The sequence below is a fragment of the Meriones unguiculatus genome, chromosome 18, assembly GCF_030254825.1.
Source record: "Meriones unguiculatus strain TT.TT164.6M chromosome 18, Bangor_MerUng_6.1, whole genome shotgun sequence".
Classification (NCBI taxonomy): Eukaryota; Metazoa; Chordata; class Mammalia; order Rodentia; family Muridae; genus Meriones; species Meriones unguiculatus.
In genome coordinates this window covers 65,470,893-65,542,723 of record NC_083365.1, presented here as the reverse complement: position 1 = coordinate 65,542,723, position 71,831 = coordinate 65,470,893, and the positions used below count along the sequence as shown (strand labels likewise).

The 71,831-nt window shown below is 48.2% G+C and overlaps 1 protein-coding gene across 1 annotated transcript; it reads right to left on the bottom strand.

Annotated features, from left to right (window-relative positions):
* Positions 1 to 12,530: 12,530 nt before the first annotated feature.
* Tfcp2l1 (transcription factor CP2 like 1) lies at positions 12,531 to 71,476 on the bottom strand. Its single transcript, XM_021633252.2, has 15 exons — positions 71,331 to 71,476; positions 66,482 to 66,633; positions 43,283 to 43,359; positions 42,722 to 42,827; positions 41,707 to 41,813; positions 39,497 to 39,649; positions 36,426 to 36,536; positions 33,589 to 33,680; positions 31,119 to 31,167; positions 30,943 to 31,036; positions 29,837 to 29,927; positions 27,736 to 27,839; positions 26,975 to 27,117; positions 21,547 to 21,598; positions 12,531 to 19,757 (listed from the first exon to the last, which is right to left on the bottom strand). The coding sequence occupies exons 1-15, from the start codon at positions 71,390 to 71,392 to the stop codon at positions 19,711 to 19,713; spliced, it is 1,440 nt and encodes a 479-aa protein (XP_021488927.1). The 5' UTR covers positions 71,393 to 71,476; the 3' UTR covers positions 12,531 to 19,710.
* Between the last annotated feature and the right edge of the window lie 355 nt (positions 71,477 to 71,831).

Sequence of the window (71,831 nt, the reverse complement as noted above, 5' to 3'; positions counted from 1 at the left end):
GATAATGTATTATATATAGTACGTAATATACAATAATATATGGGATATATTATATATTACATAATAACATAACAGAGTATGAGACTAATAACCAATGCCCACCCAGAGGTTGTGCCACACTATCTCACCATGAGTTTGTGGTGCACTGTATTTCTGTCCATCAGGATACTTGCTTCTTCCCTGGCAAATGGCCACCTATTCATCTTGCAAGTCTCAGGCTTCATCTTCATTGTGTTACTTTTCTCCACTCTGTGACCAAATACCTGACAAGAACTTAAGGGAAGAAGGGTCTCTCATGGCAGTGGGTGAGGGTGACTGGCTCCCAGCTGTGGAAGCAGGGCTGGACTGAGACTAGGGCCTGATTATAGCCCAGAAGGCCTTTCTCCCTCCCATGAGGACCCACTTTTTAAAAGCTTCACACAGCCTCCTGAAACAGCACTACCAGCCGAGGACCAAACGTCCGAACATAGGAGTCTTTGGGAGGCCTTTGTATCTAAATCATGCCAGGAAACTTCCTAGAGAAAAATCCTAGCCAGGGGTGGTGGTGCATACCTGTGTTCCCAGCACTTGGGGAGGAAGAGGCAGAAGAATCTCTGCAAGTTCAAGGCCAGTTGGGTCTACGAAGTGAGTCCAGGACAGCCAAGGCTACACAGAGAGACCCTGTCTCAGGAAAAAAGAAAAAATGAATGAATGAATGAATGAATGAATGAATGAATGAAAAGGAAAGAGGGGGGAAGGGAAGGGAAGGGAAGGGAAGGGAAGGGAAGGGAAGGGAAGGGAAGGGAAGGGAAATCCCTCAGGCTGTGTGGGGTGTCTCCTGCAGGTCCCTTAGAATTAGAGCCTTTTTTGTCCTATTGTAACCATCATCTACTTGTGTTCTGATCTACCTTCAGCCGAGAGGCCCCATAGACTGGTAAGTGATGGATACCTGTAAGTACAGAGAGCTCCTGAATTTTCTTTTATTTTTTATAGTCAATAAAAACTTTAAATAATAAGATGAAATTGAATTGCCATGCCCCTAAGAGGAAGGGATTCCCCCCACCCCAGAGACACTGGCCTTATTCATATAGTCAGCATTTACTACCACAGCCCACATGAGGCCCAAAGGAGGAAGAAAGCCCAGCAAATGGAACATCACAGTTTTGTCTGCAGGAAGCCAGCACCACTACCCAGGCACATTAGCCTAGCATATAATAAATTCTGAGACCTGGCAGATTCCCCACTGACCACACGGTTGCTACAGTGAAGGCGCCCCTGAACTGCTCTGTGCTGGGCACTCAGACCCTTTAGGACTTGAAACCCTCCCCAACTCAATATTCATCCCATGTGTGAACATGACCCGACCTATGAGCCTCTGAAGCCCTGGCCTCTGACCTTGACCACTCTAACCTGCATGTGTGTGTGAGAGTGTGTGTGTGCATGTGCGCACGTGTCACTTATAGTCAAATCTGTACCCAGACTCCACACTTTGCCCATACAAGGGGGCCCAAGAAATGACAGGAGGAAGCCCACATAACTCTGAAATTGTGGAGAGAAGACATTGGCAAAGGCAGAGGGGTTTAAAGAGCAACTCCCAGGGGCAGGAAACAGCTCAAGTCCACTAAGAGGTAGCTGCAGCCCTTACAGAGGACCTGGGCTGTGTCCCCTTCACAAAAAAAGGCCACGTGTGGACACAGCAGATCCCTGGGGTTCACTGCCAACTACTCTAACAATGGAATTTGTTCTCTGGCCTCCTCATGCATACACACACATACACTCTTTTAAGGTGTCTGTTGCCAAACGCTACCTCAGCGCACACTGGCTGTACAGTGACTGGGGTCCTAGTGCTGCTAAATGCCTAGAGCATTGCAAAGACTTTGCTAACCCAAGCCCCCAGATATTCTTCCCTCTATTCCTGGCTCAGCCTAGCCCTCTCACTCCTTAATTCCATCAGTGAGAGCCAAGTACTACATGCTGCTCTCTGCCACCTGGGGACAGCATGACAGAATCCAGGAATGGACTCTGCTTGAGCCAGAATGCTGGGAAGCATGGGCCTGCAGCTGGAAAGACTCAGTGAGAACTTGCTCTGGGGCCTGGCGTTGGCAGGGCAGAGGAGAGGAGAGGGAGCAGAGGGGGAGTGGGGTTGAGACAGCACCTACGCCACCACACAGGCAGCTGTGGAACTGGAGATGACCCTGCATAGCTGTTCCAGGCGGGTGCCAGAGGCCACATCTTTATACGCCCACAGAGTCATCACTCACCGTCTGACCACGCAGAAGACACAGCGTTCGCCCTCTGGCAGAAAGAAGGTCAAGCCTTGGCTAAGGGGATCTTACCCATGACAGTGCTTAGTCCCAGCAGTGGGGGACTAAAATGGACCAGCATCCCTTCAAAACCTTTACAGGAAGCAGCCTGTCTAGGGCAAATAGCACCAGTCTTGGAACCCAGTCTCAGCCCTCCGTATCTACAGCCAAGCTCTGGCCAGCCAAAGACCCAGGGTCTTCAATCCTCATGACACCATCAGCTTCCTGGGAGAGGAGATGCATAAACCAAGGAATGGGTGCCAGCCCTGCCCAGAGGGGAGCCCTGCTCCAGGTTGAGCCGCCCTAGGGGTGGCTGCAGGCTTGGGCTGGGTGCTGAAGGAAGGTTTGAATGGTGGCAGGCAGGGCTCAAATCACACAGGGCTACAGGATCAGGCAAAGGGATGCTGGCCGTATTCCCCCTTAGGAAGGGCCCAGTATCCTTGTCATAGGGCTGTTAGGTGTTATGTAGCCTGCTAGTGTGACGTTCACATCAGGCCAGGGTTACTCTGAGCAGTTTTCCAGATGAGCTCATTTAACATGGCCCCACTGCTAGGCAGTAGCAGCCAGCCCTGCTTCATACGTGAGTTAGCTGAGGCCCCTGGAGGTTCAGTCAGTTGTCACTGTCACCCATCTAGTGAGAGGCCCCAAGCTGGTTGGCTTCAGAGCCCAGCCCAGGAGCACATGACCCTCCCTGAACCCCAGCCCTGTTCCTCCCTGTGCCAACCCCGTGAAGATGCTGACAGCCTCAAGACTCCAAAGGCCTTAAAGGCAGTTTGTCTTCCAGAGACAATGCAGCTGGCACCAAGCCCTGTGGCGGCGGCAGTAGGCCAGGGACATAGTTTGGCCCCAGAACATCACCGAGCAGTTGGCAGCACCTTCGAACTGCGACTGGAGCAGCTGGGGGAGGCAGGTGAGGTACAAGAGGAAGGTTGTGTTGTCCCCACCCCAGCCTCGCCGGCATGCCCCCGGTTCCCACGTAGTGCCTGGCCTGGCTGGCATCCGCAGCTTCAGCCATGACCTCCTCCCTCACCCTACATGCACACTCTGGCTGCCGCTGCTCTGCCTCTCTCCTCTTAAGCCTCAGGGGTTCAGGTATCTCCCAGCACAGTTGAGCTCACTTTTCCCTGCGCATCAGCTCTAACCTGAGGGCTCCCTGTGAGGTGTCTCACCTCTGAGCAGGTTCTCTGGGGCACAATTCTTGCCTAAAGGCCTTACAGGAGACAGGATGTGTCCCAAGGGTCTGTCATGTGCTAGGCATATAGTTTTAGCTCACTGAAACTTTGGAGAACATTGGTATAGCAAAGGCAGGGGTCCCTTCCATGCGCTGTGAAGCCTGGCAAGGATGTCCTGGCTGGGGATGGGCTGGGGGCAGGGTGCTGAGTCAGTAAAGTGCTTGCCCCGAAAGCCTGTGGACCTCAGCTCAGTTCTCCATCCTGAGAACCCACATTAAAAAAAAAAAAAGAAAATCTTGCGTGGTAGTGCACATGTAACCCTCGTACTGGGGACGCAGAGACAATTTGCTGGTCAGCTAAATGAGTTTCAAACCAGTAGAAGAAAATAAAAAAAATTAAAAAGGTGGAGTGGATGGCGCCAGCAGAACAGCAGCAGGGCTATCCTGCACCCTCCTCACACAAATGCAAAGACGTTCATTGTACTGGCACACACACACCTCACATACAGATGCATACACACAAGCACACACACCTGTACACACGAACACACCCATGCATGCATGCATGCTTTCTCACACACAGAATATCTAGGTGGACCAAGCCCAGGCCAGGGCTCAAGTGACTCATTTGCATGTGAGGGATCTGTGCTCTATTGGGAAGCAGACATTTTACTCACGGGGACACTTAGGGGCCAACAAGTGACAGATACAGGCCTGCCCAAGCCTGCTGTGAGCAAGCCACCTGTCAGCCACCCAGAGCTCCCAGCATGTGGTGAGGCCCATGCTGGGACTTCCTTCTCCAAGCTCATCCAGCAGCCCAGGAGGACTTAAGTCCAGTTCCAAGTCACCCAGGTCCACTGAGCCACTATCACCGGGACTAGGAAGGGACTGAATCATGTGGCTTGTGAAACAGGAGATGCAGGCCCAGAGAAAAGGTGACTCACCAGGTGGTTGGTTACAAAATAGACCTGGCTCCTGCCAGACGCTGTCCCTGACTTGATTTTTCTGTTCTTTTCTGCCCTCCACTCCCTGTTCCCCGCTTGAGGACATTCTGTTCCCACTGAACAGGGCCACTCAATTTTCCTCTTGTAAACCCAGGGTCCTTGGCTGACTGGGATGGTCAGCTCAACTTGGAGCCAGTCTTTGTGTAGGATCCTAGACAGGGCTAAAGGACACTTCTCACCCCCGCCTGGCTCCCCACTCAATCCCAGTTAGGTGCAGCCTCGGGCTTCAGCCCAAGCTTTTGTGAGAGCTGCTCCCAGCTCTGAGGCCTCCTTCCCTCTCGTGCCGGCCACACCACAGCCTCCCTTGCTCACCCTGCACTCCACCATCCCAGTCTAGGAAAACCCAGCACCCTCAGAGCCTCAAAACAATCCGAAGTCATTCCTCATACCCCAGCAATTGTCCAGTGTGGGTCGTGGTACTCAGGTCATGTTTTAAAATGTCCTCAGTTGGGGATGTGGCTCAGTCAGTGCCTGCACAGAGTTCTGGGTCGAATCCCCAGCACTGCATACAGGGGCATGATGGTGCACACCTGTAATCACTGAGCAGTGAGGGCTCAGTGCCAGCCACTGCGCCTCAGTGTCACGGCAGATGTAAGACAGGTAAGTGGAGGGTACCCGGTGTGAGACAGGAGGAGAAGCCCTGTCTGGTCACTCTGTGTGTATGTTGGGGGCAGGGGTGTGCACGGACACAAATGCCTGTGTGCACCCAGCTGTGCACACGCATAGAGGCCAGAAGAGGACTCCAGCTGCCTGCTGTGTCACTCCCAGCTTGGTTCTCTGAGACAGTGTCTCTTCCCAAACCCAGAGCCAGTCTGGAAGCCAGAAAAGCCCAGCAAGACACTGGTCTCTGCCCTACCCCCACCCCAGCTCTAGAGTTACAGGCGAGTGAGGCGTCACACCTGGGCTTCTACACGGGTGTTCTGGGGATTTGGACATAGGTCCTCACGTTTACACGTTTACACTCTTACTGAGCCGTCTCCCCAGCTTGCTCACCCTTGTCTTTACTGAGCATCTTCTTATCTCACTCTGCTCCATGTGGCTGCAACACAGCAGGGTAAGGCCGAAGGCCCACACCCAACCAGCTGGCGGCCTAGCCCATGACAGACATGGTGAAGCACTGTGCACAGATTCAGAGGACTGATCGGGCCACAGGAGATGGCCCAGGGCTACCTCAAGAAGCGCGAGAGAGGCCTTTGGTCACTCATTGCTGTCATCCGTTCACACTGCGAACTGAAGTTCTCAGAAAGAGAAGCCTCATGGGACGTGGGGGCTGGGGAGGTGACTCAGACAGAGAAAAGTACTCATTGCACAAGCCTGAGACCTGAGTTCGGATCCCAAGCACCCAGGTCAGGAGCAGCACACGTATAACCCCAGAGCTGGGAAAGGGAAATCAGAAGGCTCTCCAGGCCTCAAAGGCTGGTACGGCCACCCTAGCTGCAAGAGTGAGCTCCAGGTTCTGTGAGAGACCCCTCTCTCAAAAAAAAAAAAAAATGTGGAGAGCAATAGGGTCAGACAGCAACTGTCAAACTCTAGATGGCCTCCACGTGTGCACGTATGGGCGTGCATACCTTTACACACATACGTATACACACGTGAGCACTCAGGCATAGAGAACTGCGTGGCTCAGGTGGGCCTGGAAACTCCTGATCCTCCAGCCTCAGTGCTGGGATTACAGGCTTGAGTCATCCAACACACATGGCTTCTTGGAATTATTTTTGCTAAAGGTGACAAATAGATCTCTGAAGTCCAGACTCTGTGCAGATGCAGGAGCCCCTGGGATCAGGTGACTAATTAAAAAAAAAAATCTGTAAACCAGGAATTCTTTATGGAGTCATGAAAGCAAAGGATGGTGTCTGGGCCTGCCTGGGTCACAATGAGGTCAGGAGCGAGCTGCCTAAGGGGTCTGCTGAACCCATAAAGCCAGAGAGAGGGCACATCAAACGTGAGTGCGGACAACAGTGCTGAGCTCGGGAAAGAGAGAAGGCATAGGCTGTCTCAGATGAGGAAGCCATGTGACCACACGCACACACATACATACACACACACACACACACACACACACACACCACAGAGTAAATGAATGAAACATGATAAGACAGTAAAAGGTCATCTCTGCAGACAACCAGGTGAGGCCCAAGCTTTCAGAGCTCTCAGTATCCATGAGAAGGGACGATGGAGAAATGACACCTGCCTTGACCTGGAAGTGACCTCACAGTGTTCGGAGGAGATGGGTGAGGCCCTGAGGGAGCATGCCTAGCATCCCGTTCACACCTGAACCAGGAAGGTGATGAAAGAGAAGTCGGAATTACCTCAGGTCTGAGTATCTGCACTAAGGCAGGAAACACCCCCAGGACAGGCGGAATGGCACATTCCATTTATTGCACGTCCCCTCCTCTTCTCCCCATTGTGCGATGGAATCCACATGCGGAAAAGTACAAAACGGGCACAGCTCAGTGACTTAGCACAAAGCCACACAGAAATCCACACCTCTCTGTTCCCACCAAGCATGAGCCTCTCATGGCTCCTCCCTCATGACTTTGGGGTAGTAGGACCTTGCCCATTGACTTGGCATCACCATGACTCCTTAGGTACCCACTTTGTGGGCCTTCTGCTGTGTGTAGAGAGTGACAGAGAACACTTGACACCCTCCTTTGGCCTTGTCACACACACAGGGCCACATATTCATACCCGTCGTACACAATAATAATGATTTAAAACGAGTACTTTCTTTTTTCCTTTCTTAGACAGAATTCACTATGGAGCTCTGGCAGCCTTGAAATTCTTTATGTAGACAGGGCCGGCCTCCAACTCAGAGATCTGCCTGCCTCTGCCTCCCGAGCGCTGAGATTTAGAGATGTGCTCACCATGCCCAGCAACAAATACATTTTTAAAAATAATAAAATGAAGCTCATGCCTTTCCTAGTGTGACAGGAGCATCTTTTGCTACACTGAGATGATTCTTGGAGGCCGCCCAGATGGCCACAAGGATGGCCAGTCACAGTTCAGAACTGGAAGCTGTCGGTCCCACCCCCATCCTCCAGGGTGACAATGTGGCCTCTGTGAAGTCCTCTAAGTAAGCGGGTGTGCCCCAATGGTAGAGCCTGCCTAACACTCAAGGCCCTGGATTCTATCCTAACACCTCTCCACAAATCCCTAAAGCGCGAGGCCCAGAGAATTCCTACGCTGGTGAACTTGTCCGGTAACCTCCCAGGTAAGAGGCTCCTGAACGTCATACTCAGCCTAATAGATGTCACCGCCCTTTTCATCTGGCAGCCTGTGTCTTTCATCACACCCCTTAAAATGGAATAAACAGGCAGGTAAGGTGGCTCAGTGGATAGACTTGAGTTCAATCCCTGGAATGATATGGTGGAAGGTGAGAACGGATTCCTGCAAATTATCCTTTGACTTCACACATGTGCGCTCTCTCTCTCTCTCTCTCACTAAATGCAATAAAGTAAAAATGTTTTAAGGAAATAGAATGAACATGGCTGGAGAGATGGCTCAGAGGTTAAGGGCACTGACTGTTCTTCCAAAGGACCTGAGTTCAAATCCCAGCAACTTCATGATGACTCATAACCATCTAAAATGAGATCTGCTGCTCTCTTCTGGCAAGCAGGTGTACATGCAGGCAGTATAATGTATAAATAATAATAGAAAGTTTTAAAAAAGAAATAGAATGAACAAATCATTGACAAAGTGATGATGCCCATTGTTGGGATCCATAAGCAGGCATCTCTACAGCTAGCTCCAAGGGACCTGACAAACCGGATATCAGGCATCTGTGAAGCCACCCACGGACCGCCTGGAACCACCTGCGCATGCTCTGGGTCACCCTATAAGAGAACTCGAAGCTTCCCCCCCCCCCCCCCCCGCCCTGTTTCTTTTGCTCTCCTGCTCTGTCCAGAGACGGTCTCTGCGACCTCTTCCCCCTAATAAACTTCCCATGTGGAACCAGTCATGCGGCAAGATTTGTGAACCCGCCGTGTTACTGTTGCACGATCCTATCGGCCATAGTTTTGTGAGGCATCAGAGAAATATTGAACTTGAAGAGGGGTATGTGAGGACCTCTCATTTGCGGCATTTTGGGTAACTTGGAGACTCATTATTTGTGTTTGGCACCTGGAGTCTAGCAGCCCATATCTGTCTCCTCTGTGTGCTGCATTAACTCGGGTCTTACAGTGAGAGGTAAGTCTCCAGGCTTTTGTGTCCCTGAACAAAGAATCTGACCAGAGACACTTGGTTAGATGTAGAAATAGAATACACAGCTTATTAAAAAAAAGCAGAGTGAGCTGGGCACTGGGGAGCCTGCCTTTAATCCCAGCAGGTGGATCTTTGTGAATTCGAGGACATCCTGGTATACAGATCAAGTTCCAGGACAGCCAAAGCTACACACAGAAACCCTGTCTTGAAAAACCTAAAAAACAACAACAACCTGGGTGGTGGTGGCACATGCCCTTACTCCCAGCACTTGTGAGGCAGAGGCAGGTGAATCCCTGTGAGTTTGAGGCCAGTCTACATAGTGAGTTCCAAAATCATTAAGGCTACACTAAGAAACCCTGTCTTAAAAGAAAACAAAACACATACAAACAACAACAACAACAAAAAAAAAAAAAAAAAAAAAAAAGGAAAGGAAAGCAGGCTAATGAGTCAAGAGAAAGGAAGACACTTAAAAGTGCTGGTCTAGGAGCCAGCAAAACGGCTGCTCAGCAGAAAAAGACACTTGCTGCCAAGCTTGAAAACCTGAGCTTGATTCTCAGACAGAACCAAAATAATGGAAGGAGAGACCTGCCACCAGGTTTTCCTCTGACTTCCACATTCGAAGTGTAGCATGTGTGTGCACATTCCAACACATCAGACAAATAAATAAACAAGTGTCATTAAAGACAAGGTGCTGGGCCAAAAGACTCAGGTCATTTACATAGCACCCACTTCACCCCACTTGAATAGTGCAGGATTTTCTCCCATCTGCTCCGTTGTACGAAGTCCAACTGGGAAAGATCTCCTTGTCTTTTTCTGACTGGTGTCCTGTTAGCCAGGATGAGCCTTGTCCAGTCTCTACTCTCCTGCGGTACAGTGATGACTGGTGGGAGAGCCCACTGTGTCCAGGCACACCGCTCGGTGCCAGACGTGCAGCGTTGTGTATGGGACAGAGAAAACGGTTTCCAGGGCTGGGGATGCAGCTCGGTTGGTAGGACATTTGCCTAGCATGAGCACAGCCCTGGGTTCGAGCCCCCAGTGCCACATAAGCTGAATGTAGGGTGCATCCCTGTAATCACAGCACTCAGGAGGTAGAGGCAGGAGAATCAGAAGTTCAAGGTCACTTTCAGCTGCAAATGGAGTTCAAGGCCAGCCTGACAAGAAGGTGGCTCAGCCTACACACCCTATGGCATGGGCACTTGGGTTCTTTCCGTTCCGTTCAGTTTCCCCAGCAGCAACAGGAACCACAGAGCTAAGAGTAGCTCCAAGTCCTCACCCAATTCTGAGTTTTTCCTGGGGGCCCCGGAGCCCACAGACTCTGACTTCCAGAGCAGCCCTGGGCTGCTCTCCTCATGAGGAGCTGGAAGGGCGAGTCTACACGCTTCCCTGCTTCCTACAGCATGCCTGTCCAGGGCTGCATCCTCTGCAGCCTGGCCTGACAGTGGGCCTCTGTGTGCCCTGCCACTCCACATGGCCCTTCTCTGTTTTGTACACAAACATCGCCCTTGGGCCTTTGGAAGCTGTAGGCTCACTTTGTCTTTCCAACAACAGTGCACTTTTTTTTCTTAAAGGTGACCGTGCACTCTTTTTGCCATTCAAGTAGGAGCCTCAGAAAAAATGTGCAAGAAATAGGAGGGTCACCCTCTCTCTACTCATGTCTCCAGCAGCTACAGCAGTGCCTGGCACTCTACACTGTGGGCTCAAGAGGACTACCTGATGAAAAAGAGAATGAATTACTAATGAATATCCCCTAAAGACCAACCTTTTCACAGCTCATCTTTTCTTCTCACTCCCTCCATTAAATGAAACAGAGTTGTACTTATTAAGGTATTTCACTTTTTTTTTTAAGTCAGGTTTTCACTATATATTCTTGGCTGACCTGAGATTTGCTATATAGATCAGGTGGGCCTTGAGCCAACAGAGACCTACCTGCCTCTTGAGTGCTGAGATTAAAGGTGTGCACCACCACACCCAGCTTTAATAGATTTTAAACATGAAGGTTAACAGAGAAAAGAGGTCACTCAGAAAGGAAGGAGGACAAGCCATGGGCTCCTTAAGGAAGAGCCACCTTGGTTTTGTTGTTGCTTCAAACAGAGTCCCAGGTAACCCAGGCTGGCCTTGAACTCTCCATGTATCTGAGAATGAGCATGAATGTCGGATCCTCTTGCCTTTACCTCCCAAGTTCTGGGATTACAGGCATGTGTTACCATGCCAAGTTTATGCCATGCTGAGGATCAGACTCAGGGCTTTGAGCATGCTAGGCAAGAGATCTGCTAACTGGACCACACCCCGGCCTCAGCCCCCTTTGCAAAGAAAAGCTGATTACGGAGCCTAAATAGAGGTGCCACAAACCTTGGTACCGGACTCAGAATGTAGCCAGGCTGAACCAGTGTGATCAACATTGAGATTTTTCTCGTTTTCAATCTTTCTTTCTTACCTGCTTCAATTCTCACATGTGTACATGTGTGGGTATATGTACCTGTTCATGTATATTATACTAGTGTGTTATGTGTGCTTTTATGTACTTATTAAAGCTAGACATCAAACTTGAGCTCACTGATTGAACCAGCCAGCATCCCCAGGGACCTGCCTGTCTCCAATTCATCAGTGCTGGGATTACAAGTGCATGACACTACCACTGACTTTTTTTTTTTTTTTTTAATGAGGTCCCAGTGGATCAAATTCAGGTTCTAATGCTCAAATGGCAAATGCTTTATTGCTGAGCCATGTCCTCATGTAGGAAGAGGGGAGAGGGGTTTTCTAGAAAGTAACCATAGTCATGTTGGAAAACCCAGGTCAAAATTGCCATTGCTAAATAATTTATCTCCACGTGTTTGTCTAAAGCAAAAATTAGCAGTCCTCATTTAAAGACTTATAAAACAGCAGTCTGAAGATTTCAGAAGACAAGAGGACAAAAGTCTTGGTGTCTCAGCCAGGCCTTCCCAGGCTAGCTCTGCAAGTGCCACACCTCTCTGGGAGGGGACAGATCACTGTGGCAGGGACACAGAGGCAGCAGGATGTCATCGGCCTTCCCAGCCATCAACAGGGGTCAACACAGGTCTAGGCCCAGGAGGTACATGGGAGTGCTGAGGCCAACCAGTGGACAGCAGACATCTGTGGGGGCCACAGAAGAGTTGGCTCTGCAGGGACTGGGGTGTTCATCACTTTTTTTTTTAACATAGTATCTCATTTAATCAAGCCTGGCCTTAATCTTGGTATATAGCCAAAGATGATCTTGAACTTCTGATCCCCCTGCCTCTACTCCTCACTGCTGAAATTACAGGTGTTCGAAGTTTAATACACAGAGTTTTAGTTTGGAACATTAAGCAGCGCTTGTGAGAATGTACAATGGTTTCTACCTCTGCTGCAAATTTAAACAGAATGCCACATGACCCAACAGTTTCAATTCTGGATTTTTTTTTTTTATTTGTACCCAAAAGAATCAAAAGTAGGGCCTTGGGTATCTGCAGAGCCCATATGCCGGGCAGAGTTACCCACTACAGTCAAGGGCGGGAGCAGTCTATGTTCACTGAAAATGAACAGACACATACATGCTCCGGGTATCCATAAGCTTTGAAAGGGAGAAGAGCCTAAAACATGCTGTAACTTAAGCTCCCACACAAGACACATACTGAATTTAACTTAAATGAAGCCCCTCACTTCCAGATTCAGACAAAGTATGTGGTAGTTCTAAAAGCTGGGAGAAAGGGCGGGAGAGCTTCAGTTCTGCGGGATGGAAAGAACACTACAGACGCAGTGTAGGGCAGCGTGAGAGCGAACCTATACCACTGATCTGTGTCTCCAAATACTCTGTCACAGTGAATTCGTTTGCTATAGTTCAGGAAACAGAGCAACTGGAGGCCCCAGCCACAGGGGTTTTGTACAAATGGTTTATTTGCATTCTGACCCAGCACAGAGCCCACATACAGATCTCACTTATAAGTGCAAAATATGCTTTATTTCAGGTACAAAAACAACATGGGGTTATGACAACATGGGTTCCCGTGGCCACCTCCTGATGGCCTGCCACATATGTTTGATGAATCTGGACCACCCCCAAAATCCCCCACCACCTTTAAAAAAAGAATCACCTACCAATCTAGAGGAAGAAGGTAGGTGAGGTACATCTTAAGAATCGCTTTGAAGCATGGACACGACAAGCACATAGTAAGTAACTTTTTACCCAGTAAGCCTTTAACCCAGCAGGAAAAGATGAGTCAAGTGCATGAAACAGCCCCCTTTTGCTTGTTTCTAGTCCTAGCCCCACAAAGCTCTCCCAGTAGTGCTGTCAGCCCAAGGACAAAGGCTCAGGGCAGCTCTGTGGAATTGGGCTTGTCCATATATGTACCAGATGTGGCCTGGAGGAGACCTGGACTGGATGCCAGATACTCATCCTGGCTCAAACAAGCCTACATCAGGGTGGGTTGAGATCTCGGAGCTACCAATACATACGTACATACTATGTATTATCTTGGAGATGGGACTTAGACCTAAACACAAAATTCTGTTTTTGCATCTGCTGTACACATGGCCCAAGGGGAATTCTGTTTAAGGTTGTTTGGTTTATAGTGTTTTGAATGAAAGTTGTCCCATGAAGCCAGGAAGTTCATCTGGGTCCAGGGAGGCAGGAAGCTAGCTGACCAGCAATCACAACCCTGCACAGAAAGGGGCCAGCACACATGGGGAGAAGGCCTGCGAGCTCCAGGGATGCTAACAGAGCTTTGGGGTTCAAGGCACTTGCTGAAATCAAGCTGTCCTTCCCAGGACAGGTTCTGGTGAGCAGCCCAGGCCACCACATCCCCCACCCAGCTTCACAGCCCATGAATACAGCACAAAAGTCCTTTCTTCTATCAGACCCTGGCCAGGGGACCAGGACAAAGGCCGAGCAGGATTCCAGGTAACAGTGAGCATTTGAGGAAGAGACCTCTGTACTCCCATGGAGAGGCTGGGCAGAGTTCGTAGGAGCCAAGTGAGTACCAGAACTTTCCAGTAGGGAGACAATCAGAAGGCAAGGAACACTCCAGACTTCTTTGAATACACCTTCTACTTCTACACTTATGCAAAATGCATTTGCTATTTAAGATAGCCCTTAACATCTGAAACTGCCTTAAATGATCCGAAGGAGACAGAAGGCAACTTAGGTTAAGGGTAGCCGAGTAGTAGGGTGTAGGGTGCTTGCCTTGCATGCATGGGTCTCTCTGGGTTCTGGGTTCAAACTCAGGAGCTAGCTCAGTGGAAGAACACATGCCTCACTTGTATGAAGCCCCGAGTTCTGGGTTTGTTCCCTATCACTGCAAAATAAAACAATAAAAACACTAAAAATATAAAAAGAGAAGGGGCTAGGGAGTAAACATTTCAGTATTTAAGGATCAAGAGGTAAAATTATGTTGGTAAATGAGAAAACAAAATTCTAATTTTTAATAGCCCAGACTAGCCTCAAATTCAGTCACCCTGCTTTCACTCCCAGTCTCACCATTACCTCTATAATATATTATTGGTTGTATGGTGCTAAGGATAAAACCCAGGGCCTTGCTTATGTTTGGCAACTGCTCTGCCACTGAGCCACACCCCAGTCCCGCATGATTTAACATAAGCACTTCAAAATATAATAATTTAGTATAATTTCTGATGGCAGGGCTATCATTTCCCAATCTAGGTTTGTAGACAATGTTTTCTATTAACCATTTGAAGGCAAAACCAGACTGACAGCACAGGCTGCAATTCCCATTTGCAAAGTTGAAGGGGAACCCTGAAAGGAGGGGAACACAGAGCTCTTTACTCTAGCCCTTAAGAAGAACAGCCTGTCCTTGACTCCCCCCACCCCCAGGGGAGGAGCAGTCCTGTTAGGTCACAGAGGTGGACTCTACAGCCAGCCCTGAAGATACCTGATAAAACAGGGTCAAATGAAAGGGGAGGAGGTCCTTCCCTATCAGTGGACTTGGAAAGGGGCAGGGAGGAGACCAGGGAGGGAGTGTGGGGTTGGGGAGGGAATGAGGGAGCGGGATACAGCGGGGACACAGAGTTAACAAAATGTAACTAAAAAGAAAAATAAAATTAAAAAAAAAAAAAAAAGAAGAAGAAGAAGAAGAACAGCTGATGGCTCAGGCCAGAGTCTGTTGGCACTTTACCATGGGTAACAGCAATACCTAGAGGGGGCTCAGCAGTCTACTGTGAGCCTGGTGGGGTTGGGTAGCATCAGGAAGGGATCCAGGATCTCACTGGTTCTCGGGTCCAGTAACCCCATCTTCAAAGGGCAGAGATGGGAAGAGGAAAGAGAAAAGGTATGAGCATTCCATACTGGCCAAGTAGACTAGCAGGCAGCAGCATGCCACTCTAAGGTCCACACCTACACACAACACACGCTATCCAACTGCAGAGGGGATGCCTGCGCTTGGTGAGCAGGCATCCATGAGGGCTGATGTACAGAGCCCTGGTGGCACTTTGCACACCCAGGACAAGCAAAGTTCACCTCTCCGTTGCATGGCTTCGAGGAAGAGAAAGCAATGCTAAAGTTGTGTCACAGCTCAGATTCACCTACGGACTACAGACTCCAGGCTCTGAGGTCTCCACGTCAGTGTTCCTTGTTTCCTTTGGGGGACAGTTCTGGGGTTCAAGCCCAGGGACACTACCAATGGGCTATATTGCTCACCTTGTACTAAAGGGAGGCAGTCGTTCATGATGCGGCCTGGGACCCTTGACTTTTGGTCATGCCCCTCCAATGTACCTAAGGGAGCTACCACATTCAATTTCCTTTGCCCCCCACAACCTCAACTTTCCACTGACAACAGCTAAAGAGCCTTTCTATTTCTTCCACCAACATGTTAATGATTTTCAGAACTCCAGCCACTTGGGCCAGCCCCTGAAGCAACACTGGACTTAGGAACTGGTGACGTGCTTGTGAGTTCCAGCCCTTTCTCGGTTAATAGCTCTCAAGGGGCTCCAGGCAGACTGGGTAAGAGGTCACTAGGGTAATGTCTGACCTTTTCTAGACCCCCACAATGACTAATCTTGATTGTCAACTTGATGGGATTTAGTATCACCATGGAAACAAACCTCTAGCTTTGTCTGTGAGGGGTTTTCTTTTCTGGTCTTTTAATTTACTCAGCAAGAGCAAATATGTATTCCTCCACTACCAAAAATTATGTGGTCAAGTTTCCTGTATTTGAGGAACTCCAAAGTCAGCACACCTAGAGTGCAAAGAATAAGCCTCGACCCACCACGACCATCTCCTTGATCAGTCTCTCCCCTGCCGGGTTAAGTATGTGAGCAGTTTTCTAGGTTAATTAACCGAGGTGGGAAGACCCACGCTGAAGTTTCACGGGCTGAGGTTGTGCACCAAATAAAAAAGAAAAGCTGAGTACCCACATTCACCTGCCTTTGCTTTTTGACTATGGATGCCTTGTAACTGGCTGCCTCACGCTCCTGCCACCAAGACTTCCCAGCCATGATGCTGTACCCTCAAACTGTGAGCCAGAAAAAAAAAAAAAAAAACACTTCCTTCTGTAAGTTGTTGTTTTGTTTTTTTTTTTTGTCAGACATTTTGTCACAACAATGAGAAAAGTAATACAGACCCCAAGACGAGACATGAACTGCCCATGCCATCTGCTCTTTCTACAGTGTGCCATCTTTTGCTCTCCATTTAGACCACTTTGGTATGGGACAGAAAAGTATCAGTTTAGTCTCTCCTCATATGGCCCATGTAGAGACATTACTTGGGTACAAGGCCACAGGTATCTTGATGGGCTGAAAGTCAGAGGCCCAAAGTCTAGTCCTATTTCCACCAGTGTCTGACCTTGAGCAAATATTCTAAGGTTGCCTCTCTATCCAAGCATGTAAATGTTTGGTTGTGACCTTCCTCTAGAATTAGGGAGTGGTAGGCCATGCACCAGGAAAGATGGCAGAACGGGGAGGCGTTACCCAGTCCTGCTGACAGGAAGAACAAAAGGGCAGAGGAGCAACAGACCCAAATGCAGATTGTGAAGGGGAAAGGAACAAGAGATCAGCAATGGTTCCACCAGGCCCCTAGAGATCTAGTAGGTATCAGAGGACTCCAATGGAAGTGACTGCCTACGGGAGATGCAGTCCTTTCAGTAATTAGGGCTAAAAAGCAGATACTCACATGCAAAAGGATGAAACTGGACTTCCAAGCTACATGCCACACATGTAAAAGTAATTCAGATTGGAGCAGAGCTCATGGTAACAACTAAAACTTTAAAAATTCTAAGAGGGGCTGAAGAGAGGGCTTAGCTGTTAAGAGCACTGGCTGCTCCTCCAAAGGACCAGGGTTCAATTTCCAGCACCCAAATGGCACCTCACACCTGCTTGTAACTTTAGTTCCAGGGGATCCAACACCCACACACAGACATATATGTAGGCAACATGCCAACACACATAAAAAAATTAACATTACATTTTTAAAAAATTCTAAGAAACATGGATTTTCCTGGGTTTGCATTAGGTCATGGTGTCTTAGCATCCACATCAAAAGCATGATCAACAGAAGGTAATTCAGGCATCACACAAACTAAATAAATAGTAACTGTTTTTTGAGACTGGGTCTCACTATGTAGGCTCAGCTGGCCTTGGACGTGGGAGCCTCAGCTTTCTGAGTACTGGGAGTGCTGATTCATACCACCACGCCCACCCAACTTAGAAACTTGTACAGCCCACAGAACATCAATCATTAAGAGGATGAAGACAACTTACAGAATGAAGAAAAACTGATAAAGGGTTTGCACCTAGAATTTACCAACAACTTGTACAAGTCAATGAAAAGACACCCCAATTTAAAAATTGGCAAAGGACTTGAACAGACATTTCCCCAAAGATATACAAATAGCCAATCAATATGTGAAGAGACATTGAACACCATTAACCATCAGAGGCATGCAGGACACCTGCAGGATATTTAGCATAAGGGAAGTGGCTCAGTTGGTAGAGCACTTGCCTAGCAAGCACAAAGCCCTGGATTCTGTCCTGCGATGCATAAATTAGGTGTGGAGGCACTTTCTGTATTCTTATCACTCGGGAGGTAGAAGCAGGAGTATCAGAAGTTCAATATCCTCTTTTACCCAGTGACTTTTGAGGCCAGAATGGACTACATAGAAGGAAGGGAGGGAGGGATGGAGGGAGGGAGGGAAGGAAAGAGAGAGGAAGGAAAGGAAGGAAGAAGGAAGGAGGAAGGAGAGAGAGCAGGCAAGAGCGATATCACAGCAAATGTTGGTGAGGAGGCAGAGAAACTAGAACCATCCTCCATTGCTGGTGGGAATGCAAACAGGTGCAGGTAAGTGAGAAACACTGGGCAGTTCCTCAAAGGGGTGCACAGTTATCTCAGGAGCTGTCCACTCTACTCCCAGACAAATTCCCCAAATGAAGCTGTCCACAGGAAAGCCTGTGCCAATATGTTCACAGCACCAACATCTCACTAAAGCTGTCAACCCCACCCACACATTCCCCAAAGATGAGGAACTGAAAGCTCCACTTCACTGTAAGAGTTTCTCTGCCTGTAAAACAGGATTTTCCAAAACCTGATGATCTTTGAGCCTAGCAGTATCTCACCATGGCTCAGGGTAAGTTGAATTAGGAAGGAGTTGAAACTTTGGGCAGGCATAGATAACTGGCAAAATGAAGGTAAATTCTTACGTCTACCACAGCTACTGATCCTCAAACTCCCCCATAATTAAGAACGCTGATTCAACCATACCAACAAAGATAAAATAACCTATATATACACCTACAGCTGGGAAAAGAGGATCTTAAATCAAATGGAGCACTGAAGAAAATACACTTCCCCTAGACAACTTGGCAAACAGCAGTACTTAGCTGAGATTGTCTCAAAAACAGAATGGCATAAGTCCCTCTGGTTGTAGTATTGGGATGGTACCCAGTGCCTCATGCTTGAGCCAGGCAAGGGGTCTACTGAGCCATAGCCCAATCCCAAAGGTCTAGAACCGATGGTCAAGGCCACTGGGATACAATGGAATCATCACTTCTTTAGTACTCTTTACTCAACAGGAAAGAAAGTACACTGTAGCAGCCCAAGAGGAATCATTTTGTTCTCATGCTTCTCCTAGTCCATAGCAGCTGTGGGAGGTCACACAGGGAAAACGTTTGGTTTAGATGAGGAATGTGTCTCAGAGGCTTATGTTTTTGCGCATGTGATCCTACCTAGTGTTGTTGTCTGGGGATATTATGGGACTTTAGGAGATGCAGTCTTGCTGGAGAAACTTTATCACTGATGTGGGCCTTGAGGGCTTGTAACCTTGTACTACTTCCTGTTCTCGCTCTTTCTCTCTCTGCTTCCTTATGTGTATAAACATGAGATCAACTAGCTTTCCACTATGTACCTTCCTCACCATGATAAGGAGTCTACCCCTACAAAACGCGCTAAGCCAAAATAAGCCGTTTCTCCATTACATTGCTTTTGTCAGAGTCTCTTATCACAGTAACAGAAAAGGTGTCCACGAGAGGTCACACAGGTGCACTGCGGCATCTGCTTGTCAAGCCTCCGGGCTTGAACGCAGCAGAGCCTTAGAAACAAGGCAACTGAGAAAGAGGAGGAAGGCACAAGATAAATAGCCCCAGTCCTACTGGTTCATCCATGGACAGGAGAGAGAGGCCACGAGGGTCACTGAGAAGGGAAGTCAGTAGGAGCGCTGTGCAAGGTGTCCCTGTCAGGCTGGTAGAGCTAGCCACGAAGCTAGTGGTTCAAGGAGGGGCAGGACGGGGTGGGCAGGAAGAACAGTCAGGAGAGACCAATAATCTAAGGGGCCTCCAACTGCAGGGCGCAGGGTTTAAGAGATGCAGGTCCCCACTATCTGCCTGGGAAGCAGAACAAGAAACTGGTAAAAAGCTAAAAGCCAAGAAGAAAAGAGTAAGGAATAAGTAAGTGGCTTTCTGCATGCCAGACTTTGTGTCCATGGCTGTCTGTAGCTTTCCTGGTCTGGGCAGAGGCCCTCCTAGTAGGAGCTTGTGAGATGAGACAGCAGCTGACAGCGGGTGCAACGTCTAGAGCCAGGGGTCCATGGGGCTGGGGGCAGGTGCAGGTCACTGTTGCTCAGAGTCCACACTTCAGGATGATGTGGTAGCCGTCATTGCTCTCTGCTGCAAGATAAACACTGGGCATGGGCATGGGCCACAGGAAGAGAGGTGGTACAGTGGGGCTCGGGGTTCCCAAAAGGCATGTATTAAGACAGAGGCAAAACCACTCAAATAGCTACATATATAAGGAAGAGTCTGTTCACAGAAGCAGGGATTTCTACACAGGCTTTGGTACCTGCCTTATTTCTCTCTCTCTCTCTCTCTCTCTCTCTCTCTCTCTCTCTCTCTCTCTCTCTGTGTGTGTGTGGGGGTGTGCTTGTGCAGAGGCCAAAGGACAATCTCAGGTGTCATTCCTTAGGAGCCAACTACTTTGTGTTTTGAGACGGGGTCTCTCATTGGTCTGGAGTTCACCAAATAAGCTAGGCTGGATCCTGTCTCTGGCTCACCAGTACTGAGATGGATTATCCAAGCATGCACCACCAACGCCCAGCTTTAAACCACAAAAACATGTTATTCTGGAGACTGAACTGGGATCTTGACGCTTGCTCAGCAAGCGAGCACTGTATTGACAGGAGATCTTCCCATGCAAGCAAGCACTGTATTGACAGGGGATCTCCCCAGGTGCTCTGGGTTTTTACAATGAGCCTTTTCACCATAGCCCTAGGCCCAAAGTGGCTTTAGGCAAACTATGGCTCCTTGCCTTACTGTGAGCTCAGGGGCCTGTAAAATTCACTGTCTGTGCTATATTTAGAATCCTAAGGCCCCTGCTGTAAAAAGTTTAGTCTTCAGCTTAAACTAGTAAATGATGGTGGGACCTTTACGGGTGGAGCCTAGTGGGGGAAAAATGACCTCAAAGAAGACATGCCCTTAGCCGATCACTAACTCTTAGCTCTTCTACTTCCTCCATTTGCCTGTTCTCTTGAAGTGAGCGGAGCAGTTCTCCACACTCACACTACCACATGCTACCTTGCCACAGGCCCAAATGCAACGATGCCAACTGGCCATAGACTGAAGCGTCTAAAACTGAGCCTCAACAAGCCCATCTTCATTTCTGATAATCTCATGCACTGTTACAGCAACAAAAAGCTAGCATAACCTACATTTACAGAGTGAGCTGGGAAGTGGTTACAGCAGTCTGGCTCCTTATCTTCTTTAAGACTTACTGTACTCTTAATTAGGTATATATGTATGTATCTATGTGCAGATAAATGAAGTACCTGCAGTTCTGAAAAGGGCTTGGGATCTCCTGAAGCTGGAGTTGTAAGTTGTGAACCACTAGGCATGGGTGCTGGGAACCAAACTGGGGGTCTTTGCAGGAGCAATATGTGCTCTCATCCAATGAGCCATCTCTCCAGCCCAGTCTTCCATCCTGATGAAACCTACCCACTTACCCTCCCAGACCCCAGAAAGTCACAGCAGGCCTTTCCGCCTTGTGTGAATAAACACAACTCCTGGCACATAGGCTTGCTCATTCGCTCCCAGAACAGTATAGGTATCCTGGCATTCTCTAGGACATATGGCTCAGATAGATGCTCCAAGTCCCTGACTCACTCTGCCTGTCACTGTAGTCCTTGCTTGGGCTTCCCAGAGACCTTCTGTGAAAGCTCAAACACCAAGTTAATGGAGAACAAATGGCCAGGCCTGAGGTGTCCCCTCAAGATGTCACTTATTCTGGCATGGCTATGACTAAGTATGAGAAAGCTTGGATTTTTCTTGCTCCCAAAGGCTGCTCCAAGTTCAGCATCTTCTGAAGGGACCCTGTACAGGCAGATTCCACTTGCCCCCCATCACCCATAACTCCAGGGGACACAGACAAACAATTCATTCAACAGGAAGACAGGGACAAACTTACCTTTTAACGTGCTGAGGATAAAACAAGACTCATCTTGGAAATTCTGAACCATCTGAAAGGCAAAAGCAAAACATGTTCTTCTCATCTTCATGACATCGTCATATCATCAAAAGGCTTGATGAGGGTTAGAGAGACAGTTAATAAAGTGATTGCTGTGTGAGCATGAGGGTGGCACCAGAGAGAACCACCAGATTCTTCTTTGACCTCCACATACCCACATGAACAAAAGAGAAATTAGTAAGAGATAATAGATGGACGTGGTAGTGCACGCCTTTAAACCCAGCACTCTGAAGGCAGAGGCAGGTGGGTCTCTGTGAGTTTGAGGCCAGCCTAGCCTACAGAGCAAGTTCCAAGATAGCAAGGACTACACACAGAAACTGTCTCAAAAAACCAACCAACCAACCAACCAACCAACCAAGCCTAAACACAAAACCAGGCACAGTGGTATATACTCTTGATCCCAGCACTCAAGAGGCAGAGGCAGGCAGATCTCTGTGAGTTTGAGACCAGCCTGGTGTACAGAGCTAGTTCCAGACCTGCTAGAATTGCATAGTGAGAGACTGTCTCAAAAACAAATAACAAAATTAAACACAGTCACATTCACTCCACTGCACCCCCCCATCCCATTTGGGTCAATAGAATACATATATAATTGATGTAGCTGAAAAATTCTCATTGCTTAGTGACACAGTAGCACAATTACCCATGTCTGTGGTGAGGTTATAAGCACCCTACCATGTTGCCAGTGTGGTACAGACGGCGACTCACAGTACACACTTGATAATAACCCTAAATGATCCCACTCACCATTTTGCACGTTGGACACACCGTCCTTTGTGTTACTGTTTTACGGTGTGCTCTCACACACCAGGCCACTTGACTTCGTTGGCACTGTGTTCAGGGACTGGCATGTACTAGCCAGGTATGAGTGCCTGTATGATAGGGTGCTTCCACCAACCACACATTTCCCTGACAGCAGCTCATTGTTCACATGACTAACATATTTTTAAACCATTTGGGAAACTTGTGGGCCCTTTACGAGGGGGAGCCTTGTTAGAGGAAGGGGAGCAATGGGTGGGTTCTGAGACTTTATAGCCTAGCACCACAGCCTGTTTACTCTGCTTCCTGATGGCCCCCTCAGCCTGCCCTGCCTCTGCTGCCATACTTTCCCCAATAAACTCTGCCTCCCTTGCGTTGTTTCTCACTACGGCAACAAGAAAGTAATTAATAGTGATGAACATGTGTGTGTTAGTGGCTTACAAGGACCAAATAGAAAGGAGTGACTACGCCCCATACGTGCAGGGAAGACAACTGGTAGCCACCGTTTCGAAGCTCTCACTAGAATTCCCCAACAGTGCTCACAGGAGAATCTCTCTGGTTCCACGCAGCATCTGTAAAATGGAGCATCCTGATGACAAAAATGTGAGCAGGATGTACAATGGGAACTTGCCCCTCTGGAGGGCCATCTTTTCAACACTTCATCTCCTGAATGTCGTCCCTTGAGTTTTCTGCAAGGAATGTCCCCGAGACAACCCGTTCACATGTGCACCAAGACGCGCAGAAGAACGTTGAGAGCAGCGCTGTGATCTCGCAGAGCTTGCGCCATGTCTGCTACCCTCAGGCCATGTCTGCTACCCTCAGCAGCAGGAGTGTGAGCCCAGGGGGAGCTAGCCATTCCTGGTGCCTGGGCAGCAGCCCTCGGCTGAGTGTGTCAGCTTTCTTGAATCACAAGCATGGCGGAGGGAAAGAGGAAGCATGGAGGCATACATGGCCACCCCGCACCTGTCCAGTTTTACAACAGGCTACCGGGCTGAGGAGGTGGCTAGCTGGTAACGCGTTTGCTTTGCAGGCATGAAGAGCCAAGTTTGATCCAAGTTTAAAAACCAAACAAACAAAACAGGCTCAGCATTGCCACTTTTAACCCCAGTGCTGGGCACATGGAGACAAGAGGATGGCTGAGGCTGTGACCAGCCATCACAGTCTACTTGGCCAGCTCTAGGACATGAAGGGACTAAACAGTCCTGGTGGGTGACTGAGGAACATAAGGACCAACAGCCAAGGCTATCCCCTAGTCTCCGCAAGCACATGCCACATGTGTATTACCCCTACCCTTGAGTAGCATGTCAGGGAGAAAGAGGAAATGATCAGTATAAAATACACATGGACAGGCAAGGTCCAAAAGGGGCTTGTAGCCATCTTATTATTCTAATAAGTAAATACCTACTTAAGTGTGCAAGTCAGGACCAGTGAGATAGCTCAGTGGGTAAAAGCACCTACTATCCCATATTCTAGCCTTGTAGATCCGAGTTTGATTTACAAAACCCACACATAATGTCCTATGATTTCCACACATATGCTGTAGCACACACACACACACACACACACACACACAAAAGTAAAACAAGATTTAAAAACAAAAATGTGCATTAGTTTTATAGAATCTTTACGTGAATATACTACATTTCACAATACATGTTCAGAAATAGTTAAAATATAAATATATACATAACTGTACTCTAAAACCAAAAGGGTAGTAAAGACCCTTTCTAGAAGAAGAAGAAGAAGAAGAAGAAAGAAGGAAAAAGGAACCCAGTTTTTACTGCCTGCTCTGGATTACTGCCTCATATCCTACCAGTGCGTCTACCTGCCGACCCTGGCCCTCCCTGCAGGGCCTAATGGTGCATGAAGTACATTTATTCTATACCTCGGCCTGCTCCAGCGTGGACTCTTGGCCGCCCAGCCACTTGGGCATGAAAAGCCCTAAGCGGGGCCCACTAGGGCTTAATCAGTAACTCCCGTGTTTAATGGAGTGCCCTTGCACCCAGGGCTGGCTCCTCGCAGGCCGGGCAGCCGCCAGCACTCTGAGTAATTCAGAGCTCAAGGTTTCCAAATTGATTCAGGTAGAGTGGGAAGGAGACTTGGGGAATGAGAATGGCCTATTTAGCCAAGGTGGCGTTTGAGGTCTGCTCTCTGCTTCACTTGCTTAACTGCCTGCCGCTGAGGGCACAGTTTGGCAAGTGGGGGAGGGACTTCCCAGGAAGTCGCAAGGCACATTCGTGGTTTCTGTCTTCTCAAAAAGAAGTTCTCGGGGGTCTGAGCATGTGGCTAGAGTACTTGCTTAGCGAACATGCACAAAGCCCTGGGGTCCATCTCCAGCACAGCACTGACCAGATGTGGTACCACAGATGTGGTACAGAACACTATTGGAATCCCAACACTATAACCCCAGCACTGGGAAGGTGGAGGTAAGAGAACCAGAAAGTCAAGGTCACCCTTGGCTATACAGGAAGTTCAAGGCCAGCCTGGGTTACAGATCTTGTCTCAAACAAGCAATTCCCTTCGAGGCGCAAAGTAACATGCCTTCTATTCCATTAGAGTGGTCTACCATTCTCAAAGGCCTTTTCACCCTCCCAGTTCATTTAGTCAGCCCTAAGGCAGCAACTGCTGGGTCCATTTTCATTTTCTGTGAAATGGGAGCATGCACATGTGTGTCCACTATCTCTCTAGCCCTGGAATTACACGGGTACACTAACATGCCCAGCTTTTGACATGGGTTCAGGACATTGAGCCCAGCTGCTCATGATTTCAAGGTAAACACTTTACTGAGTGAGCCTCTCCCCAGACTGAACCTTTCTTCTTTATTTTTATTTTATTTTTTAAGATTAGTTACAGTTTATTACTTTGTATCCCAGCTGTAACCTGCTCCCTCATTCCCTCCCAATCCCACCCTCCCTCCCTCATCTCCTCCCTGCCCCTTTCCAAGTCCACTGATTGGGGGTCCTCCTCCCCGTCCATCTGACCCTAGCTTATCAGGTTTCTTCAGGACTGGCTGCAATGTTCTCTCTGTGGCCTAGCAAGGCTGTTCCTCTTTCAGAGTAGGGGGGAGGTCAAAGAGCCAGACATTGAGTTCATGTCAGAAATAGTCCCTGTTCCCCTTACTAGGGTACACACTTGGATCCTGAGCTACCATGGGCTACTTCCAAGCAGGGGTTCTAGGTTATATCCATACATGGTCCTTGGTTGGAGATACATACTGGGAAAGGATCTTCACCCTATATCTGACAGAGGGCTGATATACAGAATATATAAAGAACTAAAGAAGTTAAAAAGCAATAAATCAAACATCCAATTAAAAAATGGGGTATGGAGCTAAACAGAAAATTCTCTGTAGAGGAATATAGAATGGCAGAGAAACACTTAAAGGTATGCTCAATGTCCTTAGCCATCAGAGAGATGCTAATCTGAACCTTTCTTCTTAAATTCATAATCCCAGGTATTAATTGCAGTGCCAGAACTCTGTACAATGCCATGCACACACTTGTTAGTTAGAAGTGTCAGTGGAAGGAAGATCCAGGACAGAACAAACCTAAGATCATCTTTTCATCGTGGGCAAAGGATGCCCAATTTGGCAGGCAAATCTGCTCAACACATCACTCCCTACAGGGCTTGGGGCAAGGTTCCAACAGGGGTCTGCCACTTCCTGAATCTTCTGCTAGCAACTATTTCTGCCTTCCACAAGACTGTGTTGAGCAGCAACACAGTGGCACGAACCTTCACCACTGAGGGAGATCTTGCTACTGTCCCCCATGGACCACAGCTGCCCCTCATTTAACTCCTGGCCTCTCAGGACTTGCCCCCCCACTTGATGGGTGGCACATTCTTTGGACTGTGTATGTGTCCCAAGGGCACCCAGGCAGAGACACTTGAAGCAATCTGTCCTGTCCTCTGAGCTTAACAACCATCAGCATCTTAGTCACAACAGCTATGACTACCCACAAGAGACCCCCAAGATAAAGCCTGCTGGACCATGGAGACAGCAGAGGTAGGTAAAGGTGCTTCACCCTAAGTCTCCGCGGTGGAAGGAGAGAAGTGACTCTTGAAAGTTGTCCTCTGTGTGTACAGTAGCACCCATGCACCATTCACCCACCTACGACCGCCCATAAAATAAACAAGTGGAATAAACACGTTTTTAAGTATAGGGCTTGCTGCCACTCCCATATAGAGGGAGGGAGGGCATGAGAAGGTTCTCGGCCCCTCACATGAAACCCCAGCTGCCTCCCTCCCAGGCTTAAGTAACTACTTTGGAAGGCTAACTGAAAGAAAGACACCATCTCTGCAGCTATGGATGTAAGACTTTTCAATGGTGTGGCTGTTTGGGGATCATCTATGCTCCTGTAAGTAAACCCAATATAATTAATCAATTTTGGAATTGCTACTTCAGCCTGTTGCTGAAGTCACACAACATGGACTCAGCAGGCCTTTAGACCCAGCTGTGGTAAGAACACCCCCTCAAACTGCAGGCACCCACTACAGTTTTAGCTTCGAGCAGGCAACGTGCATAGAAAACACTGAGATACCCTGACTCCGTGGAGGATGCTCCTGAGGGGGGACCTGGAGCTCTTCCTGGGGGCCAGCCAGGTCATCTCACCTCATTGCTCACTACCACATGGATGCCAGCGGGACCCTGTCGGTACACGCGGTGGATATGCTGCGGGGGGATGCTGTACAGGCTGGCAATCTTCTCAGTCAGCTCCAGTGTGGTTAGCTCTTCCAGAAAGATAGCGTGGTACACTGCGAGGGAGGAGCAAGGGCCGTCGTTAAAGGGGGCGTTAAATTAACAAGGACCTGTCTGTGTGCTCCTACCCCATTCTGAGAAGCCAACCGTGTACTTAAGCTGCTCATGCCCTAAGCCACAGATGCCTATCCGAAACTGAGAAGGCCGGTGGAGCGCAATGACAGGTAAACACAGGCTGGCTGTCTTTGTCTCTCTTGTATGTTGATTCCTGGGCCCAAACAGGCATCCAGCTAGGGGAAGGGGAGGACACCAGGAGCACTGGAATTCCGATGTGCCTGGCATGCACCCTGCACAGTGGGTTACTCAGTAGTGTCTGGTGGAAGAGGGTATTTAAGAAGAGGATATTTACAGACAGTTATTCGTAGCTGAGCATCAGTGCTCTCTGCTTCCTCACTGTGGACTCAATGTGAGCAGCTGCCCACGCTCCTGCTGCCACCTTCCCTGCCATGATGGCCTGTGTGCCCTCAGATTGTGAGCCATAAGAAACCCTCCCTTTCTTAAGCTGCTGTGGCCAGCGTCAGGTGTTTTGTCACAGTAATGAGAAACGTAACTGAAACATTGAGAACAGAAATCAAGCTGGCTCAGGAGTCAGGCGCGGGCTCTGCTCCACTCACCACACAGGCTATTGTCTCCGCTGTCATCCTGCTTCTGTGGAAGGGGCATTTGGTTCTGCTCCAGCTCCTGGCACACGTAGATGGTCATCTTTGGCCTCACATTCCTAGCAAAAGAAGGGGACATAGTTAGCAGGAATGATGGACTGTTGTCCAGAATGTTCCAGAACCCAGCACGGAACCTGCAGTATAAGGGGACTTAGGGAAGAAGCGTGTGTAGGGCTGCAGAATGCCTTTCATGGACAGGTGTCTGGGGACAGAACCCTGGCCTGATGGATCTTTATGGCTTCACACAGGGCATTCTGGAGGAAGTGGGAGATGATTCTTCCCTGCCCCGCTGAGGCTTTTCTGTAGAATTGAATCTCAAGAGGTAGTGTGGTCTGGTGGGAGAGCATGTGCTTAGAGTGTGGATAGTCTCGGGTTCCATTCCATCAAGGGAGACAGGAAAAGAGACAAAGAAAGGACTTGACAGAGTTCCTCATACCTGAATGAGCCTTATCCCTTCCCCTCATTCCACAGAGAGGAAAATTGAGGCTCAGAGGGGCAAATGGCTTTTTTTCCCCCCACTGAAAAGCTTCTGGGAAACAAATCTGGGATTCACCCTCAATTGTACTGTCCGCAGCTGGCTACTCAGTTTTAACTCCAGGGCTCAAGAGAAGCTCACCAACACAGCCCATGCTTGGCACACACAAGCTCCAGGTTCTGGTCTCAGCAACAGAAAAAGTGAAGAGCACAAAACTTTAATAAAACCTAAACTGGATCTGACTATAATGTCAATGTTAGTGCCACAATACAGGGTCCCGCGTGGCCAGCAGTTTCCAGACTGTCATAGGACATTTCATTTTCATGGAGGGGGAGAGTTCTATCAGACAGCATTGCCCTGAAAACTGCACTGTGGTTTTCAAGGCCATGCCCCACCCCCAGGAAGTCAGAGCTCTCAGCCTGGACTCTGCAAGTGTCCAGAGTCTGGGCTAGGGACTAAAGGCCAAGCTCTGCAGACTCTGGATCCAGGAGGAGAGGAGAGCTGTGGTGGTTAATATTAATTGAGGAGCTCGAGTCACCTAGCAGACAAACATCTGTGAGGGAGGGAGTCTCTAGACAAGGTTAACTGAATGAGAAGACCCACCATCAGTGTAAGCAGTGTTAGCTCATGACCTGGGATCTCACTCTGCATACAGAGAAGACAGCAATCTGAACCACCAGCATTCTTCCCTTTCTGCTCCCTGACTTAAAGACAAAGTGAACAGCCACCCCCCACCATGGCAGCAATGACTTACGTGTGTAAAGCCCCGAATGGAATGTGTGTTGTGGACATGACCTGGTTATGTCAGGGACCCTAGCCTCAGAACCAAGGGAAACTGCAAAGCCTTGCCTTGGAGTGAGGCTCAGAGTCTGTGTGTGAATGATAGTGGGTTTAGAAAACGCCCACCATGGCTCCAACTCCTCACCCCCTGGATATTTATAGCCTAAAGGCTGTTCCTACAAAGATTAGCTAATTTGCATCCTTGTTCAGATATCCACTGTGAACCCTCTCTCCTGTTTATCTGTATGTACTAAGCCATGTTTAGCTGCATGCAATAACCCCACCTCCCTGATCAACTCGAATAAACATACTGATCTTCCAGGATGCTGGGGCTTCTCCACCAGAGCCCAGTCTCTATGAACCCAGCTTTCTTGTATATGTCTTTCCTTTCTTCATTCCCTAGGGCCCCAGTCTGGCCAATCTTTTAAGATGTGCTGGATGTGGCCTTGTACCTTCAACCATGAGCCAAAATAAACCTTCCTATTCATAAGCTGGCTTCTTTTCATAAGTCAGACATTTTGTCATGGTGATGAGAAAATTAACTAACACTGAGGTGTTTCTGAGCAAGGGCCACTGCAGCCAGGAGCTGAGGCGTCTCCACATGGTACCTCATTCACAGTCCCACCCCTCCCAGCACCTCCTCCAGCATTTACCTCCATGTTGAAAGAAGGAGTCCCTCCATCACCCAGTCCCACCAGCAGGCACCCACAGTTCAAGAGGCTGAGGTGGGGCTTCCTGCTACACACAGCCAGCCTAGTAGCCACAGTCTTTGGTTGGCTCCTCTAAGAAACTGACACCTACCTGCCTTTGATGGCATTGAAGAGCCGAATCCCATCTGCGGGGCCACAGACCTGGACCAAATCATCTCTGGACATTTTCAGCAGGTCAGCACCTAAGCAGAGATGTGCACCATTGGTTACACAGCATATACCTGCTGACCCACAGCAGGGCTGAGGGACAAAGTAGGGCCAGCCTCACCCTCAGTGGGCACAAGCCCTTCCACAGAAAAAAATGGCCATGATGCAAAACAATCCTAGGATATCACAGACATACAGGTCAGACGATGAAAGCTAGTATGCTTACAAGTAAAGGGAGGTAAGTCCACTCCCACCCCTCTGACTGCCCACCCCTCTCTCTGTAGTTTCCATCTGCACTATTCTGTCTGCACAGATTTTATCAGCATGTTGTCACCAATGACATGTGTATATATCTGGGCAGAAGCATACTCTCACTGGAGGTTGACAATACAAACAAACCAAGAGGCTAAACATTAGCCTCCCAAGAGACAGACATGAACAGACCTACCACCCCATTTGAAGGAGCAGAAGGCGGCCACTGTCTTTTGAAAACACAGGAGAATAAAGGTTGATGGGGAGGCCAGAGCTGTGACATCTTTAACGATTGAGTGCCCTCAGATCCCAGGGCTCCTGAGGATTTTCCAGGGGACTCACCTCCTTTACCTCTATCTCAGATGATATGTCAGGAATAGGTCTGCAAATGTAATGGCTCTCTGAATCTAACACCCTCTTTTCCTTTTCTTTGAGACATGGTTTCATGTAACCCAGGGTAGCCTTAAACTGTATAACTGAGGTAATCTTGAACTTCTCCTAAGTATACTCTACCCAGTTTATGGAGTGCTAAGGAATAGAACATAGGGCCTCCTGAATGCTAGGCATGCAATCCACAGTTCTAATCCAGAATGGTTGGCTTTGTATTGGAATTGAAGGCCAATTTCCTTCTATGGACCTGCCAGAATCCAGATCACTTGCTACTAGTGACCTGACCTCATTGCTTCCCTGGTCCTCAGTTCTGTGGCATCCACCTCACTGAGGATTCCCTTGGACACAGCCGTAGGCCAACGAGACCAGGGCACTTGTGGATTCCAAACCTAACTCCACAATAGTCACCTGAGAAGCTGGCGAAGAGCCAGCAGAACTGTGAGAAGCGGTTGCGGTGCAGCCACTGCTGCGCATCCTGGATAGAAGCTGATGGGAGCAGGTGCTGCAAGCAAGAGACAGAGAAGGTTCAAAATGGTCACAGAGCCAGAGGGACTGCCAGCCCACCAATGCCCATGCACACTTACATCACTGCCCAGGGGTAAGGGCTCCACCGGGTGGGTAGGTGAGCTGTTACTGTAACAGAAAAGGGATGGTTGATGAGCATGAGGGCCAAGGTTCTAGAACCTATGTAGTGCCTACGTTCAAGCAGGAGTGTGACTGCCTGGATCAGCCACAACATATGACCCAATCTCTTACAACGTCTCCTGAACTCAACTGTTACTGCCTGGGAGGTCTAGATGGGCCACACTGCTCCGGGTAACAGCAGCTCTACCTGTATAGTCTTCAAAGGGCTTGTGTGTTGTGACTAGATCCTGAGCTGCATGCCCTGTGATGGTTCACCTTGATGGGAGTTAGAAGGATCATGGAAACGACCTCTGTGCATGCCGGGGAGGGAGTCTCCATATTGAGTTAACTAAGTTGGGGAGACCCACCCTAGCTGTGGCAGTAGCATCCCACGGTCTGGGGTCCTGGACCGAACAGAAAGAAGAGGGTGAGCTGAGTACCAGCATCCACTGCCTCCTGACTGTGGACGCCGTGTAGCCAGCTTCTTCCTCCCGCTACTGTAACTTCTGAGCAGTGACAGGCCCATATCTCCTTGAATTGTGAGCTGAAACAAAGCCTTCCTAAGTCACTTCTTGTCTAGTATTTTTGTCCCAGTGCAAGGAATTGGCTAAAATACCAAACAAGTTCCAGTAATTTAGCACCCAGGAAGCTACAGATGAACTGAAATCATCAACAATTTCCAAGCCAGATGGGCACAAAAGGACCACTGTGGTGAATCCACAGGTCAGCACCCACTTAGGAAGAAAAACATGGCCCTGGTTTTCCCAATAGCAAAGTACATGCAAGCATGTTTGATTCCCAACACCCACATACAAAACTGGTGCAGCAGGGCATGCCTCTAATCCCAGCACCGGACGTGGGACAGAAGCTTCACTAGAGAGCAAGCACTGGCTAGCGGGTCTCACCAAGTCAGTGAGCCCCAGTGAGACCCTGTCTCAAAAATGAGGTGAAGGGTGACTGAGGAAGACGCCTGACAGCAACTCCTGGCTTCCACATGCACATATATATACAAGACCCTCATCCCAGCCATCAGTCACAACAGCAGTCCTTCCTCTGTCTGTAGCCCAGGCACACCCTTCCTCATGACCCTGTGTTGAACCCCTAACACATTTCTCCTTCAAGGAAGCAGGGCTTAGGAAACTTAAGGAAGTTGCTTCCCCAAGGGTAGACATCAAAGAGCAGGTCTGCCTGATCTCAAAGACCCTTTTTTTTTTAATTTTAATTTAATTTTATTCTTTTACTCATGAGAAGACATTTCACAATGGTAAAATCAAGTTCACATAGATCTCCTTTGGCTCAGGCTGACTTTGAAATTGCTATATAACCTTGAACAGCTGATCCTCTTTCTCTATAAGTGCCACCACACCAGGTATTGGGAATCAAATTCAGCATTTCCTCTACCAAATGAGCTCCAGCTCCATCACCCAACCCTGATTTTTTTTTTTAATACACTGACTGCGAAGCTGGGGCTTCAAACAGCGGTCCTACACTTGTTGGCTAACAGCATCCAGGCTGGCACTCTTCTCTAGCCACGACCAGGACATTACTGCAGAGCCACCATGGTGATGTCAAGAGCCTTGGTCTACACAGCATGCTAGTTAGAATCTGCCTATGCTGCCTGCACTGTCCTATCACTGTGGCCTTGGCCTATCTGCAGAGTCAGCCAAGGTTCGACTAGCTTTGGTGCTTCATCACTGAAACCCAGGTTAGAGACTCCTACTTGGACAGTCCCTTCAGGAAGCATGAATAAGAGGCAGACAGAAAAGCAAGGAGGCCCTGCTAGATGCCTCAGTTATCCAGCACCCACTTCAGGTGAACTCTGGTTTTCAAGGTAAATTCTCACAAACCTGTGCCAATTGTGGAAGTATATAGAGAAGAACACACACACAGACCACATAGTCAGATGTGATGGCATATACCTACATCCAAGTACACAAGAGGCTAAAAAGGTAGAATTGCAAGTTCAAGGTTAGTCTGGGCTATATACAACCCTGCCTCAAAAACCCAAAGCTAGCTAGCTGGGCCATGGTGGTACATGCCTATTTAATCCCAGTACTCAGGAAGGGAGGGGCAGGTGGATCTCTGAGTTTGAGGCCAGCCTGGTGTATAGAGTGAGTTCCAAGACAGTCAAAGTTACACAGAGAAACCCTGTCTCAAACAAAACAAAAAGAAAAACAAACCGCAAAGAGCTAAATATGGAAGCTGAGGCTGTAGCTCAATGTTCAAGTTCCTGCCTAGCAAATACCTGGCCCTGGCTACCACTCCTAGCATGGGGAGCTAGAGAGGAGTAGATAAGTATGGCTGTGATTACTATACCGGTTAACCACACTAAAACCCAAACAGATGCCAGGCAATGGGATGGAGGAAGACCAAAAAGGGAGCCCTCTACCCCACTGCATGCCAGGACAAGGAGAAGAGGGTTGGACATACCCTTCACGGAGGCCAAAGCTGTTGGGAGAGCCATTGTAGCTTGGGGATGGAGTGCTGTTCACCTGGTAGGCTACATCAGGCCACGGAGAGCACTGTGGGAAGAGACACAGGGTAGTGTGACTCATCAGAGGTCTTGGGATAAGCTTAAGAGACAGCCCATACTCCTCAGGCCCTTCCAAGCAGGCATACACGGGCACTGATGCCTAAGATCTTGCTGTGTCAGCATGGAGCACACAATGACTACTCACAGTGAGCCATGGCCAGCCAGACTGCTAGGGATACCTAACATGACAGAAGAGACCTAGAACTCTGGAAGTCATCCTAGAGCAGATACACCATGAAAGGTACCCCTTTGTGCTTCCTGATAGTCGAATCAAAAGGGGGGAGGGGCGGAGAAGAAGCATCATGTAAATGTCAAAGCTTACAAACGGAGACAATCAAACCCCAACTGGTCAAATATGTTTAAATAAGTATTGTACAGAGGGTAGACGGCTTCTAACGAAGAGGAAAACAGTAAAATTCAGAGTGAGGAAACTGCTCAAGGCAGGGGGACTATAGCAGGCCCTGGAACTCCTCCCAGCCAACCTGTATAGTTGCTCCATTTTAGTACCCATCTGGGCTCCCAAAGACAGAAACACGCGTGATCTGAGCCTTCTCCTGTGGACATTCCAATGCACAGGCCAAAAATGAAGGGACCCGGTTGGGGGTGCCAGAGAGAGAAGACAGACCTCCAGGGAAAGGGAGTGCCCAAGCCTGCATTTCTTCCCTTCCCTCCCTCTGAGGCAGTGACTTGGAGAGGGCCAGTCTGAAGCATTCCTAAAGACTGACTATCCCCCACCAAATGCCAGGTTGGTAAATATTTAACCATTGTGAGTGTGGGCTGGAATTTGTTGATGCTAAATCCTACCAATGGAAGAAATCTGATGAGCTGATAGAAGGGGTGCACTGGCATCTCCCAAGGTCATATAGTCTGGATTCTTCACACCAGCCGTGCTGTGCTGTGATGCGGGCTTACACAGTCATAGCACGCTTTTAGGAAGTCAGTATTGGAACAGAAAAGTTGGGCCTCAGCCAGGATGAGAAACACTGCACTAGATGGGGGTATTCCTGGCTGTGTCATCAGACAGGCATGGGCATCAGAAGGAACTGCACAAAACACTGTCCTTTGTGTCCTTCCGTTGGCAGAGAGCAAGCACAAGTTTTCCTGTACCAGACTCCCTGCCCACTGTCACCCTCAGAAAAAATAGAGCACCGGTACCTACTTGAAAGCCACACCAGCCTTTCCCCTTTCCAGTGCAAATATCCCTGCACACGCGGCTTTGCACATACATACACAGGCGTATGCACAGCTGGGACCTGGCCACCCTCCTCTTGGATTTCTGTACCTCAGTCTCACCAACAACATTGCCCCGACCCTGCATGGCTACCCTGAGTCTTATATATGCCTTTAGAGTGAATCCAGTTAGTCAAAACCACCAACACAGTGAGGAATAATTATTAAGGGGTGGGGCTGGACAGTGGTGTCACAAGCCTTTAATCCCAGCACTCAAGAGGCAGGGGCACAAGATCTCTGTGAGTTTGAGAGCAGCCTGGTCAACAGAATAAGTACCAGACAGTCAGGGCTACACAAAGAAACCCTGTCTGTGGATGATGGAGGGAAGAAAGGAGGGAGGGGAGGAGGAGAGAGAATAAAGAAAACAGGCCAGAAAAAGTAAAGCCGCTGATGGCCAGTAACAGGAAGCAAGCGGAGAGAGCTGCTCATAGCTTCTGAGGAGCTCTGAGGAGTTTCCTGAACCTACAAGATGGCTGCAGAGGACTGCCTCTTTCTGCTGTGTGTGCGCTCGCGTGCACCTGGTGATCTGGAGCTCAAACTTAGGTTGCCAGGCTTATGCAGCAAGTGCCTTTACCTGCTGAACCACCTGTCAGGCCCAAGCACTGATTTATATGAAGCACATGCTAGCTGGGTGTAGGGGCACAGGCTTTTAATCCAAGCACTCAAGAAGCAGAGGCAGGTGAATCTCTGCGAGGGGAGGCCAGCCTGGTCTGCTCCACACAGAGAATTCCAGAACAATCGGGGAAACATAGAGGACCCTGTCTCAGAAAAACAAAAACAAAACCAAACACGAAAGCCAGTTCTGGGCCAAGCAGTGGTGGCGGCCGCCTTTAATACCAGCACTGGGGAGGCAGAGGCAGGCGGATCTCTGTGACTTCGAAGCCAGCCTGGTCTACAGAGCAAGTTCCAGGACAGCCTAAGGCTACACAGAGAAACCCTGCTTCAAAAAAAAAAAAAGCCAGTGCTTACACTACCAGTGACCTCATACAGAGTAAAGGCCTGAACATAGTCCTGCCGTGTTCATGCCCACAACAAGCCTCCACAGGAGCGCTACACAGCTGAGTTGTTGATGAGAGGACAGGAGTCACGTGCAAAATTAGCCATTAAATACAAAACACACAGCACAGAAGAGTGTGTACTGCTGATGTATAGACACAGGCGCGGGCTAAATGAAGTGTGTACACACTGCTTTAACAGCAGAGAAAGGCAGATACCCACAGAGCCAGAAGCGCTGGGTGCCTGGAGCAAGAAGCTGAGAGCATGGGTCGTATGTGGGTGATACTTTCAGGTGCACCATTTGACATTTTGAACCACGTGATTGAACCAATATTCAAAGGCAGCAAGGAGCTCAAAGTGATCTCAGAATAAGCTACGAGCAGCCTCACCGGATGTGTGCACTGGACTCTCAACAAAGTTCTCACTTACCAGAAGGGCCATCTTCCATTGCTGTGCACTATGGTCCTGGCCCCCTCCAGGCCTACTCCCGGCTGCAGCCCCAGCTCACCTCAGTGAGGATGGTGGTTTCATAGGACGGCTGGTACTTCTCCTTCTCCTGAGCTGTTCTCTTCTCCATCTTCTCCCGGTCGGTCTTCTGTTTCCGATCAGCTCCCTTTGGCTGCAAGTATAGAATACAGGGTCCACGTAAGCCAGAAAGCAGCCATTGGCTGGGGAAGGAAGACTGAGGTCTGCAGGCTCAACTTCAACCTGGGCCCTGAAGAGCAGACAGGGCGGCTCTCACACCTGGGACCTTTGCGCCTCCCACTTGGCAGCTCAGCGGGAAGTGCTTAAGAAGATTGCTGCTAATGGCCACTAGCTTATAGAAGGCACTATGAAGACCAAAGATGGGATATACCACAGTGCTAGGGTGACTGAAGGGAGGTGGAGAGTGGCTACTGCCCTAGCCTATGCCCTGTTCAACTCTGCTCAGGGACGGGCATACCCAGCCCTTAGTACATCTCAGTCTCTGGCATCTGTCTCTCCTGTGGCTAAATGATGGTGCAACAGACTGCAGAATCTATTGCTACTTACAAAGTATTATTGCCCAGCCTCACAGCCACCATCGTTTCTTCTTCACAAGCCAGAGGCCTAAGGGTACAGTCCCTCCCTCCTGTGACACCTTCCCTGTGCCTCTTTCATGGTTCCCATCCTGCTTGGCAAGCACAGGTACAAGACTCAGGGCCCCTTGATGAGCAGATACTAACAATTAGTTCAGGTCTAGTGGCCCCACAGAACTTTCAGCCCAGCATGCACCTTCCTCTGGGGATGCTTTCTGGTTCCCCACTCAAGGGCTTTTAGGGAAGCCTCCCTCAGGGTGACACCAACCCCAGGCGAAGGTAAGCTTGCAGTGAGCCACACAGGGATGCTAACAGCGGACATGCTATTCAATGTGAGCAGCAAGAAAGTCGTCGGAGACCAGGGTCATGGCAGCCATTCTAGACACTGCTCTAGTAAGTCCTGCACTCAAGAGGCCTTTTCTCCTTGCCTCAGAAGCTAGAGGTGAGGGAGGGACAAGCCAGACCATGGCCTAGCATGCATGTGGGATAAAGCTCTCCACTTCACATACTTCAAGGAACCAGCCAGTCAAAAGACACTGGCTTTTTCTTTCAGAAACCAGATACATCAAGAACCTGACTGATCCCCCTAAAACCACGTAAAAAGGCCAGCATATAGTGACAATCACTAATTCCCGAGGCAAGAAAGCACACCCGTATATCCTTTAGCCTAATGGGGCTAGTTCCAGGTTGAGTGAGAGAACCTCTGTCTCAAAAATAAGGTAGATGAGTCCTAAGAAATCTAGGATTGACCTCTGACTTCCTCATACTACACAAGTGTATTTGACTTCTATCTCCCCCACACACACAGAAACACAAAGAGAGAAAAAAAAGTATGGGTAACATGCCTGCCATGAACCCAAAGTGCCAGGCCACATAGAGGGCAAACACAGTCTTCACCCGTCACACAAAGGGCTTGGACACATGCTCAGCATCCAGGTCTGTGGTTAGTTCCTGTTTACTCTGCTCAGGAGGATTGTGACCCTGCTGTCTCTCTAACAGAGCCCTATCAGAAACTGACTCTCCCTGGCTCTCAAATGTCAGCAGATGTTTCCAGAAGGTTCCAAAAAACACCTGGGTGTGAAGAAGGGGAATCTGGAACATGTGTTAAGTCTGGTCATCCAAAGCGACCTCTGATGGGAGGGGGCTCCGCTCCTCCGAAGGTCAACCGAAGCAGGTTGAACCTGCTGGTCACAGGCTAGCCTCATGCTACAAGAATGACATGGGCCTGCTGCACCTTCTATTTCCCTGAGGGCATTAGGGACTGTAAGAACACTGGCTCCCACCTTCAGGAAATAATCAATCCAGACGGGGAGATAAGAACCAACAATGAGAGACGGCAGGATGAGTCTGGACAGAAGGAGGCTGGAGGGATTTCTGAAGAGGTTTCTTTTTTAAAGATGAATTTTTCTTGTGACAGAACTCAGGACATCCTTGCATGCTAGATCTAAGCATGTATCCCTGAGCCACAATATAGTGTTTTTGAAGAGAAAGCTGGCCTAGGGCTGGGGCATTTCTCAACAGTACAGTTCTTGTAGAGTGCCTGCCATGCAAGAATGAGGGCCTGAGTTTGGAAGCAACACCCATGTAAATGACCAGGTGTGGCAACACATGCCTAAGGCTGTTGCTGAGGTGGACCTGGAGCTCAGTGGTCAGCTAGCTTTACTGACTTGGTGAGCTTCAGGTTCAGTGAGAGACCCTGCCTCAAAAACGAAGGTGGACAAAGAACTGGTGAGACTGCTCAGTGAGCAGAGGCAAAGGCTGAGGACGTCGCTCTCAATCCCCCGGACCCACATGGCAGAGGGAGAGAGCTGACTTTTGCAGATTGTCCTCTGACATTTATCTATAAGCACGCGGTCAAAGCAATTGAGTATGTGAACACACACACTAAATAGTTAACATTAAAAAAACATTTAAAAATGAAGGTGGAGAGCAAATACCATCAACCTCCTACCTACAACACTCAGGGGGTAGGGGTGGGGAGCCAACCAATGCAGAGAAAAATGGCACTGAGCTAGATGGCCAAGAATGGCCCTCTTGACCTCATGTTTACTTTTTTTTGTTATTGTTCTTGTTTTGTTTTGTTTGAGACAGGATCTCACTCACTATGTTGTCCTGGATGGCCTGGAGCTCACTATTGTAAACCAGGCGAATCTGAAAATCAGAGATGCACTTGCCTCTGCCTCCAAACTGCTGGGATTAAAGGCACTGGTACACCTGCATTTGCCCTCATGTTTAAGGAGACACTAGATGTGGAATGCTTGGAGTCAGGAAAATTACAACTCTAAAGAAGATGCAAAGCCAGTCATTCTTACGAAAGCAGAGCCTTGTACTGACATGGGAAGATACCCCTTCCCAACAGTTTGAGTAACAAGAGAAGGCTGGTCAGGGACAGAAGCCAGAATCCTGAGAGAAGCCTCAGCTACTGGGAGCCCTAACACCCAGCTGGGTCTATGCTCTACGTAATAGCAAAGGGCCTTCTTGCAGGTGGGTGTGACCAGTGCTGGCTGTGAGTGCGTCCTACCTTGAACACCTTGATCTGGCAGCTGGCAGAGTGGAGATGCTCCGTGTATTCCCCATTCTCATTCTGCTTAAACGTGTCAATCTGCACCCGAAAAGGCACTCCCTTCTCACCCCCATGCTTCCTGGGGGTGAATTCCGTGCTGATACAGTGCACCTGGGAGGGGAATGTGGGACTTGAAGTCAGGTAGGTGAGAGGAGTCTGGAGGCCCTTGGGGCTCCTCTTCCCTGAGGAGGCGACCATCCCTGCTTCCACTCCCTACTTCCCAGCAACAGGCCAAGGCCTCCTTGCTCGGAGCCACAGAACACATACATAGCATCCCACCTCTGTCCCTTTACTCTGGGTTCTGTCTGCTCAGCTAAATCCTCATCATTGTTCCAGGCCACTGAACACAGCGGCCACACCACACACCATCAGCCCTCATCTACGAACCTTTCCCTTCATAAATCCTAGTCTTACCGGGCAGTTGAGCACAGCCCTGCTACTCTTTGACATCCTGGTATATTGAACAAGTCTGGAGCCACAGTCCGAAAGCCAAACTCATCTCTATATATCCAAGTTCATACTACAGAGGAGGCACTGGACACCTATGTATTGTCCTGACACTGGTTATAAAATACAGCATTACTGCAATACAATACAGTATTACTGCAATACAAAAGTAACTAACTTTTGCAACAAGGATATTATGTTTTTAAAAATTGTATCAGTGTGTGCCAATGTGCATCTGCACCTGAAAGACAGACACTGACATTCCTGTCTTCTTCAGTTGCTCCCCATTGAGCTTTTTTGTTGTTTTGTGGTTATTGTTTTGTGGGTTTTGTTTGTTTGTTTGTTTTTGAGACAGATAACCTTGGTGGTCCTGGGACTCTATCAGATCAGGCTGGTCTCAAACTCAGAGAGGCACCTACCTTTGCCTCCTGGATGCTGGGATTAAAGGTGCAGAATAAAGGCTCACCATGTCCAGGCCTCACTTAATTTTTTAAGCCAGGATTTCTCACAAAATTTAGAGCTCATAGATTTGGCTAGGCTACCCGGCGAACAAGCCCCAGGGATCCTGTTGTCTCCACCCCTTCAGGGGTTAGGCATATGCAGCTGTGCCCAGCTTTAGCAAGCTGAGGCTCAAACTCAAATTCTCATGTGTATACAGCAAGCATTTTGCTCTTTTTCTTGAACCATTCTCTTGAATCTGATGTTTTCTTTTTTTGTTTTTCAAGACGGTTTCTCTGTGTAGCCTTGCTGTCTTGGACTAATTTACAGATCTGCCTGCCTCTGCTTCCCCAAGCCCTGGAACTACAGGCGAGCCCACCGCTGCCCAGCCTGCCTTCCTTCCTTTCTTCCTCCCTTCCTCCCACCCCCTTGGGTTTTATTTCGAGACAGGATTTCTCTGTTTAGCATTGGCTGTCCTGTACTTGCTTTGTGGAGCAGGCTGGCCTCAAACTCACAGAGATCCACCTGCGTCTGCCTCCCTGAATGCAGATTACAGGTGTGTGCCAACGGTGCCCAGCTCCTGGCATATTTCTTTTCTGCTAAATGGGAGACCGTATCTCAAAAAACACAAAAGCAAATAAACAAACAAGGTGTGGAGGGTCTGAGGAGCTTTTTGGGGAGTCAGTTCAATCATTCACCATTTAGGTCTAGGTAATCAAATTCAGGCCATCACACTTAGTGCCAAGTGCCTTTACCCCAAGTGATCTCATGGCTCCAAAATACTGAATTTAAAAAAAAAAAATAGGTTGTGTGTATGTGTGTGTGTGTGTTTGTGTACATCCAGATAGAGGTTAGATCAACCCTGGGAGTGCTCCCTCAGGTGAGGTCTGCATTGTTTCTGAGCCAGTCTCTCATTGGCCTGGGACTCACCCACTGAGCCAGGCTGACAGGTCAGTATGTCCCAGGGACCTACCCACCTTCACCTTTCCAGCACAGGCCTCGCCTTCTAGTCTTCCTCATGTGGAGGACTGAACTCAGGTCTTCAGGCTTGTGAACAAGTACTTTCCTGCCTAGGCAATCTCCCTAGCCTTGGAAAGAGCAAATCTTTAACCTCACAGCTTTCTGAAAGCAAGAACACAAACCTAACTCCACACCATTCCAAGCCCTTGCCTCAACGCTCCTGACCCGGGGCCATTCATCCTCTGTCCCTCCTCAGCCACTTGCCTCCAAACATCTTAGCTAGCGGACAGGCCACCCTCCAAACACCTCTCACCTTTGCTTACCTGAATGAATGCAGATGCTCTCTTTGCGGGATCCCACAAAAACTCTACAGCATTCAGTTGGGTTGGGCTGGCCCTGGGGTCCAAGATACCGACAGACAGTGGAATATCTGCAAACACACACACACACACACACACAAGTGAGACTGTCAGCCTCTCCCAAATACTGAGGAGAGACCCCAGATATGGGACCAAACTCCTTCACTGTGGTTTAGAAACAGCAGCCAATCTGGAAGTTAAGCTTTGCCCAACTCTACTGGCAGATCGCCCAGATAGACTGCTTGATGTCTTTATCTTTTCTTATGACAAGTTTTCCTTGATTTCCATCTGAAAGGACTTGCTGATGCCCTGGTATACAGAACCCTACCATCACCTTAGCTTTTGAATCCCAAAGCACAGCTGAGGGCTGTGAACAAAGCAGGGTGACCAGTACCTGAACCATTAAGCTCCATGATATACCCACCCGTTCCCCTAGCCATGTATCAAAACCCTGGAGGGAGCTGGGCATGGTGACACACAATTCACTCAGGAGGCAGAGGCAGGTGGATTTCTCTGAGTTTGAACTCAACATGGTCTACCTAGTGAGTGTCAAGCTAGCCAGGTTGCTCACCCTTTAAGGCTGTGTATTCTACAGAAAACTCCTTTAGAGTAGCAACCGATGGCTTGGGTCACCTCTGAAAGTTCTCATGTTTCCTTCCTTTCTTCGCTCCCTCCCTTCTTCCTTCCTTCAGTATATAGGTGTATGGGGGGATTCACGGCTCTGTGTATGTGTTCTAGGGATTGAACTCAGGTCCTCCTACTTGAGCTTACCAACTGAGCCATCTCTTTCTTTTGGACTCACTATATATAGACCAGCATGGCCTCAACCTCGGCGTCTTTCCGCCTGTGCATCAGTGCTGGGGCTGCATGTGTGTGCCACCAGGCTGGGCTTCCTTGTGAGCAGAAATCTAAGTGGCCTCCACAAAGAAGCTCCACGTGGTCCAATTGTCCAGGGATAGTGCTGGCTGGAGAGACTCACCAATGTCCAGGATGCGGTCCCCAGGCCGGCTCCACCGCCAACCTTCCAGTTGCTGGTACTCGGTGTACTGCAGCCGGCGGTCATGGAAAACTACACGGATGATACTCTGTGGAAGGCAGATGTCAGGGTCCCCAAGAAGGGCATGCATTCCCATCCCCAGCCGGGAAAAACCCTCTGTCCCTCTCCAGCCCCTTTTTCCCAGGGCTTCCTTTCCTCCAAACCCCGAGAACATGGACAATGGTAAAAAGGGGGCTTCCTTCCATAGTCTCCAGTATTCTGAACAGTGTATGACTACTGTGCTGTTTGTTCTGGGCAGGTAAGAAAGGATCAATTGAGGGCAAAATACAACTTGTGTCTATATAACCCAGAGCATACTCCACCAACATAAGCCACCCACCCTGGTCCATGGCTACCCATCTAATCCCCATGGGGAGAGTGCACTCCAGAAACTGGGATGAGAAGAACGCCACCTTCCCTTTGACCCCTTCCTACCATCCCCAGGCCCCAGGCATTCAGACCTGGCCTCTAGCGTATGACTGGCCAGCCCCGAGGCTCACTCACCTTCACATATTTCGTGTTCAGATCTTGGAAGTCCCCTAGCTTCCGGTTCTCCAGTAGCCGGATTTCATATGACTGACCTGAGGAGGGGAAGCAGTAGATCTTCCGTTTCTTTCTGTAATTTTACTCTGAGACAACATCTCACGTAGCCTGAGCTGGGCTCAAACTGGCTATGTAGCTAAGTTCACCTCTGTGAACTCGAGATCCTCCTGTCTAGGCCTCCTAGCCACATCCGGTTTACTCATGCATGCCGGGGTTCAGAACTCAAGTGCACATGCTTACACAGCAAGCATTTTACACAGAGTAAAAATAGTTTTTAAAAATTTGATTAAAAAAAAAATCAGCTTCTCAGGGCCAGAGAGATGGCTCAGCAGTTAAGCACACTAGCTGTCCTTGCAGGGCAGCTCTTAAGCATCTATAACAACAGTTCCAGGGGACCTGGCCTCTGCAGGCACCAGCCATACATGTGGGGTACAGACGCATACATGCAGCCAGAACACCCATATACATAAAAAAACGTTTAAAAGATTAAAAAGCAAATTTTCAGCCAGACATACTGGCACTTAGGAGGCAAAGACAGGTAGGTAAAGTTCTTTGAGGTGCAAGCTAGCCAGGGCTACACAGTGAGACCTTACCTCAGAATAAAGAATTCATTTCTCAGGGCTTTACTTTAATAGCTGCTATGAGCTGCTTAAGAAGGAAAGACTTTCCCAACCTAAAGTCAGAGGCAGAGAGGACAACAGCTGTCCTTTCTCAGGCATCAACCAACTGACTTGGAACCTGGCCCTAAAGTTGCATGTATATAAATGTGAACTAATCCCAAATCAGCCAAAGCAGCCCCAGCCTCTACTGGATGGCTTCACAAGCTATTAAAACTGCAGAGAGTGCTGACGCAGCCTAGGATCCTAGTTATATAGGGGAAGCTGAGCAGGAGGAATGACAGTTCAAGACCAGCATGGGTCTTCCGTCTGGGGGAGGGGGAGAAGGGCTGGTGAGAACAGACTCCCACAAATTGTCTTCTAACCCTCTCTCACCACACAGACAGACAGACAGACAGACAGACAGACAGACACACACACACACACACACACACACACACGCAGTGTAAAACATTTTAAACAATAGAAGCAACTACTTAAAGATATACCTACACCCTCCTTCTGTGCTGAGCTGAATAGGAGTCTGGTTATGGAAACCGAGAATGTGGCCTTAAATTAGGACAATTAAAGTAAGGATTCCACGGTAAGGTGATAATCGGAGAAAGCCCCTGGGCCCTGAATCTAATGACACACACAGTGAGATGCACAGAGGTGGCAGAGAGGAAAAGAAAAGATGTGGCCACAAGCCAAGGACTGCCTGGAGACACCAGGTTAGTGGCCAACAGTGGCGCCTCCCCCGGTGCCTAAGCCCAGCCCCGTGACTCCTCTCTTCTAGTCCTCGAAGCTGGGAGAAGCAGCTGCCAAGGAAGCAAGGCAGAGCAAGGATGCCGGAATGAGGAACTCAAACCATTTGCTACAAATATTTGCTGAGCAGCAATCACACGGACAGCACAGTACAAACCCTGGAGCCTTGGGAGTAAGCGGAAGGCCCAGGCAGCATGTGGACCACAGAGGTTCCTGACCACAGCCTCTGAGCCTGGACCTGAGACAGCCGAGCACAGCCTTGCACCCGTCTACTCACCACTGTGTGCATGTGTGTGGGCGTGTCTTCTGTGTGTGTGCCGATGCTCTTATAAATGAGTGTGTGCAGGAGTGCAGTGTATGCACTTACGTGTGACAGCCAGAGGACAACAGCTGTCCTTTCTCCGGCATCAACCAACTGGCAGAGCTCCAGGGATCCACCTGTCTTTACCTACCTCACCATGCCCAACTTTTTTATCTGAGTGCTGAGAATCAAACTTAGCACCAAGCATTTTTATCAGCTGAGGTATGTCTCAGCAATTAAGACTTTTAAGTCCTGTTTATGGGCCCCTGAGCCAAGAGTCTAGAACTCCCTAAACCTGGACATACTAAGGGCCTTCCACACCCTAACTGGTTTTTCCAGTGTCCTTGCCTTTGCTGAAGAATGTAGAAGCTATTGGCAGAGGCCCAAGGCCCAAGTGGTCATTACATGAGTGTACAGGTTCCCCAGGGGGCCAATTAGCACTGGCCCCAGGTTCTGCAAGGTGACCTCCACTCAGGCCAAGGAGAGGCAACTCCTTGCCAGATAAAGAATTGTTTCCAAGTCTGCACCAGGAGGCAGCACTGGCAGGCCAGGACCCTTCGAGTGGGTTGCAGGCTCATCGTTATGAGCTTCCCCATAACGATGGGAATCTAGCCCATGCCCTTCCCCATGGAGCTTTCATGGTCTTTCCTCTCAAACAGACATGTCTAGGATGCTCTCCAGACATCCTGCCCCTCCCAAGTCACCCTGTTCCTCTTGCTCTGCTGCCCTGCCCACGTGCACCTCAAGACTAGGACCAGACTGACCTCCCCAGCCCTCACAGGGGGTCAGGATCACATGCTAGCTGATGAGCATTGTCACACAGACCAAAATCACCTCAGGTGTACCATTTCTGCACATCTGTTGGGAGAAAGGGAACAAGCTCTCTGAAGGCCCGGACTGTGTAACTGTTGTTTGGGTTTTCTGTTTGTTTGTTTTTCTGTCTGTTTGTTTAGTTGGTTGGTTGGTTGGTTTTTTGCTCACTGCTGCACTGCTTGGCACACTATGCAAAAGTTTCAATGTAGTTTCATATGCTGTGTGTGTGCTTATGTGTAGGGATGTGTAGTGTTCTTATGGGCAAATGTGTGCACATACGTGGAGGCTAGATGGTGTCCTTACTGTCAACCACACTCCACCTTATCTTTTTGATTGGTTGGGGTTTTGTTCATTTTGCTGGTTGTTTGGTTGGTTGATATTGTTTTATTTTTGAGACAGGTCTCTCTGACTGGCTTGAAACATCCTAAATACATAAATAGAGCAGGCTGGGCTTGAAGTCACAAAGACCTGCCTGCCTTTGCTTCTCAGATTATAAGATTAAATGAGTTTGCTACCGTGCCTGGTTCTCTGCCATATTTGTTGAGACAAATGCCTGTCACTAAACTTGAAGTTCACCAATCCAGCTAAGCTGATAGGCCAGCAAACCCTGGAGATCTACTATCTTTACCTTCTCAGTCCTGGGAATATTAGTACCAGCTTTTTTTTCTTTTCTTTTTTAAAATTTAATTTAAATTTTTATTTATTTGTGCATGCCTGCAGAGGCCAACAGAGGGTGTTTGATTCACTGGAACTGGACTTTATGGACAGCTGTGAGCCTCTTGGTGTGGGTGCTGGGTCCTCTGAAAGTGGCATCAAGTGCTCCTAACCTAAGCCATTCGGCAGCCTCATCATGCTCAGCTTTTTACGTGTATTCTAGGGGTTCAGCTCAAGTCCTCATACTTGCACAGCAAGTGTCTCACCAACTGAGGCAGTTTTCCCAGCCCCAATTTCAAATTCTTTACAATGCTCTTCTATGTTACAACTATGGGGTTTTAAAAGATTTTAACACACTCCCCGCCCCCCTCAACTATTTGTAATTTTCCAGGTACATCAAACTGCACAAAAAAAGGAATAGGATGAAGCATAATTTCAGGAATTCCTTAAAAGACAAGAAGATGGGAGGCTAGGTCCACTTGTCCTGATAACAGTCAGGGCATGTGAAACAAGGCTTGAGCATGCAGGTAGATGGAAGAGGGCTCTGAAGACTAGGCAGGGTGTCTATGGTCAAGGTAGGAAGTGAATACGACAGAAACCAGAAATGCCAAGCGAAAGTGCAGCAAGGCACGGGGGTTTCCTCTGGAGAACATTAACAAACAAGCTTCACTCACGGGAACAGAGCAGTGCCAGAGACTGCTGGGACATTGACTTGCAGAGGTCTCTCAACTAGCCAATAGCAGCAAAGGAATCAGGAGCCCCACTGGATTAAGCAGAGACACACAGAGGCTCCCAGCACAAACTCAAACACCCAGTGGGTGACAGAGCCAGGCAGTGTGTGATTGTCTTTCAACTGTTCCTATGCGAAAGGCATGTGCTTAAGGCTATTTCAAGTATCTTATAACATGTGTCTGTCGAGTTAAGATCTTTTCCAACATCCTATGCAATTATTTGAGAATGGAAAGGGGAAAGAAGTGATTACAGGAAATGAGAATTTTGATTCCAGAGTTATGACACAGAAGGGTTCTTGCGGTTGCTTTGTGTCTGACATAGAGCTCCCATATAACTGAGAATGACCCTGATTTTCTAATCCTCCTGCCTCCAGCTCCAGATTACAGATGTACCATCATCCTCAGTTTATAGAGTTGTAGGATACTGGGGTCAAACCCCAGGCTTTGTTCATGGTAGGTGAGCACCGTACCAACCAAGCTGGTAGCCATTCTCAGCCTTAGCCAATCAAGTCACTTTTTGAACTTGAGTCAATATTTTAAATTGATACAATTTAATTTTTTCTTCACATAAAAAATCATAATCAAGCCAGGCGTGGTGGCGCGCACCTTTGATCCCAGCATTGTGGGAGGCAGAGGCAGCTGGATCTCTGCGAGTTCATGGCCAGCCTGGTCTACAAAGCCAGTCCAAGACAGCCAAGGTTACACAGAGAAACCCTGTCTCGAAAATCAAAAAGGAAAGAAATCATATCATACTCCACAAAAAAGTAATAGTGGGGAGCCATTGTTCTTTTGGGGTCCAGGTCGGCGCCCAGGTTTGGAGCCTACCTTCCCACCCTAGTCCCTGCACCTCTGAAATGTGGACAACACTGACACTCATGCAGAACGGTGGAGGGGTGACAGTGGGCCCAGCAGGGAATCTGGTGCTGGGAATCTGAGGGTCCCAGCCAGGCAGGAGGAAGGGGATGAGAAACAGGCAGGCAGGTGACACCAGAAAACTGCTTCAAGGAAATTCCCTGGGAAGACCCAGCCCAGCCCTCTACTTGCAATTGTTAAAGGCCTGCCAAAGGATAGCAGGGAAAGAGCTCCAGGTCACTTTGTGATGTAAACTAACCCTTGGCAGGTGGCTCCCAGCCCAACCCAGGGAGCCAAGGTGACCTGGGAGTGGCAGGAACAGAGGCAGGACTCACAACACCCACCCACGTGGTGGCGGAGTCCAAGTGACCCCTTCCTTCTCCAGTCCCAGGGCTCTAAATAGTGCTAGCCCTCCCCAAGGGGGTGGGGGGGGAGACACTCTCTGGAGGAATTTAACTTAACTCTGCACCTCGCTTGGAACATGACCAAAGGAGCCTGAGCAATAAGAATGAGCAAAGAAATTTCCAGATTTTATTGGCTTTGTCTGCTAGCCCCACTTGACCCATGAAGACAGGTGGTAGAAGGGGAAGAGGTAGTGAAACACACACAAAATCGTATTTTCTTCTTTTCCTTAAAGTAACCCACAATGTCCCTGGCAGCAAAGTTCCTGAAAGGACTCAGGTAGTGACTGCAATCAGGACGGGAAGTAGCAGGTCACCGTGGCTAGGACCCTGCCATTAGAATGAGGAAGCAACACAGGACCACGATGCACGCAGGAAAGGGCTTAGCTGAATTTGAACTGGTAACCTGGCTGGGTAACCTACAGGAGTAGGTTCTCTCCCTCTACCGTGGAGATGCTGGGACTGGGCTCAGGTCTGCAGGCGTGATGACAAGCACCCACATCTGTTGAGCCACCCTGCTGGCCCAAACTGAATTTTCGTGTAATCCTACAGTTTCTTCCTCCTCCCCCCTTCTTCAACACCTAGCCACTACTCCAGAAGGTCCTTCTGGCATCATAGTGAAGTCACGGATCTCTATCTAGAGTGACAGCTATCCCAGGAAAAGCCCCTGCCTGTTTCCCGGAACAGCTTCCCCCAAGTTTCTTGTTCAAGGTCAATTCCACTATAATCCCCCTAATGCAAATAAATAAGAGCCAGAGCTGGTGGTGAACCAAACCAGGAAGGGCATGGAATCTTCCTTACCCTCACAAATGATTGAAAAATAGCGCTGAGTAAAAGTAATAGTCTGGTTCACATCTGCTTTTCAGTAAATAGACAGAGCAGACTGCTAATACCCGGCAAGACACACATAGGAGGAACAGGTCATGTCTTACCATGCTGGAGGAACCCTGGTCACAAGTTTTGGCAACCCTCAGTGTGATGGGGAACACTGATTGTCAACTTGACAGGATCTAGAATCACCTAGGAGACAGTGCCCTGGACACACCTGTGAGAACCTTCTAGGTTAGGCTGCAGTGAGAAGACCCATCCTACATGTGGACGGCACCCTCCATGGGCTGGGCAATGAGTGAGTAAAAAGGAGAAAGCGAGCAGAGCACCAGGAGAGTGTCTCTGCCTTCTGGCAGTGTGACCAGCTGCCTTACACTCCCGGTGCCATGCCTTCCCTGCCATGATGGACTGTGAACCCTCAAACTGTGAGCCAAAAGTCCTTCTTCCCATAAATTGCTTTTATTTCATATTTTATCACAGCAACAAGACAAGTATCTAATACCCCGGCACCAGGACTCTAGTTTACAGGGTGAACACTGATGCTTAAAAACATTTGCACAAAGGGTTGGGAAATGGCAGCAGGTAAAAGCGCTTGTTCACATAAAAGCCAGGTGAGTGTGTAAGAGGTGAAGAGCCTGGAGCAAGCTGGCTAACCTAAAAAGCTAAGCCTCAAACTCAGAGTTCAGGGAGCAATCCTACTGCAATCATAAGGTAAAGCATAGTGGAAGAAGGTACTGACATCAGTCTGCCTTGACATCCATAAACACACGTGCACACACGGAAAAGAAAAATACTTGCACAAGGCTGCATCAGCAGCAGTGCTGATAGTTAAAACCCTGGAAACATACTGAAATGATCCACCATTTTGTTCCCAGGAAACTATGTAATGCAGATGTGAAGAATAAGGCTCACGCTTTCACTTAGGGGTCCATGCTGGCATCGTGTGAGCACAGTGGAGGCAAACCTAAATGGAGTAACAGTGCAGTCACCTGGCCTCCATCCATGGCCTGTATCATGGTAGGCAGGGGGAGGTCAAAACAGGTGCAGGCTAAACAGCTGATAGGAGACTAAGTACAAGGCCTCATCCTCGAGGGAGCTTCAGTCAGACCAGAAACCTGTTACAGAGGACACTATCAAGGGCAATATGAAAAATCCCTTACCTAGCATCCTCAAGACCAGCGCATGAAAATAAAAAAAATTGGCCTGTAACTCCCTACGTAGACCAGGAAACCTCCAGCTCACAAAGATCCACCTGGGACCCTATCAGCACTGTTGACTCATATGGCAAGCTCGGCTAGTGTAGCCAAGCTAAATTTCCTCAGCTTGTGTACATAGAATAATGCCCTGCCTCAGCTGGTAAAGACGCCTGCCACTAAGCCGCGACGCCTGAGTTCAGGCCCACATGGGAGAAGGCAGAACCAATGCCCACAGGTCCTCTGACCTGTGCGTGTATGCGAACACATGTAAGTAAGTAAATGAAAAAGAACGTAAAAGAAAAAAGTCTTGTTCTCAAGGAACGTATGGTGGATGGAAATAAAGGGTTATTACACCGCATGTGATGAAGCCTGAAATGATTCAAGCAGGACATCTGACGTCAGGCTTGGACCTCTACATACGGGCACTCATATGTTCACGGAGTATTCCCACACAAATGCATACAAAGAGACTCACGTTTTCAAACCGCCGCCATCTGACCCAGATGCATAGATATACACACACCAAAAATAAATACATGCAAAACAGGAATATAGTATGATTGAATTTGAAGAAACACAGACCAAGAGGACCGGCAAGTGCCTCAGTCTGTTCCAGGCCACAGCTGATGCTCAGAATAACAGTGGTTACTATTATTCTTCCAGGGTCAAGTTCGTACCCCAAGGCTAATCAAACAAGTGGACATCTGAGGAAGGGGAATCAATTAAGAGGCTCAAAACCTGAGCAAGCAGACAGAAGAAGGCTCCAGCCCAAGGAGCTAAGACCTCATTGTGCAATAGCTAGGGATACAGCTCTGTTGGTAGGCCTGCCTAGTGTGTACAAGGCCCTGGGTTTGCTACCCAGCATTGTACAAACTGTGCTTGGTGGTGCGCACTTGCAATCCCAGAACCTCAGGAGAGGCAAGCAGGTCAGGAGTTCAAGATCATTTTAAACTATATAGTGCCACGTCGGCCTGGGTTCCATGAGACCCTGTCTTGAAAACCAAAGACCCCCCCAACAGTGCAATGTGACCGTAACTTCAAGATGACAAAAGGAGGTCCAAGAGGACACTAAGATGCTCAAGGACCTGGTGTAAGTCAGTGGCAAAGACTCAGCAGCCTGCAGCCTAGACTAAAACAAGGAGGAAAAGGGGAGATAGGGTCACGGCAGATACACGGGATTAAGTCCAGACCCTCCAAAGTTTGGTCTCTATGACCAATCAATTTCTTTGATTTGCTTTGTTTGTTTGTTTGTTTTGCTGTGATAGAACCAAGTAGAGCAAGTTAGGCAAGCAATCTAACACCAAGCTCTAGTCTCATAGGCAAGTTGTGAAGTGTGTATGTGTGTTTGCATATGTTTGTGTTGTGTGTGAGAGAGTTGAGTGTATTGCTGTATATGCATTTGCAGGTTGGGGGGTGGGGAGAAGGAGTGAGTTGAGTGTGTCCTGTGGATATGTGAGTACAGGTTCCAGGGGGGTAGGGGGGAAAGAGTGAGTTTAGTGTGCCTTATGGATATGTGTATACAGGATCCTGGGTACTACACAGAGGCCACAGAAGATATTGGGTGCCCTTCTCTATCACTCTATCTTATTCCCTTGAGACAGGGTCTCATCTGGAACTGGGCTGGCAGTTATCCTCCTGTCCCTACCTCCTACAGCACCGGGGTTATTGGTGCAGGTACAGCCACACCCGTCATTTTACCTGTGTGCTGGTTCTCATGCTAGCTCAATAACTGTTCTACCCATTGAGCTATCTCCCCAGCTCCCAAGGCAAGTTTTCAACCTCCCTGCAAAATGCTGCCTGCGGTGCCTCTTGTGAGCACTATTCACCACCACATCTTGACAGTAAGATAAGGACAGACCTTTCTTTCCCTTCCCCACCCCTGCACTGGCCGCTCTACACTGCAAAAGCAAACTCTCCTGCAGCTACACTGTCTTATACCCCAAGTGACCCAGGACTAAAGGTCACTAAGCTAGGCGGAAACCCAGCAGAGACCCATCCCCAGGACTTGGACTCCATCAGGCAGCCAACTATATTGTAGAAACCAGCTCCTGTGTCCACAGCGCTGCCCAGAGCAGTCTATCCCAACTGGCCTCTAATGGGCAGAACCCAACAAGTGCCTTTACAAGAATGGTGGACAAGCCAGAGTTGTTTTGCCCAGTGGGCAGAACCCAGAGAAAGGCCTTCTGTCCAGATCACTGCACTCCCAAGAACAGGAGGTAATTGCCTGGGCCAGCCAAGATTTACAGTTGTTTACTTTCCAACAGTTGCTGGTTTGGGTAATGAATGCCACGTAAAATATAGTAAGAGGCCATCATCACCCAGAGAAAGGAGGGCAGTGTGCCAAGAGCCCTATAACAATGACAGGGGAGGAGAACAGTGCAGTGGCCACACGGCCCAGTGCGTGTAAGCTGTCTTGCATGGTATGTATGGTACTACACAAGCACCCATGACTGTGAGAGAGTGCACTCAAGGAGAAGCATACTGCAGGGACAAAGGCCCTTCTGTCCAGGAACCCAAGTCCTGACCCTGAAGATCATGACCTCTGTGACCTTGGAAGGCCTAATCTCTCTCCAGCCACAAGTGTCATGCATGAGGTATCACGCCTGGCACACACTCAGTCAGAATATGCAAGATAGCTTTATGAGAGCACTTCCAAAAAAAGAAAACCATGACCTGGACAGTTCTTAGAAGGGGCTGCTGCCAGGGCAAATACCAGAGCGCATGAAGCACCTTACTATAGTGCAGAAAGTGGAAATGCTCAAGGCACAAGTGACAGAGGAGCCAGGCAGAGGGACTCCCTACAGTATCTGCAGGATAGCAGTGAGCAATGGGGAATGTCCCAAAGCAAAGCACTTGGTGTTAAGCTGTAAATGTGCCAGGACAGGAAGAATGGAAGAATAGAGGAGCACAAATTCTTTCTTTTAAGATTCTTTATTAAATGCATGTATTTATGAGGCAAAGGAATACATATGTGGAGCCAGGGGACAACTAAGGGGAGTCAGCTCTCTCTTCTAACCATGTGGGCCCCAGGTACTGAACTCAGGTCATCAGGCTTGAGGGCAAGCACCTTTACCTGTTGAGTCACCTTGCAAATGCAGAAGTTTTTTGGGTTTTTTTGTTTGTTTGTTTTTACTTTTTTTTCATTCTGTGTAGAGGCCAGAGGTCAATGTCATTGTCCTCCTCTCTCACTGTCCACATTAGTTTTTGAGGTAGGGTCTCTCACTGAACCTGGAGCTGATTCAGCAAGGCTGCCTGCCCAGTGGGCTCTGGGGAGTCACTCGTCTTTATCTTCGCAACACTGAGATCAAAAGCATGCACCACCACACCTGATATTTTTCCACCCCATAGGTGTTGAGTCCTCAGGCTTTCTTGACAAGCTTTTCACTGAACTATCTTATCTCCCTTGAGAAAACTCCTAACAACACATTTCTAACACAAGTGTAGAGAGAGGGAAATAAACAGAAAAGCACCATCAGACAACAACAGCAGTAATTGTTTACTCCACCAAAGGGCAGAAAGGGGGTCAAGCCGCCAGCATAGGCTGAGCTGCTCCCTCAGCTAACAGTATTTATTAGCTGCACTGGGGGACATGGAAATCCACCACACAGATGCCCGAAGCACACTGACTGCATTGGTTCAGTCTTCAGGGCTAACATCGCTAGCCCTTAGAAGCATGTGTCATGATTCCCAGTGGGATGCCTTGCCGAGGTGCCTGTAACTCCTGCAGCACTGAGGACAGAAACGCAGAATCTGGATGTACAAGTTCTCAGAGGGGCTCCGGAGCTGGCTCAGCCTGAGTCCCACCTCCTAGAACCAATGTTTGGTTCTGTTTAAGGAACCAGAGGCCGACAGTCTTCTGTGAGCTCCAGGTGCTAAAGCTATCTGAAGAGTCAAAAGCCAAAATAAAATATAACACGGAGTCCCTGGTGCTTGCCGCTCAGCCGGCCTAGCTGAATGTGTAAGTTCTGGGCCACGGTTAGACCCTGAGTGAAAAAGGAAATGGAAGGTGCTTGGGGTAAGGACATCCACAGTTATCCTATGGCTTCCACATCCACAGACACATGCAGACACAAACATACACAGAACACCTCAGGAGACTGCGGGACCAGTGGTGGAGTATGTGCTTATTATTAGCATGTTCAAAGCCCTAGATTCTATCTCTAGCACTACAATTTCCCACAAAAATTACAACAGAGAGAGGAGGAAAATTAGATAATACCAAAGCAAGTCAGAAAGAGTAAAAGTTCTACTCTTCTACAATATGTTAGGATAACTATAGATTAGAGTTTCCTATTGGATGTCCATAATTGAGCAATCGGGAGGCTGAGGAAGGGTCACAAAGGTTTGAGGCCAGCCTGGGCTATATAGGAATATCCTATCTCAAGAAAACAAAATAAGAAAAGAAGAGGAGGGAGTCCAAACACACACACACATACACACAAAAACAACAACACTGATTAATATTCAGAGATGGACATGTTCATCATCTGAAGTGGTCATTAAACCTTGTATACACACATCACAAACATGTACTATTTTAAAAATGAAGGCTGTGGGGGCTGGAGAGATGGCTGAGTGGTTCAAAGCACTAGCTGCTCTTCCGGAGGACTGGGTTCAATTCCCAGCACACATGTGACAGTTCACAACTGTCTGTAACTCCTGCTCCAAGGGATCTGACACACTCATACAAACATATATGCAAACAAAACACAATGCACACAAAATAAAAATAAATTAATTAAAAAATTAAAGGCTGCTTGAGTTGGGAATGATGGCAATGCCTAACACATAGGGTAAAGGGAGGGGCCCAGTTTCTGCCCAGCATGCCCTGATCTCCACAGAATAAATGCCACGGCATGTGCACACACAATAGTAAATAAACAAATGTAATTTTAAAAACATTTTAAGGTATTTAGCATCTGAGGAACAATGACACCTAAGACTGTCCTCTGTCCTCCACAGGCATGCGTAGAGAGAGAGAGAGAGAGAGAGAGGAAGAGAGAGAGGGAGAAAGAGGAAGAGAGAGAGGGAGAAAGAGGAAAAGAGAGAGAGAGAGAGAGAGGGGGGGGGGAATGCACAAGAACAACTGTCTAACAATTAAATAGGATCTGGACACATTGCCCGCCCAAAAAAATATGGTTCTACAATTTCAAGGAGTGAAGGTTCTGAAATGTGGGCATCTTGGCCAACCATGCGGAGTTAAGAAGTCAATCTCAGATGGCCAACACTTCCAGGACTTCATTAACAGGCAAATCGTAGGTATGTGTCCATGTGTGCATATGGAGGCCAGCCGCCATTGCCAGTACTCTTCCTTGACATCTCCCTCTCCCTCTCCCTCTCTCTCTCCCTTTCTCTTTTGGCTGGGGTCTTTTACTGAACCTGGGCTCGAGGGGCCCTCCCACCTCTATGTTCACAGTATTGGAATTAAGTGTGTACCACCACATCCAGCTTTCCTCCTCTCCCCCACACGGGTTCTGAGGAATTGAACTCATGTTTCTGTGGCAAGCACTTTACCATCTGAGCCATCTTTCCAGTGCCAGAAAAGGCAAATTTAATAAAGATAGGATGTGAATTACTGAGCAACAGGTGGTACTCAACTGGATACCCACCTATTGCTATAATGTACTCAATAAGCTATGTGTCCTTCAAAAAAGTTGGGGGCGGGAGGTAAGACTGACTGACTGCCCATGCTGTGCCATGGTTCTCCTAGGAAGAACAAAAATATTCTAAAGTTAATCAAAATGATGTTAAATACACTAAAAACCATTAACTTGTTTTCCTTAAACAGTCTTGGTATACAGTCCAGGCTGGAAATCTTGCTGCCTCTGCCTCCCCTGTACTGAAAAACAGTGGCATGCTGGGAACAGTGTCAAACTGAGACTTGCTACCACACCCAACTGAATTGTACATGCTGTAGAAATTATATCCCAATAAAGCTGTTCCTAAGAATGTCCCTATTAGTGGAAGCTTTGGAAAGATCAGGAGGTGTGTATTTGTTGGAGGAGGTGTGTAACTAGGGACCAGCTCTGTGATATCTCTCTCTCTCTCTCTCTCTCTCTCTCTCTCTCTCTCTCTCTCTCAGCAATGGCTCCAGCATCATGGCTATCTACTTTGCTATGATAATAATGGAGTAACACTAAACTGTAAGCAAGACCCCAATTAAATGTTTTCTTTTATAAAAGTTGCCTTGTCATAGTGTCTCTTTACAGCAATAGAACAATAACTAAGACATGGGAAAATGCTCATATGTGTAAAATAAAAATAAATCTTTAAATAAAAAAAGACAAACAAAAGCCAAGTACAGTGGCACATGCGTATAATCTCCAGAAGCTCATAAAAGTGAGTGTGGCATGCATGCCTGTAGTCCCAACACTTGGGAAGAGCAGAAGTTCAAAGCCATTCCTTAGTTATATGAGACTCTAGAGAAAGGGAGAGAAAGACCTGGAGGAAGGGGAGGAAAAGGGACGGTACCACTCATGTTCTGGGGAAAATCATAAACTACTCTAAGTCTGTTTGGGTAAAATGAAACCAAAGGCTGAGGTACAAAGGCTAGCTCATGCTTCTAAAATCCAAATACATTTTTATATGGTATAAGATTTACTTTAGAAGGAGGGAGGAGAGAGAGAGAAGGAAGGGGAGTGGGTGCCCCCAGGGAGGCACACACACACACACACACACACACACACACACACACACACACACACACACACAGAGGAGAGAGAGAGAGAGAGAGAGAGAGAGAGAGAGAGAGAGAGGAAAGCCAAGAAGCGACAGAGAAGCACCTAAAAACATTTATAATCACCAATAATTTGTAGGTTCTGATCAGCTGTCCAGGTGGCAGACACCCAGAGGACTCTGCATTTCTGTAGGGATGCTGGTACAAATACTTGTTGAGAGCAAGGTAGTATAAACATCATCTGTGCTTGAGATTGGGGGCGGGGGGGGGTTCTAAGTTTTGCACTCTGGATTCCTAGAACACCTGGCCTCTCCCTTGCACTCTGGATCCCAGGGTCCTTGGCAGCGAGCTGGTGAGTGGCAGGGGTCAAGAACACAGTAGGTGCTCTCAGGCACAGAGAGCTCTGAGCACAGAGTGGTCTTCAGCCAGCAAGGCAGAGTCCCCTTCAAGGGAGAGAGCTGCCCCATGTGTATTCAGCCCTATCCTCTCCACTCCATTGAGGCCTGCCCAGCGAAAACAGACCCCTAGCCTTCTGCTCTGAGGCTTACACACAGAGGAAACTGCACACTCGAGGAGCCATGGGAACGGCACCCTGGAGCCCCAGAGAGGAGCCAGGACTACACTCACAGTGATGATTAGGACCCCACTGTGTATGCTCAGAAGTGCTAGCCCCCTCCACACCCCAGCTATTCCATCAATTAGATGGGGTTGGAAGAACGGGCCTTCAAGTTATTCAAAGGTCTCTCCTATGCTAAGATATGCAGAAGGACTGGGGCTGGGGAGATGACTCAGTGGCTAAGAGCACTTGCTGCTCTTCTAGGAGACCAGAGTTCAGTTCCAGCAACTCTATCAGGTGGCTCACAGTCACCTGTAACTCCAACTCCGAGGGGTGTGACCCCTTTTATAGCCTCAGGGGCACTTGTACTCATGTCTACACCTTCCCTCCTACACATTCATATAAATGAATCTTTAAACATTAAAGGCTTGGGGGGGCGGCTGGAGATGAAGCTCAGTTGTGGAGTGTGCTGTGTGCTTACCAAACATACTGTACCAGATTTGATCCCTAGCACCAGGCACGGCAGGGGTAGATCACCCCTTTAATCTTAGCACTTGGCAGAGGCAGGCAGATCTCTAAAAGTTAAAAGTTAGAGGCCGGGAGGGAGGGACTGGGAGGGAATGAGGGAGCTGGACACGGCTGGGATACAGAGTTAATAAAATGTAACTGATAAGAAAAAAATAAAATTCAAAAAAAAAAAAAAAGTTAGAGGCCAGCCTGGTCTACGGAGTAAGTCCCAGATCTGCCAAGGCTGCCTATTAATAGTGTCTCAAAATCAAAAGGGAAGCCGGGGACGGTGGTCCCCGCCTTTAATCCCAGCACTCAGGAAGCAGAGGCCAGCCCGGTCTACAAATGGAGTCTAGGACAGCCAGGGCTACTCAGAGAAACCCTGTCTTGAAAAACCAAAAAAAGAAAACAAAAAACAAAAATAAGAACGAACAAACACATATACATATGCCCGTGCTAGTGTGACCAAGAAAATAATCTACAAGACAGGAGACTGTGGGGCATTTTCTAGAGTGGGCATGTGTCTCTGCTCAGCCACTCTGTGCTATAGTGAATGTGCACTTCTTTTGGAATAAAAAAAAAATAAGAGGGAAGCATTTTTGTTTTGTTTTAAGTAATATGCTTCGGGGTCATTTTTCTTCTGTATTCTATATTCCCAAACTTTGAGCTAAAAATTAATCTGAAAAAGAAAACTTATCTGTGGAGGACAAGAAAGCAGAGAGGTTAATCCCACCTCATTCTTTAGACTTAAGTCACTGAGAGACCTGGAAGAAGGAAAAATGTAACCAGACATTTGTGGAATACTTAGTTCTCCAGGCAACAGCCTCAAGGGAAGGTTGTCCTGGTGAGGACAACCAGGAACCCAGTGATTAAAGGACTTCCCTGGACCAGAGGCTGGGAGACAGCTAAAGTACCTTTTACAGGCAGGGAGATAGGACCTGACAGTCCTGGGCAGAACATGCTCTAATCCGGGCCACCTTAGGAGGATACTTCTATTTTCTTTCCCTGAAGGTATTTTCCCCACAGTTCCTCAGAGACTATAAAAGTACAGGGCCTGGACCTAAACAAAGAAACAAATAAAAAACCGGCTTGCCGAATGACTTCTCCCCAACCAGAAAGTTCTCTCCATCATTCCCCAGACCTCTGTCTGACCAGGTGGTAGAGAGAGCAGGGAATTTGAAGACACCTACCTGTCAGGCTGTCACCTGATAAAATGTGGCTACCTAGAAGAGTGTGTCAGGACAGGAGCAAGACTCAGGCCCAGCTCTGAGCCTGATCTCCAGTCAGAGAGACGGGGGACAAGTGCTCTGCCACTCAGTCAGTGTATGCTTATCAATGGTTTTAGGGACTGCGGCTGCAGCCCAGTTGGTGGAGTGCTTGCCTGCTCTGCCCATAGCTCTGAGCTAGATCCCCAGCATAAACCTGTTCAGGTAAACCCAACTCTTAGGGAGACAGAGGCAGGAGGACCAGAAGTGCAGGATCATCCTCAGCTACACAGCGAGCTTGAGGCCAGCATGGGTTTGGAAGACTGTCTCAAAAGTTTTCTAATTCTAATTCTAAAATGCTGGACACAGAAGCACATCTGTGGGGTCTCACATCAGTGACGTACATTTACTACTGATTTTACACACACACACAGCACTCTGTCGGTCAGAGGACAGCTTGCAGGGGCCTCTCCTTCCACCACCCCATTTCTGTTCCCACAGTTCCTTGGACTGTGAAGCCAGGTTGTAACGCTTAGCAGCAAGCACCTTTACCAACTAAGCCAGCTCACCAGCCTGTGTTTCCTCCTCATAAATAAAAATGACAAAAATGCAGGTTTGTTGGGAGCCAGGTGCCCTGCATCAAGTTCTGCAAGCTCTAGCTCACTGCATCTTCCCAGGAGCTCTTTATAGGGATTTTCTTTTCCCAGATTACAGTTGAGTTGTGGGTGGAAGAGGGTCCCATGACTTGCTGGAAGATGGACGTGTGTCAGACACTCTGGCCCTCCGTTCTTGCCATTATCTCAGCTTTCCTCTCTTTTCAGAGCCTTCAGTGGCCTTCCCTGACTTAGTTCTGGGGTGAATGAAATCAAGGTTCTAGCGACGTTTGGTCACTAGACTCAAGGTTGAAGGTTGTCTTGAGGCTGGTGAGATGGCTCAACAGGTAAAGGCATCTGTCGCCAAGACTGTGATTTAAACTCAGTCCTGTGGCCCCTCATAGTAGCAGAGAACTCTGGCCGTCACCGGTGCTCCACAGCATACAAAAACACCCCTGACACACACACACACACTCACACACCTAAACCCTATCTTGTTTGATCTTAGAAGCACATAAATACATAAATAAATGTAATAAGAAAGAAATTAAGAGTTGTTTAGGTAGAAAATACCAAAGCTTTCTCCTCAGCTTTCTCCTCAGCAAGCACTCTAAAAAGAGCTTCTTATCTCTAAGCCAGAAGCACCTGAGGTTCTCTTTCTCTCTCACCTACGTACCGCCTCCCTTCCCTCAGGCGCCAGTGTCAGGAAAGCTGTGTCCACAAGGACCTTTGACCCCAACAGGAAACTTGCAAGCCTTCATTCTATTCTGCAGCTGATTGCTTCTTTACAAGACTTTTCTCAGAAGATACGTTTGTTTCCCAAACCGTTTTCCCCACACCTAAAGCCAGCCACCAGGTTTGGTGACTAAGACACCCTTTTGTGACATGACACGCCTGCAACACTGCTTCCTGGAGTCCTCCTGCTGCCAAGGCACTCCTTAGACACTGTCCAGGACATGGTGGTCCAGGGGCTCAGTAAGAGAGTGTGATTTATACATACGGTAATCCTTCTGTTCTCAGAGAACATTAAACACATCTTTACAAGGACATCACAGAGATGATATAGTCAAGAGCTAGAGATGTAGTCCAGAGATAGAGCACTTGCCTGGCACGCACAAGGCCCTGGCTTCTATTCTCAGTGCCAGAAGAAAAAAAAAAAAAAAAGCAATAGCTAACATAGGGCCAACACAATAAACATAAATAACTAGAGAAAACCTTTCAATATATTACAAAGGTCTTCAATGGCATGTTAGTTTATTTGGGGGGGGGGTGTTTTAAACTGTGATCTTACTATATCACCCAGACTAGCCTCCAACTCATTCACGATCCTCCTGCCTCAGCTCAGGAGTGCTGCGATTATAAATTATTATAACTGGCTCGTGAAAATTGCCTTTTAAAATTAGCTCAAAATCTATACTGTGACCAGAAGGATAAAGTACTTAATTGTACAGGCATACCTCGCTGAAGGCACTCAATCTTATCTGATCTCAGAAGCTGATTAATCAAGGTAGGTCCTGGTTAAATGCTTGGGTGGGAGATATGCTGAAAAGATACCTCATATAGCAATAAGAGTAAAGAAAGAAAAGGTACATAAATTTTCTGAGTAATTATTGCTCACATACCATAAGACACCCAACATAATGCTTTCAATGCAAGATTAAAAAAAAAAAAAAGCCATGGGCAGGCAAGATGGCTAAGCACATAAGGGCACCAGCCACTAAGCCTGACAACCTGAGCTGACTCCCTGGACCCATAGAGCGGAAGGAAAGAATTCCCACAAGTTCTCTGAACTCCACGTGGGTGCAAGGTTTGCACACATTACACAAACAAATAATGTAATAACAACATGTAACCACTGGCCTGGAAGCATAGGTCAAGCAGTAGCACACTTGCTTAGCATGCTCAAGACCCTTGTATCTTACATGCTCCACACGGTAAACCTAATTATCACAAAAGGATAGCTAAGTAGCAGTAGCTGATGAGAGAAAAATATTGCAACATTTGGCCGTTAAATGGTTCATAAATGAGGCTGGGACAAATTCCTCAAAGAGAAACGTACAACGGACATTCTAACGGACCAACAGACATTTTAGGTGCTTCATCACGCCGGTCATTAGAGAGTGCAGAATATTTAACCAAGCTGGTACTCACCTATAATCCCAGTACTCTGGAAGGCTGAGACAGGAGGATCACAAGTTTGGGGCCAGACTAGGCTCCACAAAGCCTGGGACCACACCTTGAAAAAAACAAGACAGAAAAGAACGTACAAAGAGGCAGAGGTAAGGGCACTTACTTACTCTCCTACAGAGGACCCACGTTCAGTACCCAGCACCTCCATCGGCAGTTCACAACCACCTGTGACACCACCTCCTGATGCTTTGACCTCCGTGGGTACTGCGCCCACTCTTGCAACCTGACTCCACGCACCATGTACACTTAAAAATAATTTTTAAAAAATCCTTTTAGAAAGCAAATTTCAGGGTTGGGGAGATGGCTTAGTGGGTAATAATGTATTTTTCAGGAAAGCATGAGGCCCCAGAACACACATAAAGATGGACAGCAGTAGCCTCTATAACTCCAGTTCTCCTATAGTGAGATGGAAAACGGAGACAGGAGAATTCCAGAAGCTTTACGGCAAACACTGAGACCCTGTCTCAAACATAGTAGAAGCTGAAGTCAAACACCCAGTGTCATCATCTGACATATATGCATATGTGTATGTACATGTGGTGGTTTGAATGAGAGTGACACACATAGCCTCATATATTGGAATGCTTAGTCACCAGGGAGGGCACTATTTGAAAGGATTAGAAGGTTTAGGAGGCATGGCCTGTTGGAGGAAGTGTGTCGCTGGGGGTGGGCTTTGGTGTTTCAAAAGCCCCATGCCAAGCCCAATCTCTCCCTCTCCCTCTCTTCCCCCACCTCTCTGCCTGCAGATCAGGATGTAGCTCTCAACTACTTCTTCAGCCTCACGCCTACTGCCATGCTCTCTGCCATGATGATAACAGACTAAGCCTCTGAAACTATAAGCAAGCCCCTAATTAAATGCATTCTTTTATTAGAGTTATTTTGGTTGTGGTGTTTCTTCACAGCAGTAGAACAATAACTAAAACACTACAAAAGATTTTTATTAAAAAAAAAACAAAAAAACCAATGTTTTACAATTCATGTGAAATCTGGTAACACCTGACTTTGAGAAAGACAGTGAGATACACAGGGCTAGCTGGCATATTAGACATGCTACCAAGAAAATAATGTACACTGTAATTCTATTTCAGGTTTATAACTAAAAAATAAACAAGCTGTCCATACAAGGATGTTTGCAAATGTTTAATAATACATTCTCCCAATTTTAAAAGATTAAATAAAAAAATACATGGATAAAAAATACGTAGAAGATTAGTGGCCAGGCTAGCAAGTTGGCTCAGCCTACCAGTAAAGGCACTTGCTGCCAAGCCTAACCACTCTCATCACCAGAAATGTGGAAGAAAGAGAAAGCTGACTTCTGAAAGTTGATCTCTGACCTCCACATGTGTGTTACAGCATGAATGCCCCTACACACTAAATACGGTTACACACACACACAAACACAAAGGTGATATTAAAGGGAATTTAAATTTGATTTTTCTTTGAATTTTCTGACTTTTGCTGTTTTTCGGTTACTTTCTTGAGTTTCAGTTGGTTATTTTAGCAACAATGAACATATTTACCATAGTGTATGGCTATGGTCACATAATAGTTACTACAGAGAGGAAAGCATAGAATGACCAAAGTTACTTTTTTATTTGTTTGTTTTCATGTTTCAAGACAGCGTTTCTCTGTATAGCCCTGGCTGTCCTGGAACTCACTCTGTAGACCAGGCTAGCCTGGAACTCAAAGAGATCCACCTCTCTCTGGTGCCACCAGCCAGCTTGAGAGCCCATTTGTTTGCTGTCCTTCCTCTCTTTCTTTTCTTTCTTAAGGCAGGGTCTCAAACATCCCAGTCTATCCTCACTCCCTATGTAGCTGAGGATGACCTTGAACATCTGATCCTTTTGCCTCTCAGAGAGCTGGGGTTACAAGTATGTCCCACCACACTTGGCTCATGAGGTATCTGGGATCAAACCCAGGGTCTCCTGCATACTAAGCCTGTACTCTGGCAAATGAGCTATGTCCCAGCCCTTCTAAGCAATGTCAAAACAATCTACAATTGCTGCAATGAACATCTATTATATTACTAGTCAGTCAGGACAGTGCATTTGCAAGACTGAGACAAGACAGAGTTAGATAGAGGCCAATCTGAGATGCAAGGAGGGTTCCCTGAGAATCCTGGAAACAGCTGTCCTGTTTCAAAACATCAAAGAACAAGAAAGCATTAATCAAAATATCTAGGAATGGAGGGCGTGTGGCTCTGTGCTAGAGTACTAGCCTATCTTGCAGGGGCCCTAAGTTCAACTTCCACAGTAAAATAATAACTCTGTAAACACCCAAAGGCAGTATAACAAGTCAACATAAGCAGGTGGATGGGATCATAGAGCAGGTCCCTTCCTCTCTCTTTTAACAGCTATGATGGGGAAGAGGATGTTCTCTTTTAAACTTGTGGATAAGTTCTAGTATGCTACTGAACACTTCCTAACATTAGCCAAACAACAGCAGAGGAGCATGGTAAACACAACTAAAGAAAGGCCTTAAAATGGGGCGGGACAGACACACAATGTCTCTGTTCAGCAGCAAGACCTCACGCTGCTCACTCATCAGCTCACATGGAACATGGCCCCAAACAACACCCACAAGCTCAGTGGCCTCATTCCTTCACTCTCAAGTTTAAGCCAAGAAGGTGGGGGGTGGGACTGATGAGGAGAAAAACTGCTCAAAGGGAAAGTTGGCAGCATTTAACTTTCAACAAGAAAGGACAATGACGGAAGCTAGTGTGCAAACACATAAGGGACTGCTTCCAACTGGCTTGTCACCTGCCATCAATGGCCATCAGCCACCGCAGAATGAGAAGTAAGTGTGCAGCCCACAGGGTGAGCATTACCTTCTTGAGGGACAGACCAGCAATTACAGGAGCAGAGTCCATGCAGAGGTAGCCCAGGCACTTCCATTCATCATGAGCTAGGGACCTGGACAAGGTCAAATCCAGGATGCAATTCTGCAGAACGGAGGCAGCTTTTTTACTAGGGCTGGGCTGTCCCTCCCAGATTCCATCTCACAGAAGAGCAACCAGTACACTGGATGATGGCAACCAGAAGGAATCCAGGAGACAGTGCTAATACAGCCCCATTGTCGCTACAGACACCAGCGCAACTACCCACCAGGATACAGAAACACTCAACAAGGGGAACATGGGTGCTGAGACGACTGACTGAGCAAAGGCACCTGCCGCCAGGTCAATGACCTGAGTTCCACATGATAGAAGAGAACAAGCTCCTGACTTCCAGTGTACACACACACACACACACACACACACACACACACAATAATCACAGACATATACATATAATGTAATCACACACATTCACTTATACATAATGTAATCATACACACTTATACCTAATGTAATTACACAAACACTTGTACATAATGCAATCACACATACGTACACTTATACATAATATAATCATACATACATTCACTTATACATAATGTAATCATACACACTTATACATAATGTAATCACACTTATACAGAATATAACACACATACTTATATATAATATAATCACGTACATAACATATATACATATATATATACATACACATAATAAAAAAATTTAAAAAGAAGTATTGGATGCTAGACAGAGTACAAGCCTATAGTCCTAGTACTTAGGAGGCTAAGGCAGGAGGATCTTGAGTTCCAGACAAGCCTGGGCTACATAGTAAAACCCCAACTCAAAGAATATCATGCCAGGCAGGTTACTTACTGTCACCCTTTTAACCCCCCCGCCAAATTAACTTTCTCCCTTTACACAGAATCTCTGAGGCTCTGAGAATAAGAAACTGTGCTAGAAGCACCAAGGAAAAATCTCCCTCCAGCGGGTGGGAAGCCAGATCAGCTGTTACTCCATAAAAGACAGCAGAGCAGGTACCAAGAGATACTGAAAGCACCAAACAGTAATAATGGCAAGCACCAATCACTGATTTATGAGGCTACATGAGGAACATACTGGCCCCACACTTGGCCTCCCCTCCCTTATCCTCTCCCTCCTTTTCAAAGAGTCTCATTCTGTTGTTCAGACTGCCTCAGGCCACAGAGTAGGACTACAGGCTCACATGACTACTCCCAGCTCAGTTTTCAATTATTTCCATTTACCCAGTGAAGGCGTGGAGGTCCTGGGAGGCCACACAGCTAAGCAACAGAATCCAAACCTGTGCCTGACCACTAAGCCCGTACTCTTTCCAGAGTCCCATGTCACAGCTACAGAGGCCCAACAGGATCTTGCACACCATTTGTGAACTCTTCCAGCTGTTCCCTGTGCCCACATCACAAGCCTGTGGAGGCCTCTACCTTGATTGAGGTACGTCAAGGTCTCTTCGTGTAGCTTCACAGCTGGAGAGGTGGCAGCGCACAGCACATACTGTAGAGGCGGCAAGCGGGCCCCATTCTCAGGTGAGAGCTGTGGCTCCTCCTGCTTGAAGATGGGCAGAGCCAGCACATCACTGCAAAACATGGGAAGCTGGAGGTCAGAAGCAATGCCCAGAAGCGTGGAGCAATGTTGGGGAGACAGATGCGGGACAGGACGGCAAAGGTGACTTCAGAGTCCAGGGTGACATGCTGACCTAGCTCCTCACACACGGCCCGAATCCCATTACTGTGTGATCCTACTTCATCCAATGGCCCTCCTGAGATCTGTTCACCCAAGATCCAGAGAAGGAGAAGCTCAGAGTTGTCTCCTCCTTTATGAAACGTAAATGACTGAAACCAGCAGCAAGTGACCTTAGCAGCTATTTCTTTTTTTTCTCCTTTTATTGTGGGGGAGGGGAACAATGCTCAAAGACTGAACCTGGAGCTGCGTGCATGTGACAAGAGCTTTACCACAGAGCTACAGCCCAGACTTGGGCAGCAGCTTTCCGTCTGTAAGTGCAAAACATCTTCCAGAAAAATCATCTGAACGATTTTTGTTCCTTTTTTATTATTATTATTTTACGTGCATTGATGTGAGGGTGTCAGACCACCTGCCACCTGGAACTGCTTACAGACAGTTGTGAGCTGCCATGTGGGTGCTGGGAGTTGAACCCGGTCCCTTGGAAGAGCAGACAGTGCTCTTAACCACTGAGCCATTTCTCCAGCCCCTCCCCCCTTTTTATTTAATGGGTGGGTGTGGGTATGTACATATCAAGGCACGTGTGGAGGTCACGGGACAACTTGCAAATTTCAGTTCTTTCCTATCATGTGGGTCTCAGGTCGTCAAAACTTGGCAACTTTATCCACAAAGCACCTCACCAGCCTCAATCAATTTTGATTCTGTTTGGTTTTGTTTTTTTTTTTTTTCAAGACAGGGTTTCTCTGTGTGTAGCCCTGACTGTCCTAGAACTCGCTTTGTAGACCAGGCTGGCCTGGAACTCACAGAGATCTGCTTGCCTCTGCCTCACAGGTGCTGGGATTAAAGATGTGGCCATCATGCCTTGCTTCAATTTTTATTCTTTAATCAACTCTCCTATGTACCAAGACTTGGCGGAACTCCATAACTGTAAACTACATAATTGAAGAGCCGTTGGCTTCCTCACCCAGACAGACATATATCTTCCTCTCTTTCAAAAAGGAGACAACTAACCTGTCTTGTTCTTTGTAATTTTTGACAGGTAGTTAGTTAATTGGTTGGTTAAGTGTGTGTGTGTGTCCTCGCACACGAGCTTGTGAACAAGTGCACATATAGCGTGCACACCCCAACATTAGAGGACAGCTTTTGGGAGCTCGTTCTCTCCCGCTACCATGTGGGTTCCTGGGACTGAACTCAGGTCATTAGGCTTGCACCTTTATCTGCTGAGCCGCATTGCTGGCCCATCGCTCCCACTTTAAAAGCCCATCATGGTTTCTCAAAAATACTATGTAGATAGGAAAACCTTGATTTCAGTTTTCTTACTCAAGTAGCAAATCTTAAAATACTCAGAAAACTGTTTCCTTTACCTCTAAATAATGCTCCCTATTCCAAAAACCTCCACAAAGTGCTGGAGAGACAGCTCAGTTGGTGGAAGCACTTTAAGCCTAAGGACCTAAAAAATTCAGTCCCAGAGCCCAAAGCCTTCGAAAGCTAGGTGTAGCAGCCCACACTGGTCATCCCAGTGCTGGGGAGATGCAACAGGATGAGCCCGGGGGCTCACTGGCCAGCCAGCTTAGTCTACTGGCCAACTTCCAGATCAGCAAGAGACCTAGCCTCAAAAACCAAAGCGCATGTACCTGAGGAACATTACTGAAGAATAGTCAGCCATAGTAGTGCTTGCCTTCAATCCCAGCACTTGGGGAGGCAGAAGCAGGTGGCTCTCTGTGAGATCGAGGCCAGCCTGATCTACTGAGTGAGTTCCAAGACAGCCAGGTCTACATAATGAGACGCTGTCTCAAAAACAAACAAACAAAAAGACAAATAAATAGCCCGCCCCAACAATACTGAAGGTTGTGCTCCAGACCCTACATACATGCACATACATACTCACACACCATCACATACACCAGCCTCCAATCACCCTGTGACAGAGGAACTTGTTTCTAGACTTTTTCAGGAAGGTATCAGTATGTTGCTCAGGCTAACCTTGAACACCCAGACTCAAGAAACAGTCCCACCTCAGCCTGCAGAGTTGCTGGGACTTCAGATAGGTGTACTTGCAAGGAACAATAAAATCCCTGAGGATCAGAATGACCCTCGGGCAGGTGAGACTTGCTTCAAGATTCTAAACTATGTTGCCACAGAAACAACTACCAAAAGATGCCCGGCCCTATCTTGATGACCCTCCTCCCATCATGGGTCTGGGCCGTGAATCAGATCAGCTGACCCCACTTCATTGCACAGTCACCAGGACAGTACGACATGTTCCCTGACAGCACCATAAAAGAGTGTCCGTGAAACACAATCCAGCACACACCCAACAGTATCTAACAAATTCTCAGAAAGCCTGCCTTTGGGCACACCTGGGAAGCCTTCCCTATGTGTGCTTTTCTGCGCTTCCTGTCTGCTGCCCAAAGTAGAGAGCGAGAGTGCAGTGCTGGCCAGGTTTGCCTTCACCGGAAGCAAGCCTTCCTTTCCCCTCTTGCAGCCTGGGCAGTTATTAAGGAGCACGGAAAGAAGCCAGCCCTCCCGCTCACCTGGGAATTGCATACTTTCATGTTTGCCCAGACCATGTAAGTTAATAATCCATGTACTGTTACTTTCAAATTAAAAGAAAAGGGGGTTGGGGGTGTTAAGAAACATCATTCAACAGTAACTTGTTTCTGGCCTGGTGTCCTTATTTGCCAAGGAATAAAAGTCACCAGAACATCAAACAGAAAGGAGAGGGAGGGACTAAAGGCTACTCACTTCTTGATGAAATCAGATGGCTTGCAGAACTTCTAGCAGAACAAAAATAATAATAAAAAGGAGGGCCAAAAGTTGCCAAAATGGAGGAGTAAGTGTAAGGTCCAGGGTTCATCCCAGCATGGCAAAAAATACATAAAATTGACTTTAAAAAGGAAAAAAAGCAAAGCAAAGAAAAATATTCTCATTCTAGCAGAAGATACAGGCCTTAAGGAGGTCAAATCACGTAAAGGTAAAAAACAAAACCAAGCCTGTTGGGGAAGGCCGCTGACTGTAATCCTAGCATTCAGGGAGGCAGAGGCAAAGAGATCTCTGTGAGTTTGAGGCCAGCCTGTTCTACAAAGTAAGCCCAGGACAGCCAAGGCTACACAGAGAAACCATGTCTTGAAAAACAAACAAACAAATAAAAACAATAGACCAATTTCCAAGGGGGGAGTATGGATGGACAGTCTTCACCCATTGCTTTGGCAAAGCAACCTAATAAACCTGCAGCTTTGTAGCAGCTCTCAGCCCCAATGTTTGCTTTCGGCCTTTCATGTAAAGTCAAAATCCTCAAAGTACCTGGGTTAGCTCACAAACTTCTATCTCAGGGACATATGCAAAAGCCACGCCTTTCCTCTAACAAAACTGTCCCCAAACAGGAGGACGTTTTATGCATCTAGATTTCAAATACGCTCACTTCAGCTCAAGGTCACCTTCAAAATCATTTTTAAGCTAGGATGAGATGCCTAAGGGCCACTCACTACGATCCAAAAGAAACTACAAGTAACCCTATAGAGCGCTTCACGGTTAGCATGTATTTACCATGTAGCACTTTAATCCGGGGCTCTGCTTATACCTCAGCACCACAGGAGTCTGCACACCCAAGACCCTAGATCCATTGCCACTTTCTATGACTCGGAGTTTAAAAAAACAAAACAAAACCTGAAGATACACCAGAGAAACCAGGTCAATCCTCGGCTTTCTAAGAAGGGGAATGCCTTCCCCGAGGACTTCTGGATATACATGTATCAGAAGTCAGGAAGTACAAATAATTTTAAAAAATCCGAGAGGGGAGATTCGGGGGTACAAAGAAGCCCTTAAGGTTCTGTAGTTAGGGTTGACAGCCCGAGATGCCTTCTGCCTGCCAGTTCGCTTTTTCCTGAGCCCACGTCAAACACCCGTTGGGTTTAGTAAGGCACATATAATAAACTGTGACTAGGATGGAAATAAAGACAGGTTGAAGCTGGTTCTGGCGAGTTCAGAAAATGAAATGCCTGCCTATTTATTATCCCTCCAGCGAGCTGCACCACGGTGGAAAAAAAGAATCCCGTAGTCACCGAAGCAAGGGGGGGGGGGGGGGTTCTACTTCCTAAAAGAACGAGTTCACAGAACTTTGCAAAACCCGCGGGACCCTCATCCCTTGAATCACGCTAACGAAATCCCCGCAGAAGAGATTTCAGTGAATCCGGGGCCGGGGGCCCACACTAAGGTCACCCGGGCAGGGACGGCCAGCCCCCAGGAGCCTGAACCCTCTGGGCTGCAGCGCAGACCAGCTCCCGCCATCCACCTGTGGGCCCGCGTGCTGAGAGAAGCAAAGAACCGGGCTTGGCTACCCGGGACACAGGGCTCCTGATGGATGGGGCAAGTTTATTTCTTCAACTGGATTGGAGACGGAAGAAGGAAGGTTGCGAGACACGGCCAGGAACTCAGCGCGCGTCAGGGAGAGCCCGGAGAGGCGCCCCGCGGGCGTCAGCGCACCCCCCTCCCCCGTTCAGTTCCCCAGGGGGCTCCCGAAAGGTCCGTCCCTGAGGCCGCATTGGTCGGTCAGCGCCCGGACCCCGACCGCAGGCAGGTGCTGCCCGGTCTTACCGCAGGTAGCTGCCAGAGTTGTGCTGGTTGTAGTGTTCGGGCTGCGTGTGCCAGAACAGCATGGCTGGGGCTCCCGCAGCACCGGCCGGGGCGTGGCACCAAGCTGGACGTGGCGACGCTGGACGATGGCTGTCCACCCCAAAGCAGCACTCGAACCCGAGCAGGATGCAGCCGGCGCCTTTTATGGGCCGTCAGGTGGGCGTGGCGCTCGGGGGCGTGGCCACTACAGGCCCGCCCCCACGGCTAACGCGGCGGGAGGGCGGCGCTGGGCCGCACCTGGTTGCGCCTATGCCTTTCCGGGAGCTAGCTCCCGGCCACTGACCCTGGGGACACAGCCACCCTCGCTGAGGCCTACTCGCCTCTCAGCTTCTACGCTGAGCCCAGAGCAGATCCTCAAAGCCACAGGGCGATTGTCAGTGGCCAGGAGTACCTAGGCCAGGAGTACCGAAGGGTCCCCCTTAACGTGGTTCTTGTTTCACCTTGCACTGAATACTAATGTTA

Bases quoted from the DNA above. Each gene is read 5' to 3' on its own strand.
- Tfcp2l1 (XM_021633252.2), bottom strand. From the start codon at position 71,392: ATGCTGTTCTGGCACACGCAGCCCGAACACTACAACCAGCACAACTCT. The intron at 43,360-66,481 runs GTAGAGGCCTCC...TCCCCTCCTCAG, and splicing joins CTTGACGTACCTCAATCAAG to GTCAGTCATATGAAATCCGG. The intron at 41,814-42,721 runs GTGAGTCTCTCC...GTGTGTTTGCAG, and splicing joins GGACCGCATCCTGGACATTG to ATATTCCACTGTCTGTCGGT.